The sequence below is a fragment of the Magnolia sinica genome, chromosome 16 (assembly GCF_029962835.1).
Source record: "Magnolia sinica isolate HGM2019 chromosome 16, MsV1, whole genome shotgun sequence".
NCBI classification, from domain to species: Eukaryota; Viridiplantae; Streptophyta; class Magnoliopsida; order Magnoliales; family Magnoliaceae; genus Magnolia; species Magnolia sinica.
In genome coordinates, this window is record NC_080588.1 from 7,572,087 (window position 1) to 7,644,175 (window position 72,089).

Consider the following 72,089-nt stretch of genomic DNA (forward strand, 5'->3'; position numbering starts at 1 on the left):
TGATCGATTGAGTTGGCCTGTCGACAAGAATTTTTGACATGTCAAAAGCTCAAAAAACTATCTTGAGATTTTTGCCAAAAATCCTAATATTTTCAATATCTTTTAACCCATTGATTGGACTGTCGACCGATCGATGACCCTATTTCGACATATACTGAGACATTCAATTTTCAACATGCTCATGTGCATTTTTTTATAACATAATTTAGTTTAAATATTTCACATAGAATGCATGTTTACTGGGGCATTCCGAACGATAAATCTAAAAAGAGCCGTGAACTTACAGAGAAAAACTCCTTTAAACTTCATTAACGAGAACTCTAATGTTTGAAATTTTAAACTCATGAATTGAATGAGTTCATACATCCAAATAAAGATTAATTTTATTTGGATAGGAAATACCATTTGAACATAAAATTCTACTAAAGAAAGATTAATTTTAATCCTAATCCTAATAGTTAATGTCTTCCGTATGGGCTTCGCTGCACTCCAGTCCAAGTATTCCCAAGTAAGCGTAATCATTAAAGTTTAAGAAAAACTCAAAAAGCATCATCAATCGCATTCATGCATACGTGTACGGCATGGGCCCATCAAAATCAATATTGGACTTAAACCGGATCACTCACCTTCCCTGGATGGACCTCAACCAATTATGCAAATTAGGCATTACGTGTCCATTTTTAAGTGAGACTCGTGTGCTTGAGCTCAGGAATCTTCTCATGAAAGGGGCTGATGGGAGCGGATCAGGTGTTACCCTGGTAACACTACAGTGGGTATTTTCCTGACCGTGGGGCCCACATTGATGTATGTGTTGTACATCCACGCTGTCCATCAGTTTTTCCATCTCATTTTAGGCTATCATACCAAAAAATGAAGCAGATCCAAATCTTAAGTAGACCACACAATAGACATTGAATTTTCACCATTAAAAACATATTGGTAGACACAAAAGTTTTGGATCGAACTAATATTAGTGCTTTCCCTAGATCTGGGTATATGTGATCTTATCAATGGGTTGGATGGCAAAGTAACATTATGGTGGGCCCTAGGTAGTTTTTAAGAGTAAGCATTCAGTGACCACTGTTTGCTGTGGTGTGGTCCACTTGAGATTTATATCTAATTCATGTTTGGTATAATGCCATCAAATGATCTGGAACAACTGATGGACGGCGTGGATACACAACAAATACATCAAGGTGGGCCCCACGGTCAGGGAAACACCCATCACGGTGTAACCCGGGTGACACCTAATTAGCTCCCGGGCTGGGTGCTTGATCCGATCCTATCCGTTGACACCCTGCTCGAATTCAGGGTGTGCCCACGGAATGGATGCATAGAAATGGGCCACGTGTCAAATACTCGTTCCCTGCAACGTACATGCACATTAATATTCGCAGGAGAAACGATCCACTGCGCGAAGCACCTACCAACATTTGAACTTCAAGGCATCCAGATCACCTACCTATCTAGACCGTACATCAGGTCCAAGCTACTCTTCTTCTGCCATTGTACGATAATAACAGCAATCAGAAGATCTTAATCTTTGGAGTCCGGACGTATCTTCTATAATAAATATTAGCCATACAATTTTTGTACATGATTTAATATATGGTTTGGATTATCCAATCAATATAAATTTTGAAATACAGCCTATAAAGATTTAAATGAACATAATGGACGGTTCAGATAGGCTACGTAGACACGAATGAGTCCAAATACAGTTAGGTGCACGGAAAGCTTTTCATACACGTTAGTTCACTATATCATTTTTTTCTCGATTCCTTGACTGTATCCTTTCTGTGTTCGAGGAGGGAAAAAGAGCCCTCTTTTCCAATTTTTTCAGTCAGTGAGAGAGAGAGAGAGAGCGAGCGAGGAATTTCTGCGGAGATTTCTTGGATTCGATTCGTTTCAAGCTCATATCCTTCTGTAAGTCGATTTTTTCCTTAATGTCTCTCATTTTTCCTGAATTTTTCGTTTTTTTTTTTCGGTACTTCGAGTTGCATTAATGGTGGAAATTCGATTTTTGGGCCTAGGGTTTTGAAATTGCAGATGGATTTCCGTCGCGTTTGGATTTCTATTCGAATTTCATCGATTTCAAGAGCTTGAAGTTGTTGTTGTTTTCATTTCATTTGGATTTTGTGGATTTTCATACGAATTTTATAGTATGTTTTGCTTTCCTCAGCCTAAAAAATCGTCATTTCCAGAAACTATTTATTTATTTTAATTGTCTCCTTTTTTTTTTCCGTCTAAAATTTGGAAGGCTTGTTTTTGCAGCGATTTCTGTTCGTTTTTGGTTAAAAATGACTTTTTGCCTTGATCCCAATTTTGTGACTTGAAATTCCATTATTCCATTTTTTTTTTTCTTTGAATGGATGCTTTAGAGGAGAAGCGTTGAATTGAAGCAGTCAAAGAGTTTTCTTGGGCTTGCAGTTTCTGCCCGCCTTTCGAGTTGCCATTTTTATTTTTATTTTCTTAATATCTCTAAAAAAAATTATTTTGTTAGTTTTTCTGCGGCGATTCTCTGCGGAGTTTCTCTCATTTTTCTGCTCCAAAATGCTGTTTTTTCATTAACTTCTTCTGATTTCCTTTTTAGTTTTTGGAATACCATCTTCACTGTTTGATTCTTGCAGTTTTCCGCTCCAAGATTCCATTTTTTTTTCTCTATTTCTTCAGGTTCTTTTTATTCTCAAAATGCCATTTTCTTTTGTTATTTTGATTGTTGCTTTCGTCATCTATAGTTCTGATAAAAGATCTGAACTTTTGCTTCTATGGCGTGAATGTCTGGAGCAGATGCGTTGAATCAACATGGTTGAGCCGGAGGTGGCGTCGGAAGCCACAGATGAGCCACTGGATAATGGGCCAGACCCGCATGAGGGTACGAGCGGAATTGTTGTTGAGAAGAAAGAGGAGAGAAATGGAATTGGAGAAGTTGAAGGAGAAGCAAAAGAAGAGGAGAAGAAATCTGAGGATGTGAAGGCCGAGGAAGAAGATGACAAGAAAGTAGAAGGAGATGGTGAGGAAGGTCTGAAAATGGAAGAAGGAGAAGATGGCCTGAAGGAAGAGGAGAAGACTGATGAGAAGGCTGAAGAGAGCAAGGAGGAGAAAGTGTTGAAGAGTCGGAGGGGGCAGAGAACACAGAGAGGGCAGAGAGGTAAGGCGAAGAAAAAGGAGGTTGTTAGTGAGGAGAAAAAAGGGGAGATGAAGAAACGCGAAGCAGACAAGAAAAATGTGAAAGAAAGTGATGTGAAGGAAGGGAAGGAGATAAGAATAGAAGAGGAAGGAGTGGCTGAAGGAGTGGAAATGGAGGAAGAAACTGACAAGAAAGTAGAGAAGGAGAATAAAGAGGTTGAGGAGAAGGCTGAAGAGAGTAAAAAAGATAAAGCGGCAAAGAAACGTCGGAGGGGGCAGAATGCTGGGGAGAAAGATGAAGTGAAGAAGAAAAGGGAGGTGGGTGAGAAAAAGGTGAAAGAGTCAGTTACTCCAGTGGCTTCCTCCTTGATCGATCGACCTGTGCGGGAGCGGAAATCGGTTGAGAGGTTGGTGGCTATGATTGAGAAGGAAGCAGTTAAGGAGTTCCTCATTGAAAAGGTGGTCTGTCTAGCTGGTCTCTGCTCATGGTGTCTTCAGTTTCTATTTTACTCATGTTGAATTATGCTTGACCATGTCGCTGATGTATTTTCTTTCCCCATCTTTTTACCTTGGAAAATTGCAGGGGCCGGGTACTCCACTGAAAGATATACCCAATGGTATGGTCCTCATCTTCTCTTTCTTTGTCTAGTTTTCTTCTTCTGAGTTTTAGTACTATATGTGTCAAGAATTTGTTGGCAATTGCGCATTTTACGCATTGCGTTTCTTATTTGCAATTATTTGATATTTAGGCCTTGCCTATTTCTGTGAGTTGTATCTTGTTATCTTGCCCTGGCTGAGTTGCTATGGTGGTTGAATGGTTTTATGCAGAGCGATCAACATTCTTTTTCCATTTCGGAAATGGACCAACTGCTTTTAGTATGTTAATTCAGCCATTGTTCTTGGGGTGGAACTAACATAAAAGTTTTCATGCTTTCCTTGAATGATGATGTAGTCAATGGTCGGAAAATGTGCCTTTCTTCTTTTTTCTTGTAAAGCTGTGTAACAGATTGTGTTGGAATAATCTTATGTGGAATATTGCATATTAGCAATTACTTGAAATGTTAAAACAATTTGTAGGATAAGTAGGAGAGGTGAAAAAAATGAAAGATGTTGAATGGGAACTCTCTTTGGCTGGAAATTGAGAAGACTGTTGCATCTTATGTTTATGAATAAAAAATGCTGTTTTCAATAGTTTAGCCACACAAGAAGAATACATGGATTTGGACCATAATCTTTCCTACTTTTTAGCATGCTGCTGTTGAAGTATGATTTTCATTTGATGTGGATATTCACTTTGTTCTAGAAGTGTCTATTGACCATGTAGTACATGTAACTGGTATTCTCCAACTATGATGGTATATGGTTGTTGGAGTGATCACCTCATTAATCTTCTGATATGATTCAAGCTTCAAGGTGCAAAAGTTTATGGTTAAATCTAATGCCTTTCCAAATCTTCAGGTCTCTCAAATCTTTGGGCTATTATATTTCCGTTTTCTAGATGCCTTTGGCAGCAAGGTATTCCTTTTTTTTTTTTCCTTCCTGAAAATACCCATTTCGGCCCCATAACGGACTGTTACGGGCCAATTTTTATGCAATGGCCATTATGACCCGTAATGCGTAATGGTCACCGCGATTACCATTACGTAATGGTCTCATTTAACCATTTTGGAATACCTTGTTTGGCAATTATTAGAAAGGCGGAAAGTGTTGAGAGAAACTTTCTTTGAAAAGGTCAAGGAGCAGGCTGAGCATAATTGTCACCTTCTAATCTGCAAAGAAGTTAGCTTCCCCCCATTAATTGGGATTAGGCTTAGATGACAATGGCTTGGAAAGAAATGCAAAAATCAAAGAATGATGGGGGCATTGGCATAGGGAGAATGATGAAAAGAGATTGGGATTTTTGGGAAATAGTGGTGAACGTATGGGGAGGAACTTGAGCGTCTATAGAGGCAAGTCATTTACAGGAAGTATGGTGAGATGGGAGGGGGTTTGGTTCCGAGAAGATTTCATCTTGGTGGAATGCAATGAAAGTATTACAAGGGTTCCATAGCTCCCTTCTTGCTTAAATTCCTGCTATGCTTCCTCAACTTCTCCCATATAGTTCCAAGCAGGCTCTCGGAAGGTATCAATATGCCTTTTTGACCCATGATAAGATGGATTTCTTGTACTAAGGTGTTGGATACCCTACCCTCAATAGGTACCCAAACCTGCGGGTAACCGATTGACCCTACCTGATTTTAATGGGCCCAGCTCCAATTTTTTTGGACCCTTAAAGAAATTGGGTTGTGTTTAAGTCTCACTGTTTTGGGGCTAATCAGGTTTGGATTGGGTCCACTAACTTGGACCCAGTTAAATTTGGTCGGGTCAAGTCAAGTCGGGTCCTGCTAGTTTTTATAGTAATATTGTATAAAGACCATATTGTAATCAATGTGGGTATTGGACTATTAGATGGTGCTTGATTGTAATCAACCTATGTTATAGTCAATTACATCGCGCCTGCAGGAGTTTTGTGCTCTCATTGCCGGTCCCAAGCTCAAATAAAGGAGGGTTGTGTCAGGTTGGTATTTGTGTCAAACTTATGCCATAACTTCCATCATGTATCCAAACAATATAACATTCCAAACTCATGCTAGGGCGTTCGTCCGACCATTGATAGTGGAATGGAAATATTCATGTAGTTGACTCCAATTAATTGGGATAAGGGTTAGATGATGGCATTGTGATGAATTATTCTAGCATTGGAATGATGTTTACTAAACCACACTCATGTAGGGGAGTTAGTTTACATGCCATGCATGTGTCAAAGTGGCACATGTGTGTGGTTTATATTGGGTGTGTCGACAATGTAAATGCTCTCATTTGAGCTAGACCCACGCCGAATTGGACTTGGCACTTAGGTCCAAAGACTTGACAGGTACCTGAACTCCAATTAGGTCCAGGTCCTAAAAAACGATACCTGGATCCGAAATGACCTGGAGCTGATGAGACCTGGACTTGATTAGTGTAGGTATGAGTGATAGCCCTACCTCCTAGGGTGGGAGCTCCTTGTTGGGCAGTGGCGGACAAGATCCTTAGTGGAATAATTTCTGAAGTAGGAAGATCAAGAGAAGAGGAGATGATCAATCACATTTTCATTCATTTCATTATGATCAATCTCTATGACTTTAGTTGGCTGTTCCTAGCATAGGTGGAACATCTATCGGAGGGTCACTTTGGTGTCTCTTTTGGAGCTAGAGAGGACAGGTGCAGTGGATTATGCTTCCTTTCGCCAGTCTGTCTTGAAGGAGGGAAATGATACAATTTTTTGGAGATGATGTGCTCCCTTCCTTAAATTAGCTGAGAAAATGAAGACTCTTGTTAAGCCTTGGGCCATGTTAGCAGGGAGTGATGGGGTTTCGATGTGCAAGATATATTGAAAATATATTGGTCGCACGGGGCAGTCTTGAGAAAAAAAAAAATGGTGTGGCTGTAAGCCAAAAACAACCCAAATGCATTGACAACCCTACCTAGGTCGGCCTAGCCTTTTAAAAAAATAATAATAAAGTTCAAGCACGTAGTTTGTTAAGTTAATGGGTTGGGTTGACTTGAAACTTGGTGTGTTGATTAGACAGGTGAAGAACATGACATTTGTCTATTTTTCAAAAGAAAATACATGAGGAAAATTGGAAAAAGATGGTTGCATGCTCACCCGAATGAGTTGAACTAGTCCTTTGATGACCATCAAACAGCTTATTGCACAAAAGCTGGACAAACAGGATTACACTGAAACCTTGTGATTGACCATGTTGAGTTGACTTAGGTGGGTCTTGGGTTGATAGCCCGGCTGCCAAGCTAGGTCTAACCCTTCCATATGTCATTTTGGTGGGGAATTTGGATGGAGAGAACTGAATGTTTTTTCACATATGATGTGGATTATTTGGCAATGTGATGTTATGTGCTTTGGCTAGAAGGAGATGTGGAGTGTTAGCACCATGACTCAAAAAAAAATTAAAAACAGGTTAGGGAGGTCCTCGTAATAAGGTATTTTTCATGACCAAATCAGGGACTTGGCAATTTTATGCTTATTTTGGAGACGAGGCTTTGTACATATTACGTAGTACTTCTAGAATAGGCTGGAATTATCTAGAGAATTGTAGAGAATGCTAGAGAACGGTAGAATTTCAGAAGGGAGTAATGTAGAGATCTTTAGAATGTTAGAGAGTTCTCTCGTAAAATCTTTTAGAGATACTAGTGTAGAATAGTTTAGAAGGTTTCTAGACTGTTCTTGGTTGTTAAATGATCACCACTTGCAATCATCGCAGCTTTCCATGTAAAGTAGCTAGAAGGTTCTTATGTCTATAAGAGGGGTCCTCATTTGTAATCATCCTTAAGAAATTGTAAGTTTGAGAGCTTGAGTGCAATAAAAGTATTCTTACACATCTCGTGTCTCTCTTGCATTCTAGTGGAGTTTGGTGTACAACACTTGGTGTTTGCAGTTATGGGATAGGCCAACTCATTTACGATGGGATTGTCAATCAAGTGTTGCAAGGTCTATATGCTTGGGGAAGCTCTTAGGACAAGACAAGTGTTATCACTGCAAAGTTATGAAGGGTTTGTAAAGCTTTTGGGATAAGACAGAAGCAGTGGCATTGAAAGTGATCAACAATAAGCATATGGGAACGAGGTAGTTCCAATGAGCCAAGGAGGGAGAGGTTCTATGATGTGGAGGCAGGACTTGTGTAGGTGGAGTTTTTCATGGGCTGGTTGATGAAGTGATGAGCAATGACGTTGTGGACCTCGACAGTGGGTTGGAGTATGAAGTGATGGGCAATGATGTTGTGGACCTTGATAGTGGGTTAGAGGAACTTAGGGTGAAATGTTGGGGGTTATAAACACGATGATGACACAATATTGAGAGAGGGCGATGTTCCAAGCTACAGTGGTAGTGACCTCACCATGATGGAGCAGGTTGAGGAAATGAGGGGTGATTGGGTCATGTGGAGGGGAGCTATGGTTAATGGGAATATTGCCATGGGAGGTGCAAAGAATGTACGATACATCGGAGTTAGGGGCCACATTTATTGCATTAATCCAAAAAAAAAGGTGTTAAATGTCGTAGAGATTTTAGACCTATTAGTCTCTTGGGAGGTCCATACAAAATTTTAACAGAAGTATTAGCATCTAGATTTTGTGCGGTTATCGGAGGAGTTATTTTCATAAGACAAGGGACCTTTGTGGAAGGGAGGCAGATAGTGGATGGGGCATTGGAGGCTTAAGAATGTATCGCCTCATGCAATTGGAAAGGATTGAAATGGGTTTTATTTAAACTAGATGTAGAAAACGCTTATGATAATGTAGATTGGGATTTCTTGGATTAAATGCTTAATAGGATAGGGCGTAGGAAAAAAATGATAGTCTTATATCCGGGCTTGTGTTAATTCTGCAAAATTCTCACTCTTGGTCAATGGATATACAAATGGTTTCTTCTTGGCTTCTAGAGTGAGGAAGAGGTATCGAGATTAAAGGTGTAGTGTTCTCTTTTGGGTGATGATAAGAACATTGTATCTATGGAAATCGGTGGCGTTGGTAAAAAAAAGTAAAGTTTCGAAAGGTGTAGGGTTCTCTTTGGGCGATGATACGAACATTAGATTTTGGGAGGATATATGGTTGGGGAGCAAAAATTGAGCGAAGCATTCCCACGTTTAGCGGGGATCGTGTTGGAATTAGATTTGAGGGCAAATAGATGTATTTTGGGTTTCGCGATATCGTAGGAGGAAGAGATTGAAGAACTTGCAAGCCTATTGGAGTTGCTATCTAAAGTGTATCTAGTGACTTCTGAGTCAGATTCACTAATCTGGTTAAAAGATGAGTTCGAAAAATTCTTAGTGAAATCCTTCTACAAGATGTTAAGTAGGGAAGATGTTGTGAAGGGATTAACCTGACGGTTTTCGTATAACGATATGGTGCCCCTCCAAAGGTAGTTGCGCTAGCTTAGCTAGTGGGTTGAAAGAAGGTTCTTACTGTCAACAACCTTAGTAAGATCATATAATTCTCCCGAATGTTTGTTTAGGGCCTATTTAGCGCATGAGATTAAGATGTATTGCAAGGGATTGAAATGTTTTTTTGCAATTAATGTTACTGGCAGTGGATTGTCTCCCATTTTATGAGATTCATCATATTCCATCTCGTGTTTGTGTCATCTACCTTGCATGGTGTAATGCCTTTTTTTGATTTCATACCACGTTTGGAAAAATGTGGAATTGTAATCAATTGACTACATTTCACAACTGATCTCGGTCACATGTATTCATATGTAGTTTGAATGTCACGTGTTAAGTGCACACATGGATTGATGATGTGGATAAAACACGCATATTAACATGGGGCCCACAGTTGTGGATTTTTAAATTCACCAAGTGCCAGTTTGGTACGTGGGCTTAGATGAGATTAGGTGGTATGGAGTTGCATTTAGTCTCGTAAAAAGTCCATCCGGTGTTTGATAACAAGAGGAAGGATTGGATTAATCATGATATCACATATTCCAATACTAATGGTGTATACCGCAGGATTTCTGGTGGATTTCAAAATCCACTACAATTGTGGGCTCCACATTGATGCACGTGTTTTTATCCATGTCATCTATCCATATGTGCCCTTTACATGTGATATTCAATTTGCATATGCGTATGTGTGACCGAGATCAGTTGTGAAATGTGGTCCGTTGATTACAATTCCATATTTTTCCAAATATGGTATGGAATCAAAAGAAGGCATTATACTATGCCAGATAAATGACATAAACATGGGATGGAATATGATGAATCTCATGGGAGATAATCCACTGCCAGTAGCATTAATTGCAAAAGGCATTTCAATCCCTTGCAATACATCTTAATCCCCTGTGCTAAACATGCTTAAAAAATCGTGCAATATACACTATTGGCATTCAAATATGTGATATTGGGATTAATCCAATCCTTCCTCTTGTTATCAAACATTAGATGGACTTTTCACAGGACCAAATGCAATTCCATACCACCTAATCCCATCTAATCCCACGTACCAAATAGGCATGTGTTTTCAGAATTAGGAATCAGTGGACCATCCTTTTATTCACTGTTCGTTTGCTAGATGGATGTGGGATGGCTTCAACTTATTCAAAGCGGCATGGGTGATGCTGAGCTCTATTGATCAATTCTTTTTGATGTGGCATGGTGGGGGCAAAGGGAAGGTTGGGAAAAAAGTTTGGTGTATGAGTTTATTAGCGGGTATTTGGTTCCTATGGCTAGAAAGGAGCAATTGGTGCTTTAGGAATTGGAAGGGGCAAGAGTTAGAGGTATTTAGGATGGGTTAAATTTCCCGTAATGGAGTGGGTGATTACAAAGCCAATTGTTCATTTTTCAAATAGTTGGTTAGAGTTGTAATTTCCTCCTTTTTGCGATCGGGGCTTTGTATTTCTTAGGTTAAAATCAATAAAATTATCAAAGTTACAAAAAAAAGGTACAAAACATCGGACCCTACGACCTCAATACCTCGAAGGACACTAGGGAGTTGGACAGTTTCCTTTGGTAGTTGGAGCAATACTTTGAGGCCATCTCATTAGAAGATGAGAGCTCTAAGGTGTGAATTGCAACGATGTATTTCACTGGAAAACAAGTTTATGGCGGAGGTGGCATAGTGAGGATTTAGAGCAAGGCACATGCATCACTGATACCAAGTATTCAAGAGGGAAATTAAGAGGCTTTTGTAGCCCTAGAATGTCGAGTATTTGATGCAATGAAACCCGAAGTGGTTGAAACATATGGACAATCTTCATAGTGTTGTAATTGTTACTTACATGTATCGATGACTTGGGAGATGGAAATGTATTGATATTGTTGATAATTTCATAAATACGGGGGGAATTTATCACTTTTTGAGGGAATCTTTGGGGGAAACATTTAGAAAATGGTGGAAATTTTCGGTGAAACTTCAGGAGAGGTTAAAAGGCACATGATTACATGCTTAGAACTCAAAATATTACAAAAGAGCTATACGTAATGATTACACGCTTAGAACTCGAAATATTATAAAAGAGTTATACATGATGATTACACACTAAGAACTCAAAATATTCGAAAAGAGCTATACATAATGATTAAACACTTAGAATTCAAAATATTTAATATCGATGACTTGGGATATGGAAACATATTGATGTTGTCGATAATTTCGTAAATACTGGGGAATTTATTGCTTTTTGAGGGAACCTTTGGGGAAACATTAAGAAAATGGTGGAAATTTTTAGTGAAACTTTAGGAGAGGTTAAATGGCACATGATTACACGCTTAGCACTCGAAATATTACAAAAGAGCTATACATAATGATTACACACTTAGAACTCAAAATATTACAAAAGAGTTATACATAATAAGTTCCCATTGTATAAGGGCCCAAATTATGTGTCGTTGGACAAAATATTTAATAACTATGATGCTAATGAACTAATTTTTAAGAAATAATGCAATAGTCCGGCATATATAATGCGCCAACTTAAAGCACCCTTAGGAAAGATCCCCTTCTTTTTTCTTTTTTTGGAAAATTTGTTTTTTTTTTTTTTTTAATTTTTTATTATATATTTTGGAATTTTGCTGGTATTAATGCTAATGTCGCCGATAATATCACATGATATCAATGATACAATGTATTTTGTAAAGGGATTTTGCCTATATCTCATTATATCGTCGATTCATGCTATAATATCAATGATATTATCAATAGTGTCTACGATATCTTGCAAACTTTATTTTAACCCTATCTATATCGCTATCCTGCAATACAGATAATCTTGACAAAAAATTATTGATAATATTGGTGATCTCAAGAACACTAGAAACAGTTTCCATTTGCAAGTATGTCAAGGCATTCTCAAGTCTCTTGCTAGCGATTGATGGCATGCTCGAGAAGGAACTCCTCTTCAACTTCTTGGACGATATGCAACATTCAGTGCATCAGGAACTACAAAGATGGGGTGCACATGATCTAGCTTTGGCAATTATGACCATGGTGTGCCGTAAAGGCAACAATGGCAACCATTACATGTTACGGGGTTGTAAAGGTCGCAATAACCGTTACAAAAAAATGACCTGTAACCGCCGTTAACAGCCTGTTACGCCCCCTGTAAAAGCCGCAACAGCCCCGTAATGCTCTGTTACATGGCAAATATAGGTTTTTCAAAAAAAAAAATAAAAAATCAACGTTACAGGGCAAAGACATATTTCTTGAGTTTTTTCTTTCAATAATAAAAAAAGAGACCATAACGGCCGTTATGGGGGTCGTAATAGTTGTTACGACACGTATCGTAAAGGTAACGGTGGTGGCCATTATGGCCACTGTTACCATTATGGAATACCTTGATTACGACGACAAAGAGTCTAATGGAGTTCACAAGGGCCAACTCTTCTAGACTAAGATTGCTTAAAAGAGACGGTCAAGGCAAAGTTAGGGGAGAACAAGATGACTCGAACCACAAGGATGAGACTAGTAAGCTCTTAGGCGACATAAATGGGAAGGGTGTTAGGGACAAGAAGGATGGTGAGGACAAATGGGACATGTCTAAGTCATGAGAGCTGAACTACATTTGCAAATGGGCCTCATTTGGCTTGGGAGTGCCGGAAGAGATAGGTGCTCAATGCCCTTGTTGCGAAGTTGATGAGTAGGAGGATGAAGGCCATGGGGTCGTACATTGGGTTGATGCAACTCCTCAATGCTATGGGTATCAAGCCCAATAGCTAGGAAAGTAGCTAGACTTGCTTCATTTGTGAAGGTGATATAATTGGGCGAAGGATTACCCATAGAAGCTCTTAGGTTCAGTCAAATTTGGGAGGATGATGAGAGGTCGAGAATTGGGTTCTTGAGTGCATTGCAGGGACAACTAGTAAAGGAGGACAAGCCACTTGGTTGATAATTGATGAATGTGGATATCCATGTAGATGGGAAACATGCGAACATTGGAGGACATTGGGGTGACCCATAAGAGGAGGTGAAGTGACTGGGTCTTACACTGGCGAATGATGCAAGCATGATCAAGGCAGTTAGCTCGAAAGCCAAACTGATCCAAGGTGTGTCCAAGGATGTAGAGCAACACGTTGGTTGGTGGGTTGGCAAGGCAAGTCGCCCCGCCATTCCATTGGATGCTTTATGATGATATTGGGCATGGATTTCCTTTTCAAGGCGAAGACAATTCCAATGCCCTTCCTTAGGATGATGTGCATCATGGATGAAGTGTTATCTGCGCATGGTACCCTATGGTTCGTAAGCAGAAGGTCAATGTCGGGACAATTTCAGCCTTGTAGCTTGTCAAGGGTGACAAGGATCGGACATGTGACAATTCGAGGAACCAATGTCAGAAATCACCTTCAGGTGGTCGTTGAAGGCGTCGGTGCAATAGGTGGAGATACTGTCATGGGCCGATCATTCTCATAGGGCTACATTAGAGACTTAGTCATTTTATATTTATTTTGTATACAAAAGGTTTTGTACAGTGTCTAAAGACTTAAAGTAAGCTAGAAGTTTGTGGGGAGAATTGTAAAGAATTCTAGAGATTGGTAGAGGCGTAGAGTAATATAGAGATACCTAGAATGTTATAGAGTTCTGGTGTGAAGTTTTGTATATAGAGTAGTGTAGAATAGCATTCTTGGCTGTTGGATGATGGCATCATCCTTGACATCCGTGTAAAGTAGCAAGAAGTTCTTAGATCTATATAAGCAGGAGGGGTCCTCATTTATAATCATCCTCAAGAAATTGTAAGCTTTAGACGTTTAATACAATAGAAGCATTCAATCAAATCTTTTGCATGTCTCTTGTATCCCAGTGGGGTTTGGTGCATGACACTTGGTGGGTGTTTGATTTTTCAAATCCCTTTGTAAATACACGTAAACAAGTCATTATGATTTGTAACGTTTGTTTGCCAAGGGAGGGTAAGCCATTAGTATTTCCTCCTCAAAAATTGAACAGTAAAGGGCTGACTTAAATTTGTGGGCCCCATCGTGATATATGTGACTTATCCATGCCGTCAATCTGTTTCACTAGGACATTTTAGGGCATGAGCGATAAAAGAGGCAAATCTGAAGCTCAATTGGACCACACCACAGGAAACAACGGTTCTAAAGACGTCCACCACGGAAAGTTGTTTCCATCCATAGGGCCCACATTGATGTTTGTTTGTCATCTAAACTGTTCATAATGTCACAGAGACATGGATAAATGGACAACACAAATATCAGCTTGATCCAAAGCTTCTGGGACCCCCAACAAATTATCAACAGTAGGTCTTCAATCCCCACTGTTTCTTGTGGTGTGGTCCACTCGAGCTTTGGATCTACCTCATTTTTCAGTTCATGCCCTAAAATGAGCTGGCCGAAGGGGTGGACAATGTGGATAAGTCACATACATCACGGTGGGCCCCACTTTTTTCACCTTCTTCGCCTTGGGTCTGGAGACTGAAAATGTTCAAAAAGCATGCCTATCAACATCACATTGGCGAGGCTACTGAAATTATGGATGTAAATAATTATTATCTATTTACGAGTATTTACACTAGTGACTGAAAAATCAAACATCCCGTTGGTGTTTGCACTTGGGGGATTGGTCGAATCCTTCATGAGGGGATTTTGAGTGCCGCATGGTCTACGCCTGGGGGAAGCACTTGGGCTATGTGACATAGTGGGGAGATTGACAAAAGCACTAGTAGGATCAGTAAATCTCAATTCTGGTTGGAGTTTGTTTGGTAATACAAGATTGATGAGCATTGGAAGGGAGGTATGCGTCAGTCTCCCTTGCATTCAGGCCCTGTTGGTTAGAAAGACCTAATGAAGTAGAGGCGCTCTCTCAGAATGTTATCAAATATATCCCAATTATCTGCAAAATGTCATTTATTACATGAGTTAGCAAAGGGAGGCCTTGCCTGTGCGGTCGACTCAATACTTCGGATGAGATGACAGCTTTGCATAAAGGAGTAAAGCTTTTTATGACATGTTATTTGTCAGGCCATTGAAGCAATTGACTATTTAGCTAGGCATTGACCATTTTTATTCATTAGGCATTCCTTTCCGATTTTGTAGAAGAGCCTTAACTGTATCCATGCTGTGCTTTCTGTTGAAAGGAATTATTCTTTTATAAAGAAAAGGAATAACTGCCAGTTCGATATTTAACTCAAATTTAATGGAATCTCATGCGTAAATCTGGTTTGACTGACATTGGTCGGTTTGTTGGAGTTGCAGTGGCCTCATTGTATTCAAGAACAATTACATAATCGCTGTGACAAGCTGTATGTAACAGTAATGGTGGTTCCATTATGTGATACAGGGCTGTAATGCCCGTCCTGAGAAAAAAAAAAAAACAACAACAAAGAGAGCCCATAATGGGCCTGTAATGGCCGTAATGGTCCGATATTGGTCTGATACATTTTCTTCCTCTTTTTTTTTTTTTCTCTTTTTTTTCTATTTATTTTTATTTTTATTTTTATTTTTTACCATTATAGGGCTGTAACGTTGTTGCAGGGGCCGTTGTGGCCGTTGTGGCCCTTATTGTAACGGTCATAAGAGTGGCCACCTTACCAATATTGAATAACTTGCTTGGCCTTCTTGCACCTTTAGGTCTCTAGACTTGAGAGAAGCAAAAGTCAAAGAACTTCTGGTTGGTTTGTGGATTTTCCACAGCTTCTTTTTGAAATCTTCATTATTGAAGGCGATTCACATGCGAAATAATACTCAGATAGCCAGTAGAAAATTATGACACTTCCATAAGTGTCTGCTGGCCTGGTAAGATCTAAAGATGAAGTGGGAGTTTAGACAGCATCTCACATATCCTGTGTTAGAGCATTCTTTTGTGGCTGCATATGCACATACAGAACTGCTTATTTCTATATCCTTTTTATTCTAAATGCTTTGCTTAGTTCTTCAAGCACAAAATAGAAACATTTACTTGTAAGCATGTTATGATCACCTTATGTTGACTAATATTGACTTTCTTGATGACTTCTGCTAGCTGAGTAACTTTTATTGGCAATCTGTTCTTTAGCATGTGCCACTCTGGGTGACGCTTAGCTTTTGTAATTTTCCTCTCCTTATGTAAGCATGTGTATCTTGTTTTGTTTTTCCCTTTCATTACTATGCTTTCCTCATCCTCTAGTTATATTTACTTGGAATGAACATATTTCCATGTAGAACAAGTGATAAGTTTATTTCTGGGATTGTGGTGTATTTTCTGAACCATACATCTTTTGCTGTTTCAGTTGCATACAAGCTATCAAAAAGAAAAACTGATGATGTTGTGAAGATGCTTCACTCGATCATTTTTGGAAGGAGAGGAAAGGTAATTCAGAATATGTTATAATTGTAACTGTTGTTGAAATTTTGATCTGAACTAGGGAAGGTTGATGTAGACTGTAATTCCTTGCCCATGTTATTTTGCGCAATAATTGTGGACAGATTCTACAGAGTGCTTTTAGTCATTGTTCTGGTGTCTGCAATTTAGGTTCATCTAGCTCCACTTGTGCACCCATTTGCTTAGTCATTTCCCCCTACTTTCGGGCAAACCTTAGCTGAGCAGGGACCCTCTACCCGACGCACTTCTGCTCCATATCATGCTTTGGACAAGTACTCCAATTTCCGCTTCCTACCTGTTTAAAGTTGCTAACATATTAAGCAGATACTTCCCTGCTCCCACACCCAAACCTGTTGGTGCTTTCTTCCATGCTTCGTGCAACTATAGCAAAAATTAACTGAACTGCTGTGTGCTTTGAGAAACAACAAGTGTAGTTTTGAAATGGGCCAATCCTTTATTTGAATGATATTGGAAGGTATTGTTCATAGTTATTTCAAGAGTTAGGTTTCTGACAGTTGCATCCTGAGCAATTTATCAGATGCCAGAGTTAGACCAATTTGTGTGTTTTTTTTCCCAGCAGAACCATTATTTTCTGTTGTCTTTTTTATATTGGAATGACTCAAAATCTCTCCTTTTGTGACTCTGTTTATTTGATACTTGATGAATGATGCATGTCTTGCAGGCATCTCAGTTCAAAAGTAATATCGCCCAGTTCTCTGGCTTTGTTTGGCATGAGAACGAGGTAAGGCATTTAGTAGTGAAGGGATGTGTGGTCTACTTGAGTTTTTTCAACATTATCAAAGAGATGGACACAAGTATGTTGCCCATTCTCATCTTTCTGAATCCATGGTTAATTATACATGAGAAATGCTAACAAGTTTGGCATGTTCATTTGTCAGGTATAAGCCAGCATGAAAATGCCCTGCCCTACAAATCAGCCTACCACAATGATCATTTGGGTCACACGTGGATGAGAGAAATTCACAGTGGTCTTTTCTTTAGCTGGCCATTTATCTCATTCATGTGTGGCTGAACATGTGGAAACCACCCTAGTATTTTGGTCAGGGCATGTTCACAGTTGTTGGACGCACCTGATGAAAAATCCAGATCTCACATCCATTTTCCATGCTGGCTTGTGCGCTACTACTACAAATTTCCTCTTCAATCTGCCTTTGTGCCGACCTCCTTAGAATTTCTTGTTTGATATCTTTAACTTAATGGAATGACTGCATTGAGTGGTAAAATCACATGCGTGTACATGAGCTTTATACTTCAGATTGTGACTTGCTTACAGGAAAAGCAAAGAGCTAAAATAAAAGAGAGGCTTGACAAATGTGTCAAAGATAAATTGGTGGATATCTGCGACATGCTGGATATACCTATTTCTAAGGCTACAGTAAGGAAGGTTGGTTGATTTTGTTACTGCTATTACTTGCATATAAATATTCAGCTTAGATTGCATTGTCATTTCAGTTATTGACACTGAATGATACTGGATTTATGTGCAGGAAGATCTTGTATTGAAGCTGTTAGACTTTTTGGTGGCCCCTAGTGCTACAACTGACATATTGCTTGCAGAAAAAGATCAGGTTTGCCATAGCTGAGATCCTTTGAAATCTGCTGTCGTTTATAAGGGATGATTTTCTCGCTTCTATGTTTGTGTTCATTCATGTCTCTTTTTTGGAACTAGTCAAGTACGGCTAAGAAACGTAAGAGGACAGTCAACAGAAGTGCATCAAAAAGCCCTGGAAGTACACTAGCGAGGCGCTCAGCAAAGGTAAATCCTACCTCGTTTTACTAAAAGCTTTCAGATGGATATACTAATGGTTGATATCTTGCCATCTCTTGATGTAGTATTTCATTTGGTATTGACATTATTTGATAGGCTAGACTACGATCTGGGTTCACCATCAATCTCCAAATGTATACATGTAAAGCCATCCAGATTCAGACCAGTCAAATTATTTTCTTGTGAATGGAGCATAGCTCAAAACTCATACCGATCAGTTAATGATATCAACTATCTTATTTTGCCTGTTGCATCTAGACTGCTGACCTATTTGTTTTGAGCCGTCAATGATGAGCACTTACCAAAGTTCGGGGTGTTCAATCTGTGTCATTTTTGGGGTGTGCTCCATCTGTGGCGAGCCCCATAATTTGGATTGTCTGGATTGATATTCATGCATGCCACATGCATGGTGGATGAATCACTGCCATTTCAAAAGTGGTGGTGAACAGAAAACGCCTTGTTTGACTAAATGAAACTAGTTGTGTTTCCCTTCGTGAATTGGGTTATATATCAGTTAACAAGAAATTGATGCATTGGCTGCAAGGCTTTTTGTATGCCTCGCCGAGGGGTTCATCAATCCTTTGTTTACGTTTATTGTTTATTTCTTGTCATGGTTTGTGTGTCCCACTTGGCGTTTATTTCTTTCTCTGGCAGAAACAAAGAAAGGTCAAGGACACTCCTAAGCGAGAGAAAAAGAGTACCGAAGAAACGGAAGATGAAGAAGAGGAGGAAGATGAAGAGATTGAAAATGGCATGCCTGATGCAGATGAGGATCAAGCTCCTGAGCATTCTGAAAGTGAGAAAAAGGAAGATGAATCTGACGAAGAGTATGATGAGGACTCAGGAAAAGGCAAACAAAGCTCGAAGAAGACATCAAAGAGAGGCTCTGCTGGGAAAGTTAAAACCAAGAAAGCCCCTCCTGCAACACCCACAAAAACCTCAGCACAATCTTCTTCCAAGGTACCCAAGGCTGATGATACAAACAATACTAGTCCAAAAGTCTTCTCGAGGAAGAAGAAAAGTGAGGACAAAACTCCAAAGCAATCCTCCACTCCATTGAAATCTGCCCCCAAATCAAAAGGAGGTAATACTTCGTGATAACTCTTTGAGAACTGATTACCTGTAAACTATTTTTCTTATGCTTTGTTTCCGCCTTTACCCTTGGGAATATTGGATGTTTTCAAGGGTGAAATGCTTGTTAAGATGATTCGTAGGTTTAAGTTCACTTACAACTGGTAATAGATGATCAGTTCTCTTTTACTTTTACTCGCTTTATAATGGATTCCTCCTGGGGAATTTGGGCTAACACCATCAATTGCTTAGTAGTGACTCATCAACCTTGCACAGGGTTTACATTTATGCCAATCTAGACTGGCCAAATGGCGGGAGCATCTCTCATACATAATACTTATCAGATGATTCAAACCATTCCATTTGTGGCCATCAAATGGGAGATAATTTTCAGCACTCCAAATTCAATAGTTGATGTTAGATGGTTAAGAATGGCCTGTCTATGCATTATTGGTGTGGCTAGCAATTGTAACAGGCTATACCCATGCTGCGGAATTTCATACTTTGGGTCTGAGATCTCTCTAGGCTCAATGATTGCCACCCTAATTCTGGGATATGCTCCATTTAAGAAATTCTTGGAACCAACATAATAGTCTAGCTTCTCAATCTGGCTAATTCGATGCTGGCAATTTTTCTCTCTAAGAAAATTGGCAGAGGTAGAATACTATGCCTTTTATTTCTTATGTTAGTTTTAAAACTTTGGATGAAAAGCAGATAACCTCGTCCCGATAGGTCATCATCTGAAACTGTTTCCGTTGTTCTGAAGGTAAAGAGGTGGCAAAAGGGAAGGGTAAACCCAAGAAAGAATCTGATCTGAGTGATGAGGAATTGAGGAAGGCGACATGTGAAATTCTAAAAGAAGTCGACTATAACACGGTATGCTATGCTTCGATTTAGTTTGTTGAAAATCTACCTCCCTCTTTTGGTAGACATACCCCTCTTTGACACTTTGCTTGACACAATGGTACAACTTCCTACTATTTTATAATGATAGTAAAAAAAGAAAAGAAAAGAACTTTTTCCTATTGCATTACCAAATGGGGGGGGGGGGGCACATATGGATCAAAATGCTGTGTGTAAATGATCCCTTTGGAACAAAGCATTTCTAATTTTTTCGTGTTTTACTGCTGTGCTTTGCAGGCCACATTCACTGACATTCTCAAGCTACTTGGTATGTACTGTTGATAGTGATTGAGCTTTTCTAAACCCACATGAATTTATAGCCCATGCAACTAGTTGCACTGAACATGTGGAGTTCGTTGATGGCCCATGTACGTGTATATCTCAATGACGATATTGCTGTTGGAAATGATCTTATTCAACTAGCTGTATTGTAACTAGTTGCATTGGATATATGGGACTGTTAATAATCTATCTGGACTGTCCATTCATTCCAGTACACCATGGGCAGGCCACTATGCAGAAATGACAATGATCAGATGTTGATCATTTTGGTTATAACCATCTATCTGATAAGTCAGGGATTGAATGGTTTAGCATTGTCCGACCAAAGCATTTCTTTAGAATCATAAGCAATCTGCAGGAGGTCCCATAGAATAGATGTTTCGAGTTGATGCATGGGCTTTACTTGTATCTGTTCGATCTGGATGTTTCGCATGCTATTGATTGGATACTTAGGATTGCCCAGTTAGTATGATTTCTTACATCATTTCCTGATAGGATTGGCTAGAATGAATGAAAATCCAAATCATGGACCATGCACATGTCCAAAGCATCTAGTTTCAAGTCGCAAGCATGTGATACTAGTTGTAGAGAGGAACGACTCCATGCAGCCTGCCTACACTGATACTATGAAATTAGTTACATTGGACAGTATATTTATTGATTGGGGCCATTTGTGCCATCCTTCTCTTCATGGGTCAATGAAGAAAACTCACCCTTACAGGGTCAATCCTAATCATCTGATCTTGACTGGCAAAATGGACATTCCAAATACATCATCTTAGAAAAGGTCCAATCATGGTACTAAGTCCAATTATCCTTCAAAAAAAAAAAAAAAAAACTGGCACATGTCCAATTGGCTGATCAAACAGTCGATGGCTTATGCATCTCATGCAGTACTTTGACAAATAATCAAATACCATCCAATCGGTGATGGCTTAGTAAAATGGCCCTTTCTTGGATGTTGAGGCCCGTTTGATCTGTGTTAATTGGTCATCATGGTGGCCCATGGAGAGCGGGCTGGACAACTTGATAGTCGAGACATGTTTTTGAACTTGCCATGTCCCATGCTAGTCTGCACTGTGGTAGGGTGCACATTATTTGTATCAGAACACACCCTCTTTTCTGCTATTTCATTTGAGATATTTTAGTATGCTTGATGGAACTCTCTTTGTTCAGCCCGTCGTTTCAACACCGATCTCACATCGAGGAAACCGGCCTTAAAGGCCATGATCCGGGAAGAGCTGACTAAGATTGCTGATGAGGCGGAAGACGACCAAGATGATGAAGATGAGCCTGAGAAGGGAGAAAACTCAGAACCTGCTGACCAAGAAGCAGAGGTTTGACTGAGGCAAAACTATGTAAAATTGGTATTTATTTCCTTCTCACTTTCAAAAAAAAGAAAAAGAAAAAGAAGAAGAAAATTTGTGCCTTCTACATTGCCTCGGGACATGTGTGGGACCCAGCGGTAATGTAACTTTTCTGAGTGATCTACTGCTGGTGACCCTGCACAAGTTCCCCAGCGATGAAGGGCAGGAGATTGCTCCTGCTGTGGATTTTCACATGTTATGTATTCTAAGATATGCTTCTCTTAATTTATCTGACCCATAGATATTGTTAGCAGCTGATGTTTGGAGTCATGACCTGTGCAGCATTTGATTTGATAAAAAAGAACCAGCTGAGTATTGATGTCTGCTGAGCCCAACCGCATGTGGACCCAGCAGGCTGTACTGTACAGACCACATGCGCCAGACCCCCAGCTCTCGACCAGGTGGGCCAACATTGTTTGGATCTTCCAACCTAAAATCAGTCTGTTTCACTCAGGTGGGCCTGTGTACAAAGCAATTGGTTGGTGAAGAAAGTTTTTTCTAGCCATTCATTTTCTTTTGTTCACTGGCCCACGTGAGGATCAGAACAGCCTGATTTTTTTCTGCCAAAAGATCTAAACAGGGTGGCCCACCAGAATGAATGCTCAGCGCATACCTGTGCCATGTTGGCATGCATTTTTGCTTGTGTTGATAGGCTGCACTACCCGTATCCCTGCTGTGTATTTCCTCCAAACATCACTAGGAATTATAGGGTCCAGATGCACAAGGAGATGAATAGTTTCCTTACAAGTGGGCCCCATTGCCGGGTGATCCAGAAAGATCTTCGAGCTCTGATATTGAAGGGTTCAGATCTTCCAATCTGGGAGATTGTCGCCCCATCCCTGATCTGGGGTAGGCCTAATAGTCTGGGTCATGGAAACATGTGTCCTACATACACATGCCAGTGCATTCGGACATGTTCAAGGCCTTACGCATCAGGGCCTTATATGTCAAACCACTGGAATCCTGCTACGGCATTATGCATACAACCTCTGGTGGTAAATAATTATGTTGTGGGTGTGTTTGGTTGCACCAAATATCATGAAATTTCATGATCAATACCAAACCTTGGTGATGTTTCACTTTTTCTTGAACTGTAAATTTTCATAATATTTCAGGAAATTTGGTTCAACCAAACGCATCCTAAATATAATAATTTTCTCAGAAAACATTGGTCTACTGGAATGTCTGCTCGAAGTTGACATGTATCCTGGCTGCCGGGACGTGGTCTTGTGCAGGACGTCGGAGCGGTGCATCAAGTGTCTGACTGTGAATATTACCTAGCACAATCATCATCCCAGCCCATATATCAAGCAGGTCACATCTACAATGAATCAGACCATGAGAGAGCCTGTTATGGACCGTCCATTGGGCATGATGTGGGCTGCCTGATATTTTTAATTGGTAACTCTCATGGTGCGGATTACCTTATGCACAGCTCAAATGTCCTATGTTAACATGTGAGCTGGATGCATGTGAAATTCATATGCTACTGATATTATATCTTGACTATCCATTTGATAACTGATAGCCTTAAAATCCGAGGATTGGAAGTCAAATGGAAAGTCAGTGTCCTCTGTGATAGGTGAATTCTTTGTTGATCTCGGCTGTGGCCCTTTGATTGGAAGGTTGGGATGGATCGATTTTTCCATGTCTTCACATTGATATATTGACCGTACGGAAGTGGGCCATCATGATGAAGTTTTTTTTTTTTTTTTTTCTATTGATCTGAAAAACAAGCCCTGTTCCTTCTCCAATCACCATCGTTTATTGATATTAATTACATGTCAGATAGCTAATGCTTGTCCGTTGAAATCTTGGATCTGATCGAAGAAGAGGGAATGTATGAGATCCAACCCTGTGGTGTGTGCTTTTGTTAAAAATTAGGCTGGTCTGATTGTCAGTTGGGTCCCACATGCATTATGGTGTACAGGTTCAATGCATTCGAGGACCATCTTTTTCCTTGAAAATGGATTGCGTGAAGACCTGATAGGCCCACTTGGTGAACGGCCTGGATCCCATGACCACCCATGTTGAGCGTGGGTAGCCTTCATCTGTGCGATCTGCAGTAATCAAGTGGTTAGATCTCAAGGATCCTTACAGGCAATGTCAAATGCGTGAGTGTGGGTCAGAATAGACGGTGGGATATCAGGGAATGTCGACAATATCAAGCTGGACCGTTTATCAGGTAAGAGGGCTCATGGATGTTTAGTGTGGACCGTTGTCTATTATTGGAACTAGCAAATTTGATCTTCCGCATTGTAGTTGCCACGTGATGAGTTGTGTGGAGCATCTGGATCACATGTGCAATGGGACACCTGATGCACGGCTCTGAGGAGCCACACGCTTTTTAGGTTAGCATGTGTATCGTGAGGATTGGAACCAGAAATGATCTAGCCAGGCTTTAAGCCCCCAGACGGGGCACATGTTTAAGTGGGCCCAACTACTGTTTCGATGGACCCCAATGTTGTTGATGAAGCATGTCCCGTTGGGATCCAATCCTTCCATCGTTGATTGCTGCATATACAACTACCTAACAATTTTTATAGTAGCAACTGATGGAGGGTTAGATATAAGTGGATAATCCATCTGGCCCACCAGATCAGCGATCACCAAGCCAGAGGCTCCCTGGTATGACTCTAGCCCTGTGGAAAATGGAGGTATGCAGCTTGTTCACAACAGGTGTGGAAAACGTGTGGTGTCTGGACTGTTGATCTGGTGGGGTACCATGTGGACGGCAAGGGCACTAGTAGTTGTAATCATGTGGTCAGTTGTTGTGATGGATGAGAAATTGCCATCTGTGCATACGTAAAAAAGATTTGATGCTCTGGCTGAGTAAGATTATCTATACACACTGGTGAGCCATTGCATAAATGTACGGCAGTCCTAACTGGTCAGATAGTAGAGGGGAGCGGATTAGGTGTTACTTATCTTTTCCGTGTGGGGCCCATCTTGATGAATGTGTTGTAAAAATACGCTGCCCATCTGTTTTTCCAACTCATTGTATGATGCTATCCCAAAAATTAAGTAGATCTAAATTTCTGGTGGACCACACCACTAGAAAAAGTGGTGAATGTCCTATAAATGCTTTTTGTAGGTGCCTACAAAAGTTTTGGATCAAGCTGATCTTTGTATTTTTCTCTTCATCCATATCCTTTTGACCTTATCAACAGGTTGGATGGCAAATAAACATCACGGATCTGCTTACAGTGGGCCCTATGAAGTTTTTAATGGTAGGCATTCAATCACTACTGTTTCCTCAGATGTGGTTCACTTGAGATTTGGATCTGCTTAATTTTTTGGACCATGTATTAAAATGGGCTAGTAAAACGGATGAATGGCATGGATATACAACACATCATCAAGGTGGGCCCTACGGTAAGGTTAACATCTTGGAGGCCAGTGTAAGTTGGTGGTCATCCAAACATAATTAAATGTCCTTTATAGCCGCCGGATCAGCTGGCGTGCAATTGGATGGTTTAAAGTAGTTGTTGAGGGTCCAAATTCAACCAACAGATGCCCATTAATATGTGGTAAGGTTCGTGCAATCATTCTGACTTTTTAGGATATGCACCATCTATACTGGGGCCCACTGATTGGACGGTTTGATTGTACCTTACCTGTACCAAATATGCATTGAGCGGCAGTGTATCAAGTGTACGTGGAGATGACTTAGGAGAAATACTTTGTTACTCCGGCGGCGTGGGATGGATGATACGCATGCAATTGGAAGTTGCTGAGAAACTGCATACGTGGCATACAAGTAATTCAACATAAATGTCACAAATTACGTGTACCAGTTTTGATGTGTCACGAACAAAATATTACTCTTCTTCGATTATCCTACTATTGGATTGCTGGACACTTAATGGACGGTTAAAAATGAAAATTATTGAGTAGTCTTATTTCCAAAATACAAGTGTCCACGAATCAAAGGTTAGGATTGTTCAAATAATCTGATTTTTAGAGTGTTACTCGAAAACAGTTTAGTTGTACAATTTAGTCGGTTTAATTTGAGTTAATATATTCCACGTTTTCCATTTCTACGAATGCCAGTGTATCAACTGTCACATGCAGCCTCAGTATCAAATAACTCATGCACCCAGTCATCCTCCATTTGGAAATAATAATAATAATAATAATAAAAAGAAATCAGGGGAAACCTTTGATACCCTGGTAGAGTGTAGTGAATGATACGCAAGCACTAAGAAGTTTCTTAGAAATTGCATACTGGCATACAATTAATTCTAATTGAACTGTCCAGATAATGGGTCCCACTTTAGATTTATGGCGACCTAAAAAAAATATCCTTATTTTATTATCTTACCATGGGATTGGTGGACATTTATTGAAAGGTCAAAAATGAAAAATATCAATGGTCTAGTTTTTCCGAAAACATGTGTCCACGAATCAGAGGTCAGGATTACTCAACCAATCTGATTTTGGGACTGTGAATTAATGACAGTGGATTCCACAATTTGGTTGGTTTAATATAAGCTAACATATGCTACGTGGACATTCTGTGAGTACCTTTGCATAGAGCATCAGACTCCGCCAGAGTATCAAATAACTCCCATAATGATATTGTTATCTATTATTAAACACAATCTACCGAACTCTTACAGCGAAAGGAGAATTGCTCAAGTACATCCAGTTGCACCGATGAGTTGTAGTTCGACTAGAGCATTATTCCCAACATTGTAATGTACGGTTGATATTAAACATGCCCAAAAGGTTGGGCCCACCATGATGATCTCCTATCTAAAAAAACAGGCTGATTCATTCATAAGCTGGATATCCGTTCATTTCAAAACAATCAACGGCTAAAATTTTTTCTCTACACCCACATGGCTAAGTCGATTAGTTTGATTTTTGAACCAGGCAATTTCAATCGTGGGCCTAGATCCTGGATAATTTGGATATCATAGTCACGTCACACAATGGCATGAGCGAATAGTTGCACTGTGACTAAAACCCTACATTTGAAATTTTGGATGCACATGGATTTTCCATATTGAAGTCAACACTTGAAAGAGAAATTTACAACTGTACGACCCATTTATGGCCTATTTAAGCTCACTTTCTTTTTACCTCGCGAGAATAATTCCCATACGTACGGATGATTGGCCAAAGGTCGAAGATGCCCCTACTTTTTAAGATTTTAGAAAGCTGGCATTTACTATCACTACATATCATACCCGTAGCTATAATCATAGGCCCTACTTATTCAATATGTCCTTTAACATGTATCGAAGGTCTTTCAACATGTACTCCGATATATATCGAAGGTCTTTCGATATAATAAAAAAAGGTCCAGGATGGTCTACAGAGTTTGCCTAAAAAATCCTGCAATTTCTAATACATATTGGAGAGTATTCAATATGTATTGAAGGTATTTTTCCCTATCACTACGGATTATAACCGTAGTCATAACTATAATATGTGGCAGTCTGTGCAATTTTTATTTTTTATTTTTTACATGGAGAACTTTATTCTACCTATAATTTTCTCTAATACATATTTATATAAATATGTATATATAAGCATATAAAAATTTTTTCTCTCTTTTTTTCATTTCTTTCTTTATTCATTTAACAAGAATATCTTCTAAACCAAAATTAGTTACTTGACGTACCCTATATGATTTTGGGGTAGGAGAAGCTACTTTAGCCAACCAACTTGGTTATTTTCCAAGATTCCATCAGGTCAATGGTTGAAAATCCATTTCATTCACTTCGCGGTCAATTTCAATCACTTCGCGGTCAATTTCATTCATTTCATTTACTTCGCGATCAATTCCATGCATTTCATGGTCAATCCCGGCAATTCCCCTTCACTTCACGGTCAATTCCATGCATTTCATAGTCAATTCCGGCGATTCCCCTTTACTTCACGGTGTATTCCATGCATTTCACGGTCATTTCCCTTTACTTCACGGTCAATTCAATGCATTTCATGATCAATTCCCTTCATTTCACGGTCAATTCCATTCATTTCATGGTCAATTCTGGCGATTTTCTTCACTTCACGGTCAATTCCATGCATTTCACGGTCAATTCACTTCACTTCATGGTCATTCCAAGCATTTCACAGTCAATTCCCTTCACTTCACGATCAATTCCATGCATTTCACGGTCAATTCCCTTCATTTCATGGTCATTTCCATGCATTTCACGGTTAATTCCGGCGATTCCCCTTCACTTCACGGTCAATTCCATGCATTTCACGGTCAATTCCCTTCACTTCACGGTCAATTCCATGCATTTCGCGGTCAATTCCGACGATTCCCCATCACTTCACGGTCAATTCAATTCATTTCATGGTCAATTCCCTTCACTTCACGGTCAATTAATTCTCTTCACTTCACGGTCAATTCCATGCATTTCATGGTCAATTCCGGTGATTCCCCTTCACTTCACGGTCAATTCCATGCATTTCACGGTCAATTCCGGCGATTCCCCTTCACTTTATGGTCAATTCAATTCATTTCACGGTTAATTCCCTTCACTTCATGGTCAATTCCATGCATTTCACGATCAATTTCGGTGATTCCCCTTCACTTCACAGTCAATTCCCTTCACTTCACGGTTAATTCCATGCATTTCACTCCATTCACTCCCTTACACTCAAATACACATCCCAACTCATCTCTGCCATCCCTATGGAGATTCAATGAAGAAAATGGGTGAAAAGAAGGAATAAGGATGACAGAGATGAGTTCGGACATGTATTTGAGTGTAAGGGAGTGAATGGAGTGAAATTTATAAAGCACAGGCATTTTTGACCTGTGAAAAGTTGTCTGGGAGTGGATGCGTCGCAGAGAAAGAAGGAAATGGAGTGAATGAAGTGGACGCGTCGTGCTATAAATACACGTGTTTCTTCAACCGTGAAGTAAAGGGAATTGACTAGGTCGACCGGGTCCAGATGGGGTCGACCTTGTTCCCCCTCAAAGCTCTTTGGGCCATACCTGAGTTATAGATTTATCCTGTGATTTTGGTTTCCACCCAAACTTGTTGAGGAAACTATATATTCTTAATATATGGCGATTCTAAGAATTTAACATTATACCCTTCGAAATATCTCACATACATCCTCTGCATTGACCTTCATGCCAATTGCTTTCAATGGGTCCTGGTATAAAGAAGAAGTGGAGCCCAAACAGCTTTCAGCTAAACGGGGTCAACCCCACGAAATGTGTGGAATTGACCGTGAAGTGAAGCAAATTGACCGTGAAATGCATTAAAATGACCGTGAAGTAAAGGGAATTGACCGTGAAATGCATTGAATTGACTGTGAAGTAAAGGGAATTGACCGTGAAATGCATGGAATTGACCGTGAAGTGAAGCGAATTGACCATGAAATGCATTGAAATGACCGTGAAGTGAAGCGAATTGACTGTGAAATGCATTGAATTGACCGTGAAGTAAAGGGAATTGACTGTGAAATGCATTGAATTGACCGTGAAGTAAAGGGAATTGATCGTGAAATGCATGGAATTGACCGTGAAGTGAAGGGGAATCGTTGGAATAGACCATGAGATGCATGGAAAATGATTGTGAAGTGAAGGGAATTGACTGTGAAATGCATTGAATTGACCGTGAAGTAAAGGAAATTGATCGTGAAATGCATGGAATTGACCGTGAAGTGAAGGGGAATCACCGGAATTGACCATGAAATGCATGGAATTGACCGTGAAATGAAGGGAATTGGTCATGAAATGCTTGGAATTGACCGTGAAGTGAAGGGAATTGACTGTGTAATGTATGGAATGACCATGAAGTGAAACGAATTGACTGCGAAATGCATAGAAATGACCGTGAAGTGAAGTGAATTGACCGTGTAATGCATTGAATTGATTGTGAAGTAAAGGGAATTGACTGTGAAATGCATGGAATTGACCATGAAGTGAAGGGGAATCACTGGAATTGACCGTGAAGTGAAGAGAATTAACCGTGAAATACATTGAATTGATCGTGAAATAAAGGGAATTGACCGTGAAATGCATGGAATTGACTGTGAAGTGAAGGGAAATCGCCGGAATTGACTGTGAAATGAAGGGAATTGACTGTGAAATGCATTGAATTGACCATGAAGTAAAGGGAATTGACCGTGAAATGCATGGAATTGACCGTGAAGTGAAGGAGAATCGTCAAAATTGACTGTGAAATGCATGAAATTGACCATGAAATGAAGGGAATTGACCGTGAAATGCACGGAATTGTCAGTGAAGTGACGGGAATTGACCATGAAATGCATGGAATTGACTGTGAAGTGAAGGGGAATTGTCGGGATTGACCATGAAATACATGGAATTGATCGTGAAGTAAATGAAATGAATGAAATTGACCGCGAAGTGAATTCAATAGATTTTCGACCATCGACCTGATGGAATCTTGAAAAATAACTAGGTTGGTTGCCTAAAGTAGCTTCTCCTATCCCAAAATCATATAAGGTATGTCAAGTAACTAATTTTGGTTTAGAAGATATTCTTGTCAAATGAATAAAGAAATAAATGAAAAAAAGAGAGAAAAAATTTATATGCTTATATATACATCTTTTTATAAATATTTGTTAGAGAAAATTGTAGGTAGAATAAAGTTCTCTATGTAAAAAAATAAATAAATAAATAAAAATAAAATTGCATGGACTGCTACGGACTACAGCTATAGCTACGGCTATAATCCGTAGCCATGGGGAAAACCACCTTCAATACATATCGAATACTCTTCGATATTGGAGGATTTTTGAGGTAAACTCACTGGACAGTTCTAGACCTTTTTTGATTATATCGAAAGACATTCGGTACATATCGAAGGACATTAAAAAAAAGCAGGAGCTATGGTTATAATCCGTAGCCATAGGAAGCCCTAGCTTTCATAAATCACATTTTTGAAAAAGCAAGGGCATTTTTGACCTTTGGCAAGTTGTCAGTATGTATGGGGATTATTCTCGCGAGGTAAAAAGAAGTAGGCTCTAAAATGTAAATGGGCCATAAATGGGTCGTATGGTTGTAAATTTCTCCACTTCAAATCAAAAGGATTTCATTATAATCGTAGAATGCTCGACCAGCTCTTATGTTAGTACAGGTGTGTCTTGAAATGTTGTGTTGTTCCCCTTGGATGGCTCATGCTCCAAAAACCCTCAAAATCGGAAGATTATACCCATTGAATAATTGGAACTTTTAGATGAACGGACACGGTTGATTTAGTTTTTCTGGTGTTGATCATCAATGAAATTTTTAAATTTTTAATCAGATTTATTGTGTATCGATAATTTACTGTGGGTCCCATTTATATCTACGGTTGAAAACATTAAACAATGGGCTCCGCTTGTATAAACCTAAAGTCAGGTGTACCGTAGGCTGTTGGGGGAATGTCTTTATCCACACAATCAAAAAGAAGTTTGCTACAGCTACTGCATTGTGATAGGACGCCTTTGGACCACGGACGCGCTTTGGATAGTGACGCTGCCACCAGCCAGGTGGCTAGTAGTCGGTGCTATGTGGACCCCACCATGATGTATGTGTTTTATCCACGCCGTCCATCAATTTGTAAAGATAATTTTAGGGCTTAGATCCAAAAAATGAGGTAGATCGAAATATCAGGTGGACCACATCATGGGAAAACAGTAGTGATTGAATTTCCACCATTAAAAACCTCTTAGAGCCCACTTTAATGGTTATTTGACATTATATATATATATATATATATATATATATATATATATATATAGAGAGAGAGAGAGAGAGAGAGAGAGAGTGTGGGGGTGGAAAACTTACGTGGCACACAAAAAAATAAGAATAATTGTCAAATCCACCGCTCCTTCTGTTATTATCCACCTTACATGCATTAAAATGATTTTTTCAAAACGAATGGATAAAAAACACGTACATGGCATCACAGTGGGCCCACCGTCAGGCAGGCCCACCATAACATATTATATAATATAATATAATATAATATATACTTAAATGTAATATAACATTATATATATATATATATATATATATATATATATATATATATATATATATATATATATATATATATAGAGACATGCGCGCACACACACATGAGGCATGCTCACCTGCACACCTATGCACGTGCGCACCTTTGTGCACGTGTCATTAACGTCTAATCCGAACGGTTCATGTGATGTGGAATCTCATACCATGTAACAAATAGTCACGATGCAACGCCGCCTCACCCAAAAGAAACAGTGGTGAACTTTCATCATATGAAAGGGAGTAGGTGAGACACCGCCTCACCCAAAAGAAACAGTGGTGAACTTTCATCATATGAAAGGAAGTTGTTGAGACACCGCCTCACCCAGTACGTTGCAACCCTTAACGCGGGGTTACCATGGGGCCCACCTCCATATATGTATTATGCACTTGCCCGTGAATATGTTTTTCCATGAAAAAATTAACACCGTAGACGCCCTCTTCTCATGTCTTGTATTTTTTTCCACAGTTGAAACTTATGTCACCAAAATAAATTTTTTGAACATGAAAAGAAAGTTTTGAACAAAAATATTTCTAATTTTAAGTTAAAGCATCTAGAAAAAGTGAAGATATTTTTATCTTTATTAATTCATTTATACAAATAGAGATCTAGATTGATAAGATAGGCTTTATTTGAGTTAAATAAAAAAAGGTGGATAAGAGGTCGCATCTACGGTAAAAAAAAAGAAGATTACCCGTGGACAGCATGGATGAAACACATACATTATGGAGGGGCGCAGAGCCGCAGAGGGCACATTCCACTTGCCGTTGGCTAGTGGCAGGGTCAGTAGCCAATCGGTTTCCCTGGGCCATAGCCGTATCCTACCAAGTCATAGTTCAATGATCCAAACGGTTGATTTGAAGATAAACACAGCTGATGATTATTTCTGGCAAGATCTTCTATTTTGAAAGGTACTATGATTTTAATTAACGGCCCACAAGCATCAATTAATCATATTGTTCATTATGAAGGATTAACGTATTATTTCTTATAGTAAAAAATTCTTTATATTTCCATCCATGGATAAGACCATCATATAAATAGTTTGAATGATTGAAAAATGACCTAAAATCCAACGGCTGTAGTCACACGAATCCATAATAACATATTACAACGTAACGTATTATAGCAAACCTCTGGGTAGAAATCTTGGGCCAGGGGGTTTTACTTTCTAGGCGTTGGATGATAAAATAGATTTGTCTCCTAATAACTTAGGCTTGAAAGGTGATATGCTTGATCCTGACCGTTCATATAGTAATTTCTTTTTATAAATGTCTTGAAATTAAAAATCTAATTAAAATAATTATATTACACATATAGAAAATGGTCTTCAAGCGTAAGGTGTAGATGAAATGTATTTGTTACGAGAAACTGTTGCCTAGGATCACTGGTTGTGTGATGTAAAACAATGATCCGTGGAAGGGACCACTAGATGGACGGATCGGATACAAATAACTAGATGAAACACAAATGTATTGCACGTAGTAACGTCTCTTTCAGATCCGTCGCGATGGGTGAAAACGACCTCAGTGGGTTTGGAAGTCAATCAAGCCCGTCCAAATCGTGGGTCCTTTGTCATGGAGCGCATTCCAAAGATAGCTGTCAAGGGTACTCGCTTGCGTGTGAAATGGGATTTTCTTCGCGGTACACGTGACACCCAGGCACGATCGTTTGAGATCCGTGCATTTATTGTGGGGTCCTCAATGTAAATGCCATGGCCCATCTATCCAAGGCTATACTCATCAGGTAGTCAACACGTGTTCAAGAAAAAGAAATAAATGGTTAAAAATCCGTGTGCGCCGCGCCCACCTGGCAAAGCGAGCCAACGTGATTTTTCACCGAGGAAATGTTCATGATGGGCCCACCTATTAACGGTCTGGATCTCCATATTCTCTCACTAGCCGAAAAATGAGGCTCATCTGGTAATCCTGACGGTTCCATCGGCCATCACCGTTGGAAGGAAGTGTCCACTCGTCCGATCTCAATGGTGAAATAATACTGACAGCTCGAGGGATGGTAGGTACTGTGCCTCCATCTGGTCACTGGACAGGTCAGATCAGATCAGAACCATTCACTTGATGGATAAAATCATGAACGACTAATATTCTATAAACCACAGGTCGGGATTGTTGGTTCTTCGGTTTACCGATTCGGTCACGTGATCAGCGTGGCATGCCTGAGGTATGTGACTAGTATCGAATTGAATCTACGACTCTGTACACACCCCACCCATGGCGACGTCTTGAGAAAGTTAAGATAATCTGACAACCATTATCAAACCCTTATTTAAACCAAAACCTAAACCTATCCTAACCCTAACCTGAATCTCAGCCGAACCATGATCCAAGCTAAATCCTGATCCAAACCAAACCCTAATCCAAACCAAAACCTACATCCAGCCTAACCCTGACCCAAACCTCAGCCTAAACACCAAACCCAGCTTAACCCTATCTTAAACTCTAATCCAAACCTCAAATCATCACCCAGGCCAAAGCGTACATACAAATCAGTATAAATCATGCTCATTTGAGCCTAAAAACTCGAAAGAAGACTTCCGGACGAGCCAGAGAACCAAACAAAGCCCATCGCCTAAAGCCTGAACCAAACCAGGCCTGGACGGTAGTCGGACTGCCGCTCCAGAAACGGGTAGCTGTCTCCTCCGAGCAACAGCTGTCTCTCGTCCCAAAGTCAACTTTCATATAGATTTACCCATTTAGCCTACCTTATTTACCGTTTTACCAACCTCCAAGAGCCAATGAGAGCATGCCACATGATATTCCTCTCTCCTTAATTAATCCCGAGCTGTTATGTTAGCTTTTACCCCTCTCAAACTAAGTAATTACCATAATGCTATCAGAAAAGGCTATAAATAGCATTCTCTTCTTCACATTTCACACATCAAGACAAACAGCAACTTCTCATTTCCAAAATCCAAGTGAGAGAGAGAGAGAGAGAGAGAGAGAGAGAGAGAGAGAGAGAGAGAGTTCTAAGCCTCCAAGATCCGATTTTTCAGCTACCTTTTAGCCTCCTCCCAACCATCTCAACCTCACAAGTCTAGCCCGGATTGATCATGGTGTAGTCCATGTCCCAGCCAACTTAAGATCAAACCAAAGATCTTTTCATTTTGTTTACATACAAGCATTCATCATAACATTTCTTCCCTTTTCAACCCCCCTGCTTCTCTAGATCACTTATAAATGTATGCTCTGTGACTTGACGTATATCGAATCCTATCACATCAGAAATTTATACTGTTCTAGTCCACTTTTTTTTAAAAAAAATTATTATCATTTACTTTTGTATAAGCATCATCACATTCGCCTTCTAGACACATTCCCGAACGTATGTTTTGTAGCTTACCGAAATCTCGGATCTTGCCGCATTAGAAATCCGCATGTGCCTAGTCCTACTCCGACCACATTATCCATCCCTTGAGATTTCCTTACCACACTAAGTAGAGACCGTACATTTGTACGGGCAGAGAGGGTTCCTAACACCTTCCCTCTTTGTAACTAAGTTCCCTTACTCGGAATCCCAGATTCTAGACAAGAAGTCAATCTAAGGTAGGATAATTTACGAATTTCTCCAACCCTACATATTCCGCAGGTTCTAACCGATTGTGGGATTTTGAGATTAAGTGGCTAGTGGCAATTCCAAACCGACAATCAAGGTTACATACCCCACAACATACAACACGCACGAAGAAGAACAAAAGTGAGATCGCAAAAGATCGTGGGCGTTGATTTCCCAGTGTTCACAGAATGGTGACTCCACTGGGGATTTATTAGAGTGCACTAGTCGAGACTCGAGTCGAAAGTGTGTGGTATTCCAATCATAAGGGACATTCATCATTGCATTCATATAAAAAAAATACATAACAGTCATGAGACAGACAAACAAGCTAACTAAAAAACATCAATCTTTGGCTTACACTTGTTTGGGCATCAATCCGAGTTATGACTACTCGATCCTGAGCAGCTATGGTTACCCATGAAGAAGAGCCGGCAAGTTAGCCAGCTCCTGAAACATCAGCATCAGCACCGGTACCGGTACCAGCACTGACACCAACACCTCCGGCAACTCCAATAGATTCACCAGCTACTGCAGCCTTGAATGAGATAGCTCAAAATTTCAAGGCATTGCAGGAGCTGCTAATTCGCCTAGTACCAACCGCCACACCGAGCATGCAGGCAACACAACCTAGTGTTCAAAACAGTTCAATCCCACAAACTCCTTTTGCTTTCTCCCTCATTCCTCTAGTAAATCCTATTCTCCCTATTCTTGAGGAATCAGCACAAGAACAACAGCAACAGACAAACAGGAGCAACCCTCCCACACATCTTTCAATACATTACTCAACACATCTCCCCGGAAACAGGAACAATAATCAGATCACAACATAGGCTCCCCCTAATGGGAGTCACATACAAGAATTAGCGGATGCCCACGAAGGGGGCCAGTTTCGAGTCCAACTTACTCTCCCTAATGGGAGTCACATTCCAAATTTGACAAATACCCCGGGCGGGAGCCATTTCCATACATCACACCTTCCCCCGAAAGGGAGTGGAGTTTAATTTCATATACCTCCCGCCACTGGGAGTCCGTCTTCTTTTCAACAACCTCCCATTCTCGAAAATCAAAGGGTCAAAGAAATTGACCCTTATGAGGAGGAAGCAGCCCAAGCCCTACAATAAGGAACAAGATACCCTCAGCATAACAGATTGGAATTGAGGAGTTGTGGGAACAGCTGCGAAGGGTACAAAATCAGTTGCAAGGCAGCAACGAGTGGGTTATCCATCCACTAAATTCAGGGATTTATATCCCTTTCCCGATGCTCGGGTGCCTCAAACTTTGAGGTACTGAAGTTCAAAAGAAATGACAGTAGCAGGTGCCCCACAACACATCTGAAAGCCTTAAATGCGATAGCAGGGAATGATGGGGCCTTGATACGGCTTTTCTAGAAATCCCTCAAGGGCGATGCCTTAGACTGGTACACTTCACCGACAGCCATCAGATTAGGACCTGGGAAAGACTTTCTCAGGCATTTATTGATAGATTCTCATATAATCTGAACATGACTTCAAGAAGAGCAGATCTAGTTGCCTTGAGGCAAAAGGCTAACGAATCATTATCGGCATACGTGGGATGATGGCGGGCTATGCCCGTCCGAATGAGAAACCCCATCGACAACGAGGAACAGATATCCATGATCGTCCATTCGGCAAACCCAAACATCTCTGGATATCTAATCTCGTACCCATATGTGAACTTCTCCCAGCTCATCCGCTTTGGGGAGCAAGTAGAAGCCAGGATAAGAGCCGGAACCATCTCCCCATGGCCACATCAGGCCCCCTCAGTCAAGAAAGTAAAGTCAAGGGGAAGCCCATTGGATATGGGAATGGAAACGGTACTGCTCCCGTGCAACATACTATAGAAGTTAGCAACATCGTTGCCAACATTGAAGGTAACTAGTACGCTTCGCAATCGGAGACACATCAAAACAGGCAGTACCAACCACAGCAAACCCAACAGGGATATTAGACACAACCGCATCAACAGCAACAGCAATAGCCTAGGGGAAATGCGCAAAACCAGTACAAGCAGGCAATGTTGGGCGGGAAGTTCACCCCTTTAGCACAAACATACAGTCAGATTATGACAATGTTGGTGCAAAAGCAACTTCTGACACCACTCTAACTTCGACCTTCGTCAAATCCCTTGCCCGCAAGTTATAATGAGAATGAGTATTGCGCATATCATCAGTCTCCCGGCCATCCAACCGACCGCTGTTTCGCCTTAAAGCACGCGGTCCAGGATTTGATTGAAAGCCAAAAGATTGCGATCACCTTGTAAGCTAACACTATGGCCCAAGCCAACATCCTCCATAATCCCCTGCCATTGCACCAAGTAGGGCCCAGCACATCCGGCACCTCTACCATCAACAACATTGAGGAAGGACGTCCCGCGTACTCCTTTCCACATCACTCCATACAAGCAATCATGCCTGATACGACAAATTGAACATGGGGATACCATCAGACGCCTCTGCCTGGGCAACAGGTATTTCTCGAAGTAGCACCGATAGCACAACCTCTCATCCTCCAAGGGGCACCACCAGCATCCAACAGACTAAATTCTCAGCCTCTCATTCTCCAAGGGGCACCACAAACATCCAAGAGGTCAAACTCTCAGCCTCTCGTTCTCCAAGGGACACGTCTAACATTATCTCCTGCATATCCAAATAGGTCAAGCTTTGAACCTCTTATTCTTCCAATAGGCCTCCCCGATCTAACCCCGCTAACCTTGCAAGGGGCACCTCCAGTCCAGTCTCCAAGCTTCTTCTTACCTCACCAATTGGCACACGCCCGAAGGATCCCTCCCTCACAGAATGAACACTAAAAGGAGGAGGAGAGTCCCATCGTAAAAACCCATGAGGATTCAGTCACACTTCAAGGGAAATCCTCGAGTCCACCACAAACTGTACCAGTAAAAATTCCGCAGCCTCAGGAACCGGTATACCTGGAAAGGAGGATGATTCCTTCCTATAATACAAAGGCAGTCCCGTGGCACTACCCAGAATGTGCTGAAGTGGGCAACAATGGTAGGTACTTTAGGAGGGACAATCAGAATCCGAAAGAAACCCGGGGAACTTTGTCAGGAACAACCCATAAAGATGATGCTGCCTACGACGTAGCCGCTCAGCTTAAAACTATTCCCACACAAATTTTCATCTGGGAACTCTTGTGCACATCGAGATCGCATCGAGAAATCTTTACGAAAACTCTGAACGATGTACACATCTCTCCTGACGTACCGCCTGAAATGGTGGCAAGCATGATCAGACAACTTCTTGCACCACAAGCCATCACTTTCTCCGATAATGAGTTACCACTTGAGGGCCGCAAACATGGGCGCTCACTCAATATAGCTGTTCGTTATAGGGATTTCAAGGTTTCACTCGTACTCATTGACAACGGATCAAGCTTAAACGTTTGCCCTCTGAGGACTGTTAAACGTTTGGGGATTGAACCATCTTCTTTTAGGCCTAGTACCATGAGTATCAGAGCCTTCGATAACTCTTGAAGGCAAGTAGAGGCAGAGATAGAGGTCGAGTTACAAATCGGACCGGATGTCACTCTTGTCACATTCCAGATCATTGACATCCCCACCTCGTTCAACATTCTGTTGGGGCGACCATGGCTCCATGCTATTGGAGTCATCCCATCTACCCTCCATCAAAGGGTTAAATTCTCTTTGGGAAATCAAATCATTTCGGTACTGGCCGAACCGGAAATCATTCTACCGGTAGCGGTCAACATACTAGAACCTGACGTCCCAGTAATATACATCCAGCACAGGAGGGTGACATACCGTATCATAGTTTCGAGTTTGAAATTGTGAACTCTATCGTCAACCCATGCCCACTCGCTGCCGAATATGTCTTCCCCCCGGCTAACCGGCTAATTTTGAACTACCGTACCGATTTCCACGAGAGAGGTATGGTAGTAAAGCAAGCTCGTGCTAACGAGCGAAGACAGGGACTAAGATATCAACTAACACCGAAAGATCAGGCCGCAAGGCCTAAAAAGAGGCAACTGTTTAAGTGTACGCCCATTGAGTTTGTAAAATCTGGGACAGTTTATGGTGACACGATGACATCTCTTGAGGAACACCTCCAGCGGCTTAAACTAGTAGAACACTCTAGCCAGGAGTTCACTTGGCGGCCAATACGATGGGATAAGATCCTTAGAACTTTAAAAGCACACCCAATACCAGAGGCAGAACCCCCGGACCCACTAAATGAAGTTAGGGGCACAGAAGTAGGATCACCCATGGAGGACCCAAGACTAGAGGCGCCCATTACAAGACAAACAGACAAGAGTGGGGAGGCACCCATCCCCACCAACAGTCAAGGGGAAACACTCCTGCCCACCTCTAATCGTATAGTATTTAAAACTCTCATTAGAATGTCTCCCTTTAGCACTACAAGAAAAACGGGTAAAGGCTACGGCCAAAAACCGTAGCAAAAGCCTTTTGGCTACGGATATGATCCGTAGCACGTCTGTCGCTATTGGTGGGGTAGCTAAAGGTATAGCTACGGATTATATCCGTAGCAATAGATACCAATAGCTACAGATTATATCCGTAGCAATACCTTTAGCTACCCCACCAATAGCGACAGATGTACTACGGATCATATCCGTAGCAAAAGGTATTTTATCCATAGTAATAGATACCAATAGCTACCAATAATATCCGTAGCAATAGATAACAATAGCTACGGACAAAAGCCATAGCTATAGGTACAGATTATATTCGTAACTATTTTTTAAAAAATTATAATAATACACCTGTTTCCATTGCAAGAACCTGCTGTGATTGATAACTCATCTAAGCTTAATGTTGATAGAAATAGTACATAAAATGCAATTAGAAAAAAATGATGCATTTATTACAAATAACAATCAAATCATATAATGCATCCTGCATTCACATTTCTAAATAAACAATACTTCACTTTGCTCAACCTATCATAAGAATTACAACTAAGGCGTGCCCTCATGTGCAAGAAACAAATACACTCCAACACAGTAAACATCCTCTATATGCATTCAATAATGCTCACATTTTTACAGAATTTTCTTCCTTCAGACGGTCAATTTCAGCAAATGTAGAAGATAGAGCTTCTTCTTTCCTTGAAACTGCAGATGTAACTTCCGTGGACTTCGACACAAGATCACTTTCAAGTTCTGAAACCCTTCCCTTGAGAAAATGAATTTCATCATCCACTGACTTCTTTAGCTTGTCAGCCTGTATAAAATAGTATTTGTAGACACAATCAAATAAACATGCCTTTGTACACATCTCAAAAGGAAGAAAGACAAAAAAAACACTTATATATGAAAAAATAAAAAATGTACCTAGAAATCTTCTAAACTATGGCAAAATCCAACATGAGTAATGTGTTCAAACCTAGGATGGACTTTTAAAGTAGCTTCTCCTACCTAAAATAATATATGATATGTTGAAAAACTCATTCTGGTTTGCTAAAATGTTAACATGCTAAAATGTTGTACGTGAGCAGACACCACAAAATAAACAATCTTATGGAAAATAACAAATGAAAAAAAGAGAGAACATATGAGAGGTGATCCTTATCTCCTTTGATGGATTCAAGCTGCATGTGCCCTACCCAACTTCCTATAAGGAGAAGTTTATGGGTCTTGAAATAATGTTGGTGACAAATCCACCTTGTCTATTAATATTATCATATTGTGTTAGGACATGACTCTAAAAATGAGATAAATCCAAAACTCAAATAATCTATGCTATAAGAGATAGTAGAGATGGAAATAGATGCATTGTGATGCTTGAGTTCGAGTATGCTTGCCAACAAAGCAAGATTTTCTTGTTTGTTGCCATGTGATTGGGCTACATTATTACATCAATCGGGTTCGGGTTCGGGATCGGGTTTAGGTTTGGGTTTTCAAGTTTAGGTTTAGGTTTAGGTTAGGGAGTTGAGATTAGGATTAGGTGTAGGTTTAGGTTTAGGGATTTGAGAATACATTTAGGTTATAGGTTTAGGTTTAGGTTTTAGGTTATAGGTTTAGGTTAAGTTATAGGTTATAAGTTTAGGCTATAGGTTATAGGTTATAGGTTAAGGTTTAGGTTATAGGTTTTGGTTTAGTTTAAGGTTATAGGTTGAGGTTTAGGTTAAGGTTTAGGTTATAGGTTTAGGTTAAGGTTTAGGTTTAGGTTATAGGTTATAAGTTATAGGTTAAAGCTTTAGGGAATTGAGAATAGGTTAAGGTTTAGGTTTAGGAAATCGGGTTCGGGTTTGAGATCGGGTTTAGTTTGGGTTTTCAAGTTTAGGTTTAGGTTAAGGAGTTGAGATTAGGATTAGGTGTAGGTTTAGGTTTAAGGATTTGAGAATACATTTAGGTTTTAGGTTTAGGTTTAGGTTTTAGGTTTAGGTTAAGGTTATAGGTTTAGGTTAGGTTTAGGTGTAGGTTATAGGTTATAGGTTATAAGTTATAGCTTTAGGGAATTGAGAATAGGTTAAGGTTTAGGTTTAGGAAATCAGGTTCGGGTTCAGGATCGGGTTTAGGTTTGGGTTTTCAAGTTTAGGTTAGGTTTAGGTTAGGGAGTTGAGATTAGGATTAGGTATAGATTTGGGTTTAGGGATTTGAGAATACATTTAGGTTTTAGGTTTAGGTTTAGGTTATAGGTTATAGGTTTAGGTTAAGGTTAGGTTATCGGTTATAAGTTTAGGTTATAGGTTAAGGTTTAGTTTATAGGTTTTGGTTTAGGTTTAGGTTAAGGTTTAGGTTTAGGTTATATGTTATAGATTATAGGTTATAGCTTTAAGGAATTGAGAATAGGTTAAGGTTTAGGTTTAGGAAATCGGGTTCGGGTTCGGGATCGGGTTTAGGTTTGGGTTTTCAAGTTTAGGTTTAGGTTTAGGTTAGGGAGTTGAGATTAGGATTAGGTTTAGGGATTTGAGAATACATTTAGGTTTTAGGTTTAGGTTTAGGTTTTAGTTTATAGGTTTAGGTTATAGGTTTAGGTTTAGGTTTTAGGTTTAGGTTAAGGTTAGGTTATAGGTTATAAGTTTAGGTTATAGGTTATAGGTTATAGGTTAAGGTTTAGGTTATAGGTTTTGGTTTAGGTTAAGGTTATAGGTTTTGGTTTAGGTTTAGGTTTAGGTTTTAGGTTTAGGTTAGGTTTAGGTTTAGGTTATAGGTTATAGGTTATAAGTTATAGCTTTAGGGAATTGAGAATAGGTTAAGGTTTAGGTTTAGGAAATCGGGTTCGGGTTCGGGATCGGGTTTAGGTTTGGGTTTTCAAGTTTAGGTTTAGGTTAAGTAGTTGAGATTAGGATTAGGTATAGGTTTAGGTTTAGGGATTTGAGAATACATTTAGGTTTTAGGTTTAGGTTTAGGTTTTAGGTTATAGGTTTAGGTTTAGGTTTAGGTTTAGGTTAAGGTTATAGGTTTAGGTTATAGGTTTAGGTTAGGTTTAGGTTATAGGTTATAGGTTATAGCTTTAGGGAATTGAGAATAGGTTAAGGTTTAGGTTTAGGAAATCGGGTTCGGGTTCGGGATCGGGTTTAGGATCGGGTTTAGGTTATAGGTTTAGGTTTAGGTTATAGGTTATAGGCTTAGGTTACAGGTTTAGGTTTAGGTTTTAGGTTTAGGTTAAGGTTAGGTTATCGGTTATAAGTTTAGGTTATAGGTTAAGGTTTAGTTTATAGGTTTTGGTTTAGGTTAAGGTTATAGGTTTAGGTTTAGGTTTAGGTTTAGGTTATAGGTTTAGGTTAAGGTTTAGGTTTAGGTTATATGTTATAGCTTTAAGGAATTGAGAATAGGTTAAGGTTTAGGTTTAGGAAATCGGGTTCGGGTTTGGGATTAGGTTTCGGTTTGGGTTTTCAAGTTTAGGTTTAGGTTTAGGTTAAGGTTAGGGAGTTGAGATTAGGATTAGGTGTAGGTTTAGGTTTAGGGATTTGAGAATACATTTAGGTTTTAGGTTTAGGTTATAGGTTTAGTTTTAGGTTTTATGTTTAGGTTAAGGTTAGGTTATAGGTTTAGGTTAGGTTTAGGTTAAGGTTATAGGTTTAGGTTTGGGTTTAGGTTTAGGTTTTAGGTTTAGGTTAGGTTTAGGTTATAGGTTATAGGTTATAGCTTTAGGGAATTGAGAATAGGTTAAGGTTTAGGTTTAGGAAATCGGGTTCGGGTTCGGGATTGGGTTTAGGTTTTAAGTTTAGATTAGGGAGTTGAGATTAGGATTAGGTGTAGGTTTAGGTTTAGGGATTTGAGAATACATTTAGGTTTTAGGTTTAGGTTTACGTTATAGGTTTATGTTTAGGTTATAGGTTTAGGTTATAGGTTTAGGTTTAAGTTTTAGGTTTAGGTTATAGGTTATAGGTTTAGGTTTAGGTTTAGGTTTAGGTTTAGGTTATAGGTTATAGGTTATAGCTTTAGGGAATTGAGAATAGGTTAAGGTTTAGGCTTAGAAAATCGGGTTCGGGTTCAGGATCGGGTTTAGGTTATAGGTTATAGGTTTAGGTTTAGGTTTAGGTTATAGGTTATAGATTAAATTTGAGGTTATAGGTTAAAGTTAAAGTTTAGGTTTAGGTTATAGGTTTAGGGTGTGGTCCTTGCAAATACAGATATAAACATGGCCTGTCCAAATGGCCAGGCCCCTTCAATGCTGTCCATAGGAAATAGATAGCTTCATCATGGTCATAACAGCGGTTCCCACCTTCCAGGGACTCCCGCTCAACATCCGGATAGCTCCGACGCACATCCGGATCTGCTTCATCAATTTCGAGATAATACTAAACACGGGTCTGCCCAAATGGCCAGGCCACCCATATTGCTGTCCATAGGAAATGAACAGCTTCATCATGGTCATAACAACGGTTCGCACCTTCCAGGGACCCCGTTCAACATTAGGATAGCTCTGACGCACATCCGGATCTGCTTCATCAATTTCGAGATAATATATAAACATGGGCCTGTCTAAATGGCCAGTCCACCCATATTGCTGTCCATAGGAAATGGATAGCTTCATCATGGTCATAACAGCGGTTCCCACCTTCTAAGGACCCCCTCTCAACATCCGGATAGCTTCGACGCACATCCGGATCTACTTCATCAATTTCGAGATAATATATAACATGGGCATGTCCAAATGGCTAGGCCACTTCATCAATGAATCATATAGTATGAAGGAAAGAAGACTCACCAATTTAGCTAGCAAGGAGAGAAAGTGTGAGTGCTTTGAATATCGCCCTTTCTTTGAATAATGGATGCATATTCCACAATGCAATCTGAGAATGAGTAAGTTTTTTAGTTTCTTCGACAATGCATATGGGCACAGATTTACAAATAAAGGTTGTAAAGATTGTAAAACAGAGTAAATGATTATACTAACTTCCAAGTATCGATTAAGAAGAAAAATGTAAATGATGATAGGAAAGAAATCTCAATATATTAAATTATTGAAGGACAATGAGACATACCAAGACTACAGGTGCCCAGAGCAAGATAACTGCACCAATGTTGTACCTAGCTGCATTGACAGAACAAAAAAATTATATGAATGAAATGACAAAAAACCAGGATATCAATACGAACTTGAGCTTGAGTCTGTTTTCTATTACAATTAGCGAAATCAATACGAACTTACAACAATAGGTACCAGGTCTTTAGTCCAAGGGTGATCCACAATAAAAGGTACCATTTACCATGAACTAAAACTATATATTATCCATACCTTAATTGGACTCACTACAAGGGTAATCTTTCAATGATGGCCCATTACTTCTGATAATCACTACAGGGGTAAGAAAATTACAAATAGTAAGACTCATGAGATGACATATGTACAAATAGTTCATAATCAGTTCAATTGAGATTAAATGAGATGTTTTCTGGTGTTCATAATTAGGAAGCACGGCCCCCAAATTGGAGTTTTGTTCTTTCCATGTCCGAGATGTAATTGTAAATTGATGTGTATACCATCAATATGAATGGAAGGAAAATAAAGGAAATGGCAGTTGAGTTATTTCCGCTCCATTAGACTAATAATTGCTATTCAATTTGGTAGTGCATCCAAATGCGCCCTGGCCTCCAGATGAGAGGGCACAGAATGGATGTCATTTGTAGGTTCTTGGATGAAAGATTGGTGAAAATGCTCCTATCCATAGATTGGATGTGTTGTTGAATTGAGTTAGGCTCTCAAATTCACATACCTTTTGGTGTTTTACTTGTCAATGGTTTCACATAGCTGGCATTGGTAAGATAATACTGATCATCTCCAATATTGGGATATCCCATATATGATGGATGTCTTCTAAGAATACAAAAGCTTACCCGCTCATTTGTAGTTTGACAAAGGCATGTATGGGTTAGTCTTCTATATTTCTTCAGGTAGAACTGGCCTTTTTTTCTTAAACGAACAAGTAACAACGTTGTGCCCCTCAAAAATGAAGGCTTCTTGATGCAGTTGATGCCCTGTTATGAAAGATCATAAAGTGTCATACCCACTGACTTGAAGAGAGAAATATTAGATGATTGATGTGCTTATAAATGAAATCAAACCATGCTTGATGGCATCTAGTAGCTTCCTGTCGAACGGGCCTTTTTGGATCGTCGAGAGCCTTTGATATAGCTTGTAGTACCTGCAAAAGAGTTTTTCAAATATATATTACATAAGAAGCTTTTGCAATCGGTTGACATGAAAAGACACCGACTATCATAAACCATCCAACAAAATGCACATAGGGGAATTCATGTCGTTGAGTTTACAAATGTAAAGGGAAACCAACCTGCGGTCTCATGGGATAAATCGTCACATTGGGCAGCCCTGACATGGCTACAAGGCATTGAATTGTTGTTTAGTGCTATCCGACAACATTCTAACCCAATGATAGCCTTTAATTGTATATCTGACAACATTCTAACCCAAACTCTAGCACGAATATCAAACTTCTAGTCAAACAGACTGGCTAATCTCCAAGCATAGGATCCATTGTTAAACCACCTAATTGCATCAAGCAAATCAGTCATAATTACTAGCCAATTTTCTTTTTTCCTTTTCACTATTCCACAAAATGGGTTTTTACAGTGTGTTTCAAGAATCTCAATGAAACACATTACAATCTTCTAAAATGAATACATCTTCCTGTCTTCTTGGCATTCCTCTGAGAAACCAAGTATTCTAGCAAGTTTGACAACTTGATCAAAACTTCAGCTTCCAGAACGTAGAAATTGCTTAGTTGCATTATTCAACCATAGGAAAATTAGAAAATGAAAATGCTAAAAACAGTCATGACAGAATCTGTACAGGATTGGAAGTAAACCATGATTGGCTGCTACCTATAGGAACCTAAAAGAATGTGGCCTTGTAGGTATAAGGAAGAGACCTGAATTAGTTTAAAGTATTCTAAGTTTCATGATTCTAGGTATGAAAATCAAATTCCCATCAACAAATAGCACTTGTTCTACAGTAGAAGTTAGGGTGGGGGAAGACGTAGAAAGATGATAGTTCATATTTTACACTATATTTGGAGGAAAAATTTCTCCCACAAACCAGTTTTCATGAGAACATGTGAGAACCCTTCAAGAACTAATCCCATGTGTACCTTTCATCTGGCTTGGATGAAGGTTCATGCAAAAAATTAGGCTATTTTGCAACTTATTTAGGCCCACGTGAAAATCAAGGGCAGGGTGCCCTCTCGCTTTGGTTCCCTTTGTTGTGGCTCACCTAAATTTTGAATCAGGCTGATTTTTGGGCCTAGAGGTTTCATGAGGTAACACATCTGATGAATGGGCTGGATGTCATGCACACAATACGCGGGATGAGTTCTCACGGAAGTTATTTACAGACTGGTTAATAGGAGATCATTACAAAAGAGAATATTAACAAGTTCAGTTTAATCAAGAGAATATAAAAAGTTTTAAGATGTTTCCTAATAGTCATGACTCATGATGCATGTGTATCCATCAAGTTGCAGTTAAGTTTCACACAAGTCCAATTTGAAAGTAATATATTGCAATTTGGTTCCCTGAGTCCAAGATACTCAGAATGAAGAACTAATCCGCCTTGCAATTAGGGTGAGAGTGTGAAGCAAGAACTGCATCAGGCAGGATCCTATTTTCCCATTTTTCTACTCCATATAGCAAGTGGGATAGGAATAACACTGAAAGCTGTTATTATTCCACCTACAATTATGGAGGAGTGCATCCAGTCAACAGCAAATCAAGAAATTCCAAACAGACTTCTAATCTAGGCAATACAATTGCATGGGATTCAAAGAAATAGAGAAACATAAATAAAAAAATAGTTTTACCAACAATATATCTTCAAATTATATATATATATATATATATATATATATAAATATATATTATATATATATATATATATATATATATATATATGCACCAATAATAGGAAAATCAGACAGCCATGCAAGAAAGACTCACCTTCTCCAGAGATTCCATGTGTTGTTTCAGATTGTCCTCCGATGCCACCTCCTTATGAATTACAATGATTGTTTCAAAACTGGTTTTGACAAGCAATACATGGTGGTCTCAACCATGGGTTACACATGCACCAAAAACACACCATGTTGGAAGATCCATGTATCCTGAATGTGGATCTTTACTGTATTTTCTTTACTAGCTGTATATTTTTCTAACCAAAAATACCAATTGTAGGTTTAGGATTTCCCTACCTGGGAGGTTTTGGTGCATAGATCAGCCACAATGGAGCCAGAGCATCATTGGTTTGGATCAATTAAAGAAATCTACCTAGATGTAAATAATTTTGACTCGACATTTCATAGTAATTCTTTTTTTTTTTTCTTTTTTTGGGAGGGTAAACTAAAGTTGGGCTCAAACCCAAGACCTCAATGTTAAAACAAAAGTTTCTTCTTCCATTCAAATTAAATAAATTAACAATTAAAGAAGATCTTACCGAAAGCCATGAAATAAATGAATGAGAATCTCAAATTTTCAGATCCAATCGCCATGCACCCAAACATGACAACAATATATGCTTGAATCTGAAATATGCAGTTTCAATCCTCCCACATGCAACATCCACCTGAAAGAATGCGCATAACCATCATGCATGAGCAATCAATACAGGAATGTACAAGTAAAACCATAAAATAAGAGATACTCACTGCACTTTCAGGATCTCCTCCATAATTAACGATCTCATTCTAAGGCCCTTCTCCCTCCTTCTTTACCTGGGCTTGGCACCGGCAATGCGAGGAGTTGCATTGGCGGAGTTAAAAAAGGGGCTTAGGCTCCATTTGGTTTGAAGATAAAAATGTATTCATAAATACTAATGTGATGACCAAATATAGAGTACAAAATTCATTCAATATTTTTTTTTTAAAAAAAACATGCCCCTACTCTTTTCACCCTCTCGGTGCTCTTTTCGGACCCTAGACATCCAAACAGGCCCTTATATGTCCAAACAGGCAAACAGGCCCTTGTTCGGCACTCTCTTAATAAATTCAAGAAAGAAAGAAAGAAAGAAAGAAAGAAATAAATCTTATTTTACAAAAATAGACAGATAGAACATCACTTGATTTCTATAACAATGTTCAAAAATCTAACTTTAAGGAATATAAAATAGATAGATAAAACATCACTTGATTTCTATAACACAGACTCTTTTTTCTTTTTTCTTTTTTTTTGAAGAGCATCAAACAATTACAGATGAAACAAGACTTGGGAAAAAAACAAGTTCATGTAAAAGAATATATAGATTCGAATACCTCCTTTAATGAATTAATGAAGTTTATATGTGAGTTTTTTTATAGCAACAAAGTCATAAGTGGTATGCTCTCACTCAATGTTGTTACAAAGAAATCTTGCTGACAACTTACCTTTTTGTGCCAACTGATGAATATAAAGTAGCATGCCATAAATGATTCATGGCAAACAACAAAAGTTGCCAACTTAACATGTCAATAATTCAAAAGCTGAAAGTTACAAAAAAAATCATCATATGTCAAGAAGAATATATATAGTTTCAGAAGCTAGAAACAGTGGTGGTGTTTGCCTAGCTTGCACAGGAACACTCTGCACAATATCAACAGCTCTGCTATACATTATGTTACAGGCTCCAATCTTCCAATAGCATTCACAAATGATGCTTTTATCTGTATAGTCATTCATAACACTGATCTCACAGCTTTGGGACTCTCATGAGAATTCGACTTCTGCATAGTTGGAAATTGAGGCAGTGTTTGTACATATTGATCAGTTTCAGACATTGGCTTTCCATTTGATGCCCAAGGTGAATTTTTTTTCCTTCTATACTTCATTTTATTTGTTTGTTTATTTTTTAAACTGTTTAAATGACATCCTAAGATTATTCTAAGCAATGGTTTAAAACATAGATTGGACTTGGGCGACGGTTTGATCCAACTGCCAGTCCATCTGGTTAGACCCAACTCTGTTTCATTTCAGCCAGAAAATCTGCTCAATCTAAGATCATAAAAATAGAAAATAAATAAATAAATAAATAACAAGTATTCCATTATTTGCATAGTGAAACTGTCTGACTTTCAAGTCCCGCGAATGAGCTTTGACTGATATAGTTCTTTTTTTTTTTCTTTTACAAATTGTTTCTGCTCAACTAACTAGGTGTTATAGTGATACGGCCGCTTCACCGGCCAGTTCCAATCCAGAACCAATCTGATCATATAGCCAGGAGTTAGGTCTGGGTTTTAGAACTGGTTCTAAAATCATCAAAAGAAGGTAAATGAAACAATAGATAACATAACATAAGCTATTTGGTTATATCTCAAACCAAACCAATCAAACTATCACCTATGAGATTTTCATATAATCAGTCAATGAAAATCATTACTTTTAATAGAGAGCAACTAAAACATGGATGTGGAAAATGATGCATTAAAGAAAATGATTCAAGACTGAAACATCATTGGATTCATTTGCTAGGACAGGTTATGCGGATGTCTTTCTTTCTTTCTTTTTTTAAAAAAATTTATCTGTTAGATTTAGTGCATGTCAGACAACAAAAATCAAATTACAACTTCTGATATTGGAAGGTTGAATCTATTCAATCTCCTATAGGAGGACAAATTCTCTTATGACCCAAACATCAATGCTAAAGGACTTTTGGAATTATAACATTACAAAAGAAAAGGGAGAGACATATATGAACAACAACAAAAAAAAAAAAAAAAAAAATTTGGCAGAAGCATCATGATATAACTTACAAGTGGGTCATAATAAGTTTTTCTTTTCTTTCTTTCTATAATATGACTATATAAAAGCTAAAATGATGGAGTTCCTTTTTTTCTCTTTACTCATAGCTAACAAGAGTTAAATGATTAGGCAACAAAATCACAAATGCTGAACATGGAATCCAGTAACAATGTATCATGAATATAAAAGACATCCTATGCAAATGAATTGACTAAATGTCAGCTTGCCAAGTTTGAACTGCATGACCCATACATGTATGCAAAAATGCAGTATATCTGATTAATGTGTCGGGAAGCATTACTCTAACAATAGATAGGCAAACTGTTGGGGATGGTGATTCATTGCAGAGGGTATTTCCCAACCCAACTACTTAACTGTTGGGGATTACGCACGACAGTCTTGAAAGCAAGTAATGCTTCGGCTATACAAAGAAATATAGAAAAAATTAGATCTATATTCCTGCATTTCTGTATGTGTTGGAATAATTGAAACTATTTGAACATTAACACCATATGTAAACAACATTGCCATAAAATTGGTTTTAAAAGTTACAAACAACACGAACATTTGAAATCCCCAAATTTGTAAGCCCTAAAATCTCCAAATCTGTAAGCCCTAAAATCCCCAAATCCAAGTCGGATTGTTGGGTAAGGCGGGCTACATGGCCCATTGTGACTAACAACTCCATGGGCCCCACCTAGCACATCAACAGGTTGTATGGCAAATAAACATTCCGGTGGAATCCACCCTAAAATCCGGATAACCCTAAATCGGAATTGAGATTGAGAGAGATTGAGAGAGATAGAGAGAGAGAGAGAGAGAGAGAGAGAGAGAAATACCTCAATGTTGCTGGAGATTTAAAAAGAGGGGAAGATGGAGAAATGCACTCTCCATCTCTGTAATCTCTCACTCTCCCTCTCTGTAATCTCTCTCCGTCTGCAACGACCGCCCTCCGTCTCTGCAATCTCTCTCCGTCTGCAACGACCGCCCTCCCTCTCTGCAATCTCTCTCTCTCTCTCTCTCTCTCTGTCTGTAACGACCACCCTCCCTCTCTACAATCGAGAGAGAGAGAGAGAAATAACCGTGTTTGGGCGTGGCTCTGTTTTGAGCGCACACCCAAATTTGGGGGTTTCTGACGGACAGACGTAGACAGTCCGATCAAGGGCTCCATGGGGCCCATCATGATGTATTTCCCTAATCCATTCCGATCCATAATTTTAATAAATTATTTTAGCTTATCACACCAAATTTCAGGTATATTGAAGATCCAAGGGGACCACACCATAAGAAGCAACTGTAATTTAATATCAATGTTTCCTACCGTGTGGTCCACTTGAGCCTTTGATCTAGCTAATTTTTTTCTCATCTACTAAAGTAATATTTAAAAATATATAGACGGCTTAGATAGAACATGTAGTTTCTTTTAGACCTCATAGAGCCCCTTACAACACTATTAAATATTAATGGTGTATTGATTTTTTAGCTACGGATTAAAACCGTAGCAAGCTTAGCTAAGGTTTATATCCGTCGCAAAAAATAAACGTGGTCTGAATCCTTTGCCCCTTTTTTTGGTAGTGGGATTTCAAGATATTGGGTTAGACATAGACTCTAAACCCGGTCCAGTGGACATCATGGTTATCGGGTAGACTCTAAACCCGGTCCAGTGGACATCATGGTTATCGGGACAGATGACCCACAGGTACAAACAGAGCAGGGCAACAGGATCGAAATGGGGAAAGAACCGAGCTAGATAGTCATCCCCCTAATGATCGAATCAGCCGGTAAGCCATACATGGATACCGATCTCCAAAAAAAGCCAATGTAAATAGCAGTTGGCATCCCGGTTCAGGACAGGATCAATCATGGTTTGTAACACCGTCTTACTCGGGATCTCTTGGCAACACAAAAAAATCAGAAAACCTTCAAAACAGAAAAACATCGGACATTCTAAAAACCACAAAAACATTAAAAATTTCTGAAAATAAAAAAAAATCATAAAATCTTTCAAAACCAAAAACAATAGAAAACTCTAATGTGCTAAACATACCACATATAGCACCAAAGTTCGAGGTCAACTCGTACGATTTCGATGTAGAGTTAGATTTCAAACTCATGGGTTTGGAAGAAGCCCAAGATGAGGGAAATAATAATACACCTCTCGAACTTGAGGATTCCCTCAAAAGGTTCGAAACAAAGGTCAACGTTGTGGCAAATGATTTCAAAGTTGTGAACGTGGGATCACTGGAACTCCCTAGAGAAGTGCGCATTGGTAGATCACTGCCTCCGGAATATAAACAGAGGATGATGGAATTCTTGAAGCAAAGGTTATCCAACTTTGCTTTCTCTTACAAAGACATTCTAGGGCTCGATGAAGAATTGGTGGTACCCCCATCTCCAGGCAGTTGGCATTCTATTGCACCAACAACATGGCTGAATACGAAGCATGCATCACCGGTCTAAGAGAAGCCATCATCCTCAACGTGAAGAGGTTGCGAGTTTTTGGAGACTCACAACTTATCATCAATCAGACGAATGGCGACTGGAAGACCAAGGACGAAAAGCTAATCCTTTATCATGTCTATCTGAAAAATCTAACCAAGAAATTTGAAGAGATCACATTCTCTTACAAGCCCCAAGCTAAGAATCAGTTCGCAGACGCTCTGGCTACCCTTGCCTCAATGCTGAAAATCCTGAGAGGAATTGCTGAATAGGAACTCACTATTGAACTCCAGGAGGAACCCGCGTTCTGCCTGCAGATCGACGAAGCCGAAACCTCTTCGAACGATCAGCCGTGGTACACAAACATTAGGAAATATCTCGAGCATCAAAAGTACCTGGAAGGAGTGGCATCAACCGATCGTCGCACTATTTAATGGCTAGCGGCCCAATTTACGATCACCGAGGGCATCCTCTACAAGCGATCCTTCAATCAAGTCCTTTTCCATTGAGTGGATGAAATAGAAGCAGCTTAGATCATGTCAGAAATCCATAAAAGACTATGCGGCCCATATATGAACGGACATATGATGGCAAAGAAGATCCTACAGCTCGGTTATTATTGGCTAACGATGGAGACAGATTGCTATAAATACGTCAAGAAGTGCTTCAAGTGTCAGGAGCATGTGAACCAGATATATGCTCCTGCTTCCGAATTATACAACCTGACAACACCATGACCCTTCTCTATATGGAGACTTAACATCATCGGCAAGGTCAACCCTAAAGCTTCAAACGAGCATGAGTACATCCTGATGGTGGCAGATTACTTCACCAAATGGATAGAGGCAGCATCTTACACCATCATCGCAGCATCCCACGTGATAAAGTTAATGAAGAATAATATCATTAGTTGGTACGGGATTCCTCACGCCATATTATAGACAATGGAACCCCATTCGTAAATAAAAGGATTAGCGATTTCCTCGACAAATTCAAGATCAAGTGTCATCGGTCAAACCCCTACCGTCCTCAAATGAATGGTGGGGTCGAAGCTGCAAAGAAGACTATCATCCGCATACTGGAGAAAATGGTTAAAACATATCGTGACTGGTTGGAAATACTCCCATACACACTCTGGGCTTATTGGACATCGGTACGGTTTGCTACAGGTGCAACTCCATATGAACTCGTGTACGGAATGGAAGTAGTATTGCCAGTCAAAATCGAAATCCCATCACTCGGAGTATTGCTAGAAAGCGAAGTCGAGGAAGGCGAGTGACAATAAGCAAGATACGACCAACTGCACCTGGTAGTCAAAAAGTGCAATACTACCAAAGAAGGATCGCACGGGCCTAAAACATGAGGGTCCAAAAGAGGAGCTTCAAAATCGGCGACATGGTCATGAAACATATCCTATCGCTACATCTGCCAGATCCCAGAGGAAAGTTTAAATCATTGTGAGACGGACCACTGATCATTTGGGAGGTACTCCCAGGAGGTGCCATCTAGCTCACCAGTCTGAGAGGAGAGGATCTTCCTGAGCCCATCAACGCCGACAACGTAAAAATCTATCACGGGTAACCACACCTAACTTTGTCGATGGTTACAATCGCTAAGTTGAAATTAACAAAAACCCAAAAAAAAAATAAAAAATTATTTCTCCTACAAAAAGAATACGAAAAAAAGAGAGAAAAACTCCTACAAAAAGAATGCAAAAAAAAAGGGAGAGAAAAACTGCCCCACAAAAAAAGAAGAAGAAAAAGACAGAAAACTCAGAAAGAATTCAAAAGGAGAGAAGAAAATAAGGTCATCCTATATCCCCCCAAATAATTCGTCCAACATATAACAACTCGATTGTAATTAAAGACAAGGACAGGAAGGTAACCAGTCGGCCGACTATGAAGGAAGTCTCTTCATCTCTCCGAACACTATAAAAAAAAACATGCCTAAGCAAAAAGGGCGGGCTGAAAACCCGAAAGGGCAGCTTGAGTAAAAACAACAGGCATGTAGCGGACTTAGTGAAAACCCAAAATGACGTCAAGGGTAAAAAAAGCACAAGCTGACAAGGGGCAAGCAAGAATAAAAACCTGGGACGTAATGAAAATTCGAAAAGAGGCTATGGGCAAAAATGACGGGAAGCCAGTCGTAGTGAAAACCTGAAAGGGTGCTACGGGCAAAAACGACAAGAAATAAAATAAAAACAAAAATAAAAATGTAGGTATAGAAGAAGCCGAGGCAACAAGTAAAATGAAGAGATGCAAGGAAAGGACCGATCCTAGATTAGAATTCTGTTAGACTCTACCCAAATCCAAGGGGCACGATCTCGAATACGCACTATTAGGGAACCAAGATCTTTAGTACACAACCTAGACTACTGAACACAACATGGGCTGATCCCAATCATCCAAAGCACAAATCTAAACGCAAGCAAACACGGATAAATTGTGAATGTTATCTTATCTAGCTCCTAGATTTGTTAAATTTTGTAGTACCAAAACCTCTTGGAATCTGTATCTTGTGTAGCTCAACTTTATATCATCCTTACCTACATTCAAGTACAAGAACAAGAGACTCTACATTAAGAACTTCAAGTACAAGAACAAGAGACTTTACATAAAGAACTTTAAGTATAAGAACAAGAGACTTTACATCAAGAACTTTAAGTACAACATCAAGTGCTTGATCAAGTTTTCAAGATTCAACTATATCAAGACAATGTGCTTTACTTAAGAATTCAAGCTTAAGTAATCTTCTCAAGTTTAAGCTCATATACTCAAAGTTGAAACTCAAAAGTCAAAAGGTCACTAGTTCAAGCTCATCTTCGAATATACAATGACAAGCTTCAAGTACTTTAAGATAAACTATCAACCGAAGCGAATGATGTTTCAATGTTTAATTTTCACCTATAAGGTATGAATGACCTTAAATTGACCATAAGTTAGGTCATATTGATTGTATTCTTAATTTGGGTCATTATATAATTTCATAGGCTTTTTCTCGACTAGTCCTAGCTTATGTTCAACTGATCCAAGTACTGGCTCAACTAGTCTAAGAATTTTCTCGACCAGTCTAAGGTTTGTTGTGGATTTTCAGAATTTCTATTGGACCCTCTACTAGTCCTGGAGACTGCTCGACCAGTCGAGTGAATAGTGCTCAACCAGTCGAGCAGGCTTGACTCAAAGTCCAGTAACCTTTCTCGGTCCCACTTGACTAGTTGAGTGCAGGGCTCGACTAGTCGAGCAGGCCACTCGACCAGTCGAGCCAACCACTTGATGTTGAGACTCAAATATTACTCAACCACTCAATCAGCCGAGATCAATCTTATCTTATCGTGCCTGAAATTTTGAATTCTTGTTGGTCCTTCGACCAGTTGAGCTAACCACTGGGCCAGTTGAGTGAACAATTTTTTCACCTATAAATAGAGCATGAATTTCAGAGTTTGGTAAGTTATTCAAGCAAAATCAAGACACCACTCTGAGAGATAAGTTTGTGATATTCTTAAGCTATATTGTGTTCATTTAATATTCTTTTTTAATTAACTTTTTGCATTTGATTTTGAGTTCTCTATTCCAATCTTATTTGAAGAAGGGATTTAAGTTTTTCTCCTTTCTTGAGATCAAAATAAAATCAAGCTAGCCCAAGGTGATTTAATCTAAAAATCATTTAGAAACCTTTCATAAGTGAGTTTAGACATTAAACATCTACATTGAACATCTACTTCGAATTGGTTCTACCAGGCTTCATCAAAGGAGAATATCCAGATAAGTATATTTATATTTTTTAGGTTGTGCCAGGGAAAAATCTCTTTTTGGTTTGTCTGAGGTGATCCAGAAAATCTCAGAGTGTGGGGTTTTTGAATTGTGTAAGCCCGCTTGAAAGACACAATTATGAAGGTTTTAAGTGAACCTTGAAAAACCTATTTCATAGTGAAAGCCAATATTCCGAGGGTGAGGATATTGGGAGTGGAGTAGTTGTGTGACTGTTTTTTAACAGTTGGTGTACACACAAGCAAACCACTATAATATCTAGTGTAGTGGTGGTTGGTTGATTGTGGCTTTGTGTGAATGTTATAATTTCTCTTTAAGCCTTCGTGTGAATGCTGTAAATTGTTTTATGCAATTGTGGGAATGCTGTAATAGCTTAGTTTGTTTTCTTTGTTATTTTTATTTTCCTCTGTATTGGTTTGGGATTTTAATACACAGACCGTTCCAGAAATCAGGTTGTCCTACTATAAGCCATTGGTTTTTTGTGTAAGGTTGTCCTTAGAACAATATCTGTATCAACCGCTCAATACTTGTGCATTTGAGGTTGCTATTTATTTCTGCTTTGTGGGATTGATAAGTGTTATCTTTATTTATTTCTTTCTAATTCTGCATTTAGATTTTAAATTTGGCATAGTCCTATTCACCCCCCCCCCCCCTCCCTCCCCCCCTCTAGGGCTCTTAGCTTGGCCTTTTCACAAATTTGGCACAAACAAAAATGCTCATTCCTTTAAAGCATCCTTTTACAAGTACATTGTTTTCATTCTTTATAAGAACAAAAATAAAAACTTTCATTCTTTACAAGAACAAAAATAAAAACATACATGCATATACAAGATGAGCAGCCAACGAAGTCAGGGATCACAAGGTAAGCCTCTATCCAATCCCTCATATATCGACAACCTCTACCTGAGTCTTTCTACCTCCATGCGCAGGTAGAAGACCTCGTCTCTCTCCAAGCGGCGTGATGCGATCATGCTCTCATCATATCGTCGCCCTACCGCTAGACGACGGGCCATATCCTCGCAGCGTGACAGAGCATTGCAATCTCGGAGATAAGATGGCCATGAGTGGCTAACAAAAATGATGGGTCAACTAATGGCCTCTCCTCGAACGCTTTAAAGGAGTCATCAACCCCTGAAGAAGACGAAGTAGAATCCCCGAGGATGTCCCTATCAGCCTCATTCCTACTGTGATGAGGCATGCTGCATGATCAAAACGTTTACATGTAAGTATCCCTCTCATTTTCATGAAATAAACATTCTATAAGAGCGATACAAATTGTGCATGGGCTACTGAAGGCCCAAAGACCCAAAGTCAAAGCCCACAAGGCCCAAAGTCCAAGCCCAATCTAAGGCCTAAAGCCAAAGTCCAAATCCAAGGCCCAAAGTCAAAGCCCACAAGGCCCACAGTTTAAAGCCCCAGAGGCCACATTTCAAAGCCCACAAGGCCCACAAGTTTAAAGCCCCCAAGGCCCACACGTCAAAAGCCCACCAAGCCCATTGTCCAAAGGCCCATGGTTCAAGGCCCATGTTTTCAAGCCCATTTCCTAGGCCAACATATCCAAAGCGGGGCCCACTTGATAAGTCCAATTTTAAGGCCCATGGTCTTAAGCCCACATGTCCAAATCAGGGTCATGTTCCCCAATCCATGATTTAGGGCCCACTTGAGAAATCCCATCCATACATGGAATCAAAAATCAAGTTAAGGTGTGCGATCCACTCCCACTCCACAAATGATGGCCCACCATCAAGATCCATATTCTTGAAAGATCCAAGTGGATCACGAATCATCCATCCGGGCCCACCATTTCATGATCCGGACCTCCCTCTTCAAAAAAAGAGAGAAAAAGAAAAGAAAATACAATAAATCATGGTTAAAGCCCCATTAATTCATTAATGGAGGCAGGGCGATTGCTTGATATCTATTTAAAATTCTATAATAAAAGTCGGGCGACGACGGCCTCCCACGAGATCGAATGGATGTTTCAAAAATCTCAAAAATATTCTTAATAAAAACTGTTAGCCCCGCTAGCTCATCAATGGGGGCAACGCGACTGTTTACTTACGCAAATAAAAACCGAATAACGATGCCCACTCGCGAGATCGAATGGATATTTTCTAAAAAAATTCAAAAATACTTTTAATAAAATCCCTGTGGAATCTAGTTCCAAAGAGATTAGTTTTCAAGCAAGATTTTTAAAAAACGCACGTGGTGAGCAGTACACTGAGGAATCTTCCATATTCTCCAGTTACGGTCAGTGCAAACAACAAAATAAGATTTGATCCCTTCCGGTTTCCTGGAAGACGATTGAATCCGTATATGATACGAGTATGGTTGGCCCGATCTCCATATCGGACAGTCGTACGAGACAAATGCAAGTAAAAATGATTTGGTCTATCTCTGGAAAGAATAATCAAACTCAAAGTGACGACATTCCATAGTAACCAAAGAATTAGAATCAGCAGACTGCATGACAAACGATTACCAGCACATACCTAGTCCAAAATGTTCGGAAAGTTTTATCGGGTCCAAGTTGACGTTGTAAGTTTCCTGTAAGGCCGCATCGACGCGCAAGGCAGCTAACTACTTTGACGATCAAACGGAACGAATACTCCTAGGGTGATTACGTAGCAAAGGAAATAACAGATACAAACAGTACGGGAATCCTCGTAGGGCCGCATCGACGCGTAGAGGCCCTACTTTTCAAACTTACCCTCCAATGCTATTGAACAATCTGATGTAAAAGGAATGTGATTGGTGACCTATAATGCCGCATCGACGCGCAGCGACAATCACAACGTTTTCCTCAACCCTCATGACATGTGTGAGTAATCTCTTCTCCAGACAGTCGACTGACAATAATACAATGACAGGCACAGATTTGAACCATTACCTTTTCTGACTAGAAGGGCGGGGTGTCCACTCGCTTTGGAACTCGGTTGTTCGCAACCTCGGCCAAAGAGCGGCATCTGTAGATACCCCACCAAAGGCAATATCTTGAGAAAGTTAAGACAATCCGAGAACCATGACCAAACCCTAATCCGAAACAAAACCTAAACCCAGCCTAACCTTAACCCGAACCTCAATCGAACCCTGATTCGAGCTAAACCCTGATCCAAACCAAACCCTAATCCGAACCAAAACCTAAATCCAGCCTAACCTTGACCCGAACCTCAGCCTAAACCGAGCCCAACCCTAGCTTAAACTCTAATCTGAACCTCAAATCATCACCCAGGCCGAAGCGTACATACAAATCAGTACAAAACATGTGCATTTGAGCCCAAAAATCCGAAAGAAGACTTCCAGACGAGCTAGAGAACCAAACAAAGCCCACCGACTAAAGCCCAGACTAAACTAGGCCTGGACAACTATCGCTCTAGAAACGAACAGCTGTCTCCTCTGAGAAACAGCTGTCTCTCATCCCAGAGTCAACTTTCACATAGATTTACCCCTCCAGCCTACCTTATTTACCGTTTTACTAACCTCCAAGAGCTAATGAGAGCATACCACATGCCATTCCTCTCTCCTCAACCAATTCCAAGCTGTCATGTCAGCTTTTACCCCTCCCAAACTCAGCAATTACCACAATGCCATTAGAAAAGGCTATAAATAGCCCTCTACTCTTCACATTTCACACACCAAGAAAAACAACTTCTCATTTCCAAAATCTAAGTGAGAGAGAGAGAGAGGAAGAGAGTAAGGGTGAGAAGGAGCTCCAAGCCTTCAAGATCCGATTTTTCAACTACCTTTTAGCCTCCTTCCAACCATCTCAATCTCACAAGTCTAGCCTGGATTGATCATGGTGTAGTTCATGTCATACCCAACTCAAGATCAAGCCAAAGATCTTTTCATTTTGTTTACATACAAGCATTCATCGTAACATCTTTTCCCTTCTCAACCCCCCTGCTTCTCTAGATCGCTTGTGAATGTATGTTCTGTGACTTGCTGTATATTGGATCCTTTCACATCAGAAATTTCTAGTGATTCAGTCCACTTTTATTTACTTTTGCAGAAGCATCAACACATCCACCTTCTAGACACTTTCCTGTACGTATGCTTTGTGGCTTGCCGAAATCTCAGATCTTGTCGCATCAGAAACCCACGTGTACCTAGTCCTACTCCGACCACATCATCCATCTCTTGAGATTTTCTTACCACATCAAGTAGAGATCGTACATTCGTACGGGCAGAGAAGGTGCTAATACCTTCCCTCTTTGTAACCAAGGTCCCTTACTCGGAATCTCGGATCGCAGATCAGGAGTCAATCTAAAGTAAGAGAATCTTCGGATTTCTCTAACCTTACATATTCTGCGGGTTCTAGCTGATTGCGGGATTTTGAAATTAAGTGGTTAGTGACGACTCCAAATCGACAATCAAGGTTATATATCGCACAACATACAACACACACGAAGAAGAACAAAAGTGATATTGCAAAAGAGCGTGGGCGCTGATCTCCCAGTGTTCACAGACTCAATTCAAACGAAACAACTGTTACCCCAAGCGTCAAGATAGTCATATATGTAATATGTGACCAAGATCAAATAATATTGATAGACTAGTCAACTACTTGCAAAATATTTAAAATGATGATTAGGTGATAGTTAAAGAATAAGGTTCATTTTTTCTAAATACATTACATGCGGAACTTTTTGATACATATAAAAGAAAATTCTTAGAGTCGATCATGAAGAACTCTGCTTAATATTTGAATTGAATCCGGAATATGAGCACATACTCCGAAACAACTCTTAAGGAATGTAAATGATTGATAATTAATAGATAAATTTAATTTGATTTAATTTGGTTGGTATGAGACGACTTTTCCTGCTTAATCCCCTTGCTATTTATAGTTGTAACCATTTTAGCTCGATCACTCTTAACTCGACGTTTAGTGGATGACATGGTATTAACTGATAAATAGAGCTGTACGCGAGTTGAACCGAGTTAAACTTAGCTTGGCTCGGCCAGTAACCCTAACTTGAACTCGACTCGGCTCTGTCCTCGAGCCTGACCGGCTAGCTCGGCTTGGTTCGAGGGCCAGTTTGAGCTGAGTTTGAATCTCTGCGACATTTTCTCAAACACATAAAGTGCATCTTCAATTTCTCATAGAATACAAAATAGTAACAACTCTTCAATTTCCCATAGAATACAAAATAGTAACAACACTTTACATGTATTTTATCAAACACTCGATGAGCAACATCAAAATTAAGATATGAGGAGAATGTATACACCCAAAACATATAGTGATTTGTTTTGTATCCATTCCTTCCTTGCTACCAGTCGATCCCACAGAGAATGTATGCGCCCGAAACAACACTTCGCTAAGTCATTTCATTAAATACTTGGCGAGCAGCATCAATATCAAAATAACTGAGTCACTAAGCTGATTCGATTCGAGTTGGGTTTCGATTGAGTTTGAGTCGAGCTCAGAAAAGCCCGAACTTGACTCAAAAATTTTCAAGCTCTGAAATCCCACTCAACTCAGTTCAAATCCAATTTTGAAGCGAGGTGAGGCAAGTCGAGCTTTTTCAAGTTGAGCCAAGTGAGCCGGCTGAGCTAACTCGACTTGTGTACAACTCTACCCATGAACCAATTTTATTACTATAGAATTACACACACACACACACACACACACACACACACACACACACACACACCACCACCACCACCACCACCACCACCACCACCACCACCAAAATCCCGCTTAATTATACATGTTATGGGAAGATCCAAGTCCTTTTAATTCTGAGGTCCGACGCCATCTTAATCCGATCGGATACATAAGAGGATATTTGTAATGGTGAAAACAACTGAAGGGAAGGAAGATTCTCGACTCGGCTATAGTCGCGCTCCTGCTCCGAGGCAGTCGATTCGGAGTAAGCTAAGGCCGGGGCAGTTGGTGTGAAAATCAGACTGAAGCCTAGTTGCGAGATCTTGGGCTACCCCACAACTGCTCGACCAAATACGAATCGTTCAACCACCCACATCTGCGTGTCGCCTGTTACAGGGAAACTCAACGAGTTAAGCCCGCTACCCGCCTCGGAGCTCGAACAGGAAAGCTCAAAGGTATACGACAGATAAGTAAGGCTGAGTCCACCATGAGTCCAGATCGGAGCTTGTCTCGGGCTTTGGACGCAGTCTTCGTTTAATAACTCAATGGAAAAAGTCCATGTATATACTAGTCCAGGTCCGAAGCTCGGAGTTAGGGCCTCTTTAGTTCGAGATCCCAAGCTGAGGCCGAGGCCAGATGTGAACATTCCATGCGCTAAACTAAGAAACTGCCTTAAGTGGATACTACCGAATATCTCGCCCACAGATATGCCCCTCTAAGGCACGATATGCTACGCAATCCCTGGATTACGGATAATATCTCCATGATTACAGTATCCCACTAATTAAGTCAATCGTGCTGAGATTAATGGACCCAGACCGTCCGATAGGCAGGTATAAATATAAGAGGATCTCATTGCTACATGTACGCAACATCTAGCACTCTCTCACTACACCCGAACTTAAACCCAGATTCTCTTGACCTGACTTAGGCATCGGAGAGTCCCCTGCCTAGACCAAGGTCTCCTTTGCTCATTGTGAGTGTCCAGGTTCAAAACGCTAAAGCAACTCAAAGTTCATGAATCGGAGTAGAGAGCCATCCAGATTTAGTAATTAACAATACACAGTTCATTTTAATCGGAATTGGTGACAATAACTATGAACACCGGTGATCCTAACCAATTACACGGAAAATATAAATGGATAACGGAACACAAGAGTCTGGAACCAGATCGTCGTATACAGCTGCCACTTGTCTGGTACATGATCTTGAGGTACGAAATACGTGCTTCCGTCCAAGATGGATGGGCCCCACGGTTGGGACGGTCTGCAATGTGGTACATGTACGATGGATGGGTCGCAACCTGCATAGGGACACCACGCAGCATTTGTTATTTGATACTCTAGCTGCGTACTATGCTTGATACCCTGGCACTTGGAAATGGTACACGTGGATATATTGCCTCAAGTAAAACCGATTAAGTTATGTAACCTAAATAGTGCTAAATTCCAGTCTTAAAAATTAGATTGTTTGAGCATTCCTAACCTCCCATTCGTGGACACTAGTTTCTTGAAAATGGGCCATTGGAATTTTATTTTTATTTTTTCATTTTAAACCGTTTATTAAGTGTCCACCAATCTGATAATCAGATGATTAGATAAACGTAATTTCTTGTCCACAATATGTATAAACTAATGAAGATAATTTGGACGGTTTAATTTGAATTTTGGTTCGTCGAGTGTACAGTATTTAAGAAACAAGCTTCAAAGTTTTTCTCTTTTGATGGAAGGTGGAGGAGTACAGAAATCTACACGCGTGAATTCAAATTGAGTAACATTGAGCCTATTATCTCAATCCGAACCGTTCAAATAATAGGACCATTGTATAATGTGTGTATTCCAAAAATTAAAATGGGCGGATGATATTAAATTTCAGAATGGTGACCACAAAATGAATGATTGATATTAAAAACAGTCAACCGTCCGTAATTCAACGAGCATCCATTAATCTGAGGTTACCATCATTCACTTTTGGTAGTACGTTGCACTCAAAGTGGGGCCCAGTGTTTGGAAAGCTAATATGAGTCCACGTACACCACGTGTACGGTATCTCTGTGGTAGTCACACTCTGCCAGAGTATCAAAACCAATTCTCTTTTAGAGCCGAGCCGAGCCGAGTCTGCGGCTCAGGAAACTCTCAACCCAAATACAAATTCCCCACACATCCGCGTCTCACCGACCACGTGCCCACTCGCGTCAACGGCAAAGATCTCTCGCTCTTCCAAACCCATCCAACGTCTTAAAATAAACCAAGAGGCGCGTACTTATCGGGAAACCGACGGCTGCAAATTATCCACGTGTCGAGCCCGATGAGATATTAGACCATAGATCCAACGGACCCGGCATTCGCCCTCCCTCTCTCTCTCTGGAACAGAAAAAAAAAGGGAAAGAAAAAGATCCAAAAATCCCTTTTTTCCAAACCCTAGTTTCCGTCCAAGATTCCGGCCGGAAACCCTAATCTCTCACCTTCACTCTCTCTCTCTCTCTCTGAAAACCCTAATTCCTTTTCCCCCCAAATCCCTGGAAGAAAAAAGCCCCAAATTTCTTTTTTCTCCTCGATCGCCGCCCAAAACCCTAATTCGTTTCTCTATCTCCTGAACGAAAACGCCCCCAATTCGTTTCTTCAATCGCCGGAAGAAAAACCTAATTTCTTTCCGCTATTGCAGAGAAACCCTAGAAGTTAAAGCCCAATTTCTCTTAGTTCCGAAAATACCCTCACCTTTGGGAATCCTAGTCTTTCCTTAAAACCCTATTCCATCCTCTTTCGGCCCTCCATATTTCGATCTTAGCCGTCCGATTCGATTTCTGGAGAAAACCCTAGTGCATCGCTCCTTTCTTGAGGAAAACCCGGCTCCGGATTTTCATCTTGACCGTCGGATCTTCCGGTTTCTGATATTCGATCATCACCCCTCCGTCGATGGATTCCGACAACGAGTCCGGCGGGCAGAACACCAACGCCGACTATTCGGCGCGGGAGCAGGACCGGTTCCTGCCCATCGCTAACGTGAGCCGCATCATGAAGAAGGCCCTCCCTGCCAACGCGAAGATCTCCAAGGACGCCAAGGAGACTGTCCAGGAGTGCGTGTCCGAGTTCATCAGCTTCATCACGGGCGAGGCGTCTGACAAGTGCCAGCGCGAGAAGAGGAAGACGATCAACGGCGACGATCTGCTCTGGGCCATGACCACGCTGGGGTTTGAGGAGTACGTCGAACCGCTGAAGATTTACCTGCAGAAATTCAGAGAGATGGAAGGCGAGAAAGCTTCGATGCCGAGGGAGAATGTGGTTATTATCAAGGAGACCAGTGGCGGCGGCAGTAAAGCTTCTGGAGGCGGCAGGGGCGGGGGTGGGGGTGGGGGTCGTCGTGTTGTTGAGGTTGATGACGGCGGCGGGCGCAGCACAGGGAGTGGCAATGGCGTAAATTCGGAGGACGAAGCGGGTGATTACAATGGGGGCCCACCTATGTATGGCAGTGTTATGATGATGGGCCATGGGCAGCAACAGCCAGTGGTGCCGCCGCAGCAGCCGCCGCAGCCTCCTCCGCAAGTGGGCATGTTTGGGCCGTCTGCTGCGGCTTATCTGATGGCAGTGGGAGGTGGTGTTGGCAGCGTCGGGGGTGGGAAGAGCACCAATTCAGGTGGTGGTGGGGCTACTTCAGGTCATGGGAGGCAAGGCAGGGGATGAGAATTGTGGAATTGAAAGTGGTATGTTCTTTTCCTCTTTTCCTTTTTTTTTTTTGGGTTTTCTTTTTTCTCTTTTTGGTGAATTAGGGTTTTAGGTTTGGTGATTTTTGGTGGATGGAGTGGGTGATTTGGGGAGTCGGGTGGGGTAGAAAGAGAGAGATATATACATGGAGGAAATGTGTAACATATGTGACTTCTGAAGATGGAGTAGTTCTGAATTTACTAATTGGTGGGTGAATTGGAAGATACCTGTGTATCATAGGATTGATGGGTGGTGGTGATGATGATTATGGATGATGATGAATGGTGAATGATGGTCCTTTCCTTCTTTTTTTATTTTTCTTTTTCATATGTGTTTGTGTGAGAGCTTTTGATGGCTGAAAATAGTTTTCATAACCTTTTGATGCTAGATGTTTATTTTTCTTGTAGGATGTATGTGGGCATTCTTAGGGAAATGTGATATTTACATCCACCTTAATTGATTTGCTTACACTTTTTTTTTTTTTTGAATTGGGAATTTGAAGTAGTACCAAGGTGTACTGTTATTCTTAAAAAAAAAATAATAAAAAATCCAAGGTGTACTATTGCAATTCCCAAAAAGACAGAAAATGGGTGCATCCAAAATCAAAGGAGGGGATTCCCTGAATTTGTATGTTTGCATTAGGGGTGTGGTGGTACACCCATTTTGCATTCTGGGAAATTGGAGGAGTACAATGCCGTACTGTGTAAATTCCAAAAAAAAAAAAGAGAAGGGAGGAGGAAAATAAGTGTATGTATGTCAATCAATGGTGGTGGGTTTGTTTTATGTAGTTTCATTTGTGGGTGTGATTGTACACCCACTTTGCATTTTGGAAATTGTAGCTGTACAACGCCGCACTGTGTAAATTCTCAACGGATGTGGGTCCTTGATTTTGTGTATTTCTACTGTGATGGAGGTGGAGAGATTTCCTTGTTATTCTTTTTATTTTTTTGCCTTTTGGAATTTGGATAATTTTTACCAATGTTTTTATATGGTTTTTACTTATCTTCCGTAATCCAATTTATTTTTATGAATAAGGGTTTTGATATATAGTGTATCAGTACAAGTTATGCACTTCAGAACTGAGTTGTATAAATTCTGCACTAACCCATTTTCCACCCAAGTTTTTAACTTTGTCTTTAGTTTCTAGTTTTTACGTGGAATTCTTAATGGGTTTGTAATTTAGAATAATCAGGCCGTATTGGGTAGATGTCAAAAATGATTTCATCTCATTCTAGTCAATACATGCATTAGAGATCTTGATAGCTTTAAAAAAAAACAAGAAGCTGAAGAAGATCTTGATCTCTATTGCATTATGAGCTCATGTTAACAGTAATTATGAATTGGATATCAAGATGGCTCATACAAACAGTTTAGGTGTCAACAAACAGATTATTTTCTTGTTTTGTTTTTCTAAAAATCAGCTTTGTTAACGTCAGCCATGCTAATTTAAACTTTTAACTGGTTTCATGGTGGCTTAGATGATTGATTTGGTGATGGTGATCTGTGACTGGACAGGTACAGCGCAATCACTATAGTCAGATCAGAATAATCTAGAGTTTCAAATCGGATTGCTTGCTCTAGGGTGCACCGTTTGATCATTCCAGTCCATGGTTAGCACACACATCACACATTGCTCATCAGTCCATATATGTGCAATCGATGAGCGGTGTCTTGGATGGGCTGTGGACCTGAAATTTCATCAATGCATTGGACGGATGGTTAGAAACATCCCAACAATGCATTTCATTTAACCCTTTTTTATAAATCTGTGGGGCATCCAAGATGTTGGCTGTCGATTGAGGGTCCAGATGATGTGTAGATGAGCAAGCCCTACTAGGTTTAAGTTAAGAGTTATTAAAGCAGTAATGGAATTTTTACATGATCATTCCGATGAGGAATGATTGGATTTTTACATTGACGTTGAACTTAGCTTGCCCCAGCTGCCTGGTGAGTGACTTGGTCAGATTTTGTACGTCATGTGATCATTATGGTGTGGCCCACCTTTTTCATGGCTTTTGGATAATATGTATAATGGAAAGAAATTGCTGTATGCGAGGAAGTTCACTTACAGCTTGTGTTTGATGATATTTGTCATTTGGAAAACCTCCCAATCTTTTCTATGTTTTGTATTGAAGTGCGGTTATCTGTTATTTTGCTTCGAGTCAGTCTCGTCCTGTTTATTAGGATAAGTAGGGGTGCAACTTGGTTTGGCTCAACCAAAACTCGATTGGCCTAACTCGAGCGCTGTGGTCTTTTAAGTTGAGGTTGGGTTGTGCTCGGTTTGAAAATCCTCAGCCCTTATTCGTGTTGGGTTGGGTTTGGATTGAGGTATTGGGCAACCCGGCCTAAGACCTGCATGATCAGTAGACAAGTTATAGGTTGGGTTTGGATAGTATTTAGATAGCAAAATATGGTTAATGTAAGTTTGACCGACATGATCATCTAACCGCACCATGATTTTTTATTTTTAAAAAAAATTATGCATGTTAACATTACACACTACTTGATGAAGGGCACATAGATCTTGAACACATTTTCTGTTTGTTGGGATCTCTTACACGTGTTCCACCCCCCCTTAGATGAGGCACTTAATTGAATAATCATGAAGTCGTGATTCACCACTTTATTAGAATTGAGTTCATATTGCCTCTGTGACGGCATTCAATATACAAAATCAAAGGTTCAGATTATTTTAGACTTTTTCGAGAGTTACTATTTGATAGTTTAATGTTTTTACTTCATGCGTTTGTTTACTTGGTAGTTGGGTTTGGTTGGGTTGACCCAACCGCCTGAATTGCACCCTACATGTTGGTATAGAGGAGATTGGGTCGAGGGTTAGCCGGAGCCCAACCTAAACAGACGGGACCCTAAATTGAAATTTTTGGGTCCCCCAGCTGGGCTGACCTGCCTGATTATTTCCAACCCCGAGTTGAAATTGGGGTCCTCGTCTACCAAAACGAGGACCTTCACATCCGTATCCAATCCGATCCGAACTCTAGTCAAACGGGTATGGGTCTGCTACTAGTGATTTTTATTTTTATTTTTATTTTTTTTAATATTAAATTTCACTGTGCAAAAAGTAGGTGGTCCCACCGTGAAGATGGTAAGAAAACAGGCCCTTACTAGAGAATGAATGATTTAATAGAACCATGCCCCCTAAAATACACCAGATGGGACGATGCCAACGTATTTGTGTGGCTGGCCTGAAAAAGCGGCTGTTAAGAGAACTCTCTAGCGGCCCACCACCGTTGTCGATGGAGAAATTGGCCATGTGTTGGAATGCTGGGATCTTCTCTTTGAGATTATTTGGGGCGTTGTTCCCATCAGATCAACGGTCTGGATTAACCATGGCACAGTGCTCATCATAATGTTTATTTGCCATCCAACCTGTTGATAAGGTCACGTAGATCTGGATTAAGGGGAAAAACAAATATTAGCTTGATTCAAAACATTTCCGGCCCACAAGAGGTTTTTAATGGTCGACCACCACTTTTGCCTGTGCTGTTGTCCACCTGAGATTTGGATCCACTTCAGATTTTGGCTCATGCCCTAAAATGAGCTGATAAAGCAGATGGACGGGCTGACATACAACACATAAATCAAGGTGGGCCCACGGTCAGGCGGGGGTCGCACTTAAGAAGAGAAGTCAATGCTTCAAGTAAGACAGCAAACGACCGTTAATTGAATATATAATTAGGAACGTCCGATCATGTGATTGGGGTTTGCAATTTGGACTGTCTAGATTGAAGCATGTGCATGCCACGTGTAGACGGTGTGAGTGCATATAATATATTTACCATGCTCTGGAAGAACATTATAATAATTCTTTCTGCAGTTTTCATACACAAGTTTAAGGCTTCGAAAACCTTTTCTAACCCATCTAGGTGTTTCCAATATTGGGGCTCACATGTTGATCGTACCAGATTTCATTTTTGGTTAAACATGCAAGAACTCGGACCAATCCGACGGCTGGATTCGATCTTACAAGAATGTACCATGCTAGCACATGTGGGGCGTGTATATTAGCTTTATAGCAAGCATGTCCACGTAGCAAAGCTTTGAATCGCCATTATTTTACAATCCTAGCCATCCAATCTATAGCTTGGGAAATGGACGGATATAAGAAAGAAATCTTTGGATTAGAGTCGGATTTTGCATGGTTATCCAACTTATCCTTAAAATGTGTACTGGGAAGATTAGCAATAACCCTTTTAAAATTTAAATTTATTCATTATTTACAGTAATTATTTGGGATTTTCGGATAATATTCAGTTCGAAAACTCAAAATTTGAAAATTTCCGGAAGAATTGCCGCCAACGAGATTTGTCACCGCGGATTCCATCAGGTGGGAAGCGGATTGCGTGGTGGGTTGACGTCAGCAAATTGTGGGTCTTACTATGAATTATGTGTTATATCCACACCGTCCATCCATTATATGAGATCATTTTAGGGTATTTCCAAAAAAATTACACATACCTGAAGTTCAAGTGGACCACACCATAGAAAGAAATGGGGACTGAACTTCTACCATTGAAAACTTTTCGGGGTCTACAGAGGTTTTGGATCAATCTGATATTTTTTATTTCACTTCATCCAGGTATTTTTAACCTCATGAACAGGTTGGATGTTAAATAAACATCATGGTGGGCCATAGTAAGGTTTCAACCGTGGGAATCATTGTCCCCATTGCTTTCTGTTGTTTGGTCCACTAGAGTTTTTTTTATATTTATAATCTTATTTTTGGGCTCGTAATATAAAATGATTTTGCCAAATGGATGAACGGTGGGGATATAAAACACACATCATGGTAGGCCCCACAGAATTTGGTGACGTCAACACACCGCGGAGGTCGGTGGTGTGTGGTTACCAAGTTCGGTCAGGCCGTAACGGTGGGGACTAACTAGATGTATATGTAGTATATCCACTCTGCCCATCCAATTTCCCAGATCATTTTAGGGCAATAGGTAAAATATGAAGCATAAAAAAATCTCAGGTGAACCACACCACAAGAAACAGGAACATTTCTCCACCGTTGAAAGCTTCCGAGGATCTACCGTAATGTTTATTTGCTATCCAACATGTTGATAAGGTCACACAGACCTGGATGAAAGGAAAACACAAATATCAGCTTGATCCAAAACTTCTATGCTCCCAAGGAAATTTTAATAGTCAATCACCACTGCTTCATGTGGTGTGGTCCACCTGAGATTTTTATTTAGTTGATTTTTTGGTTCACATCCTAAAATGCACTGAAAAAAATGGATGGACGGCGTGGATATACAACATATATTCAACGTGTGCCGCACGGTTATGACCGAACTCGGTGTTACCCGGCCTTGACCGAATCGTCTCCTGTCCATGAGTAGCCAGTTTTACTAGGTACCGTCTGTTTCACCGGCCATTGTGACAGCCTAGTGCTGAGTAGAATAGCTTACTAGAGACCGACGGTCCTGATCAAGTGTCCCCTGCCATGGGAAGGTTGGAAAGTAAGGTCTACCCGAGGTTCAGTATACTAGCATTAATCCAATACACCGGTAGACATCCCACCTTCAATACACAAAAACCTAGTTATCCTAATTCCTAACTAAGACATTTTTACGGTTAAAAAAATTCTCCAAAGACGTCCAACGGATCAGATCATTTTAGGACAAGATATATGAATGACGCAGGCGGCGAAGGTGTACTGTCCCAAGTTCACCCGCCAACCATACACAATTTCGAAAAGAGAAATGAGCACCGAATCCGGTTCACACGCAATCTATGGGCAATTCAGAGTCCAGATGCGGTAGATGGACCACCGTATCTGGGAAGCTGCCGACATCAACGTCTCGGCCAATCACGAACGCCACTCGTCTATCTGCGATTGATCGAGCCCCAACGGCCTATTTAAGCAAGTCTCAAGATCCAGACAATGAATAAAAAGA

General features: G+C 40.1%; 2 protein-coding genes and 1 long non-coding RNA gene across 4 annotated transcripts; 2 read left to right on the forward strand and 1 right to left on the reverse strand.

Annotated features, from left to right (window-relative positions):
* Positions 1-1,767: 1,767 nt before the first annotated feature.
* LOC131229779 (DEK domain-containing chromatin-associated protein 4-like) lies at positions 1,768-22,143 on the forward strand. 2 transcript variants are annotated; one of them, XM_058225793.1, is made up of 12 exons: positions 1,768-1,926; positions 2,791-3,588; positions 3,713-3,746; positions 16,382-16,461; positions 17,156-17,215; positions 17,768-17,878; positions 17,982-18,062; positions 18,164-18,250; positions 18,917-19,346; positions 20,100-20,209; positions 20,474-20,504; positions 21,695-22,143. In XM_058225793.1, exons 2-12 carry the CDS (start codon positions 2,806-2,808, stop codon positions 21,859-21,861), a joined length of 1,974 nt encoding a protein of 657 aa, XP_058081776.1. In that variant the 5' UTR covers positions 1,768-1,926; positions 2,791-2,805; the 3' UTR covers positions 21,862-22,143. The 2 variants fall into 2 exon arrangements, with proteins under 2 accessions (XP_058081776.1, XP_058081777.1); XM_058225794.1 differs by lacking the exon at positions 20,474-20,504.
* Positions 22,144-40,339: 18,196 nt separating this feature from the next.
* LOC131229052 (uncharacterized) lies at positions 40,340-45,018 on the reverse strand. Its single transcript, XR_009163152.1, has 3 exons — positions 44,911-45,018; positions 44,634-44,718; positions 40,340-40,697 (listed from the first exon to the last, which is right to left on the reverse strand). It is a non-coding gene; the product is annotated as an uncharacterized LOC131229052 (long non-coding RNA).
* A 19,770-nt stretch (positions 45,019-64,788) lies between these two features.
* LOC131228668 (nuclear transcription factor Y subunit B-3-like) lies at positions 64,789-66,550 on the forward strand. The gene has a single exon (XM_058224484.1). It carries the CDS (start codon positions 65,380-65,382, stop codon positions 66,142-66,144), a length of 765 nt encoding a protein of 254 aa, XP_058080467.1. The 5' UTR covers positions 64,789-65,379; the 3' UTR covers positions 66,145-66,550.
* Positions 66,551-72,089: the final 5,539 nt, after the last annotated feature.

Coding starts and splice junctions, on each gene's coding strand:
- LOC131228668 (XM_058224484.1), top strand. CDS start 65,380: ATGGATTCCGACAACGAGTCCGGCGGGCAGAACACCAACGCCGACTAT.
- LOC131229779 (XM_058225793.1), top strand. CDS start 2,806: ATGGTTGAGCCGGAGGTGGCGTCGGAAGCCACAGATGAGCCACTGGAT. Junction 3,747..16,381: donor ACTGAAAGATATACCCAATG/GTATGGTCCTCA, acceptor TTGCTGTTTCAG/TTGCATACAAGCTATCAAAA. Junction 20,210..20,473: donor AAGAAGTCGACTATAACACG/GTATGCTATGCT, acceptor TGTGCTTTGCAG/GCCACATTCACTGACATTCT.